This window comes from Urocitellus parryii, chromosome 5 (genome assembly GCF_045843805.1).
Source record: "Urocitellus parryii isolate mUroPar1 chromosome 5, mUroPar1.hap1, whole genome shotgun sequence".
Lineage (NCBI taxonomy): Eukaryota > Metazoa > Chordata > Mammalia > Rodentia > Sciuridae > Urocitellus > Urocitellus parryii.
Window position 1 is genome coordinate 864169 of NC_135535.1, and position 67416 is coordinate 931584.

General features: G+C 59.4%; 4 protein-coding genes and 1 long non-coding RNA gene across 15 annotated transcripts in view; 2 read left to right on the forward strand and 3 right to left on the reverse strand.

The window, feature by feature from the left end:
* Positions 1–1716: 1716 nt before the first annotated feature.
* On the reverse strand, positions 1717–4671 carry Pim3 (Pim-3 proto-oncogene, serine/threonine kinase). Its single transcript, XM_026413539.2, has 6 exons — positions 4477–4671; positions 4284–4393; positions 4151–4201; positions 3689–4058; positions 2909–3085; positions 1717–2833 (listed from the first exon to the last, which is right to left on the reverse strand). Exons 1-6 carry the CDS (start codon positions 4559–4561, stop codon positions 2646–2648), a joined length of 981 nt encoding a protein of 326 aa, XP_026269324.1. The 5' UTR covers positions 4562–4671; the 3' UTR covers positions 1717–2645.
* Positions 4672–12718: 8047 nt separating this feature from the next.
* LOC113200204 (uncharacterized) lies at positions 12719–38711 on the forward strand. The gene is made up of 3 exons (XR_003303008.1): positions 12719–12762; positions 36585–36764; positions 38656–38711. It is a non-coding gene; the product is annotated as an uncharacterized LOC113200204 (long non-coding RNA).
* Creld2 (CRELD disulfide isomerase 2) lies at positions 32047–40297 on the reverse strand. The gene is made up of 10 exons (XM_026413581.2): positions 40084–40297; positions 39764–39846; positions 39055–39165; positions 38412–38503; positions 37428–37604; positions 35818–35913; positions 34759–34842; positions 33925–34020; positions 33379–33519; positions 32047–32314 (listed from the first exon to the last, which is right to left on the reverse strand). The coding sequence occupies exons 1-10, from the start codon at positions 40207–40209 to the stop codon at positions 32259–32261; spliced, it is 1062 nt and encodes a 353-aa protein (XP_026269366.1). The 5' UTR covers positions 40210–40297; the 3' UTR covers positions 32047–32258.
* Positions 40298–40516: 219 nt separating this feature from the next.
* On the forward strand, positions 40517–51792 carry Alg12 (ALG12 alpha-1,6-mannosyltransferase). 7 transcript variants are annotated; one of them, XM_077798327.1, is made up of 12 exons: positions 40523–41426; positions 41567–41654; positions 42401–42588; positions 42669–42801; positions 45122–45295; positions 45510–45704; positions 46139–46242; positions 46712–46935; positions 48242–48411; positions 48480–48555; positions 48689–48963; positions 49483–50172. In XM_077798327.1, exons 3-11 carry the CDS (start codon positions 42424–42426, stop codon positions 48930–48932), a joined length of 1485 nt encoding a protein of 494 aa, XP_077654453.1. In that variant the 5' UTR covers positions 40523–41426; positions 41567–41654; positions 42401–42423; the 3' UTR covers positions 48933–48963; positions 49483–50172. The 7 variants fall into 7 exon arrangements, with proteins under 7 accessions (XP_077654454.1, XP_077654453.1, XP_026269339.2 ...); XM_026413554.2 differs by having other exon boundaries at positions 40523–41450; positions 48689–50172; XM_077798326.1 differs by having other exon boundaries at positions 48689–50172.
* Positions 51793–61365: 9573 nt separating this feature from the next.
* Zbed4 (zinc finger BED-type containing 4) overlaps positions 61366–67416 on the reverse strand; it is a 24727-nt gene continuing 18676 nt past the window's right edge. For all 5 annotated transcript variants that reach the window (XM_077798325.1, XM_077798320.1, XM_077798322.1 and 2 more), the window contains one exon: positions 61366–66351. In XM_077798325.1, the coding sequence (XP_077654451.1) occupies positions 62598–66080 (3483 nt within the window). In that variant the 5' untranslated portion in view covers positions 66081–66351 and the 3' untranslated portion in view covers positions 61366–62597. The remainder of the gene's footprint in view (positions 66352–67416) is intronic.

Genomic DNA, 67416 nt, shown 5'->3' on the forward strand with positions numbered 1-67416 from the left:
TTGGGACTCAGTGGGGTGCCTTCGGCCAGCAGTGGTGCCCAGCCCTGCAAACAGCCACAGTGGAAGGGTGAGGAGGGCCTGGCGGTGCCACAGGCTCCTCAGCATGCCACCCCTGGGCTAGGCGGCCAAGATCCAGGAGCCTGCACCCACACCCTTGCCACCCAGGGTACTGGCACTGCCCCCACTCGGAGCATTGGGGGGCTACCACAGTTTGACAAACAGGTTCCTGACTCTCTGGGCCTTGGTGTCCCCTAGGACAACCCGGGAGTCCCTGCCTGGTGGAGCTACTGACACCCATGGCGTCCAGCCAAGGAGTGGGCAGACAGCAGCACCCCAGGCCCCGTGACCAGGATGCACACAGGACTGTGGGTGGGGGTGGGGAGGTGGGCCTAGCAGAGCTGACGTCCATTTTCCTCTCATCCCAGAGGGTCCCAGGCAGGCTGGACCCGAGGTGGCTTGGCCTTCCACTCTGGGGTTGCCCAGGCCTGGCACATTCCTGCAGAGACTGGGAACCCCCTGCTGGGCAGTGGCCTATGGCAAGCTATGTGCTGCCCATGACTATGCTCCCCACCCAACCTGTGGAGTGCTAGGACACTGCCCGCCAGCACTGGTGTGTGGCACAAGGCCGCTATGCGAAGCCCCCACAAGCTCTGCTCACCTGACCTCTGTGCTGAGCAAGCCGACCAGCACCACCCTCCATGAACATTTTGTCCTGGACCTGGGTCAGCCTCCAAAATGCCACCATGCTCCCACGGCCCTGCTGGGCCCCCACAACACTCCCACCATCACAGCCCAAGATCTTCCTGCCAGGACCAGCAAAGGTGAGCTCCCTGAGGATTATCCAGTGGTCAGATGGGTGGACAGATGCATGGATGCGCAGAAATGAAGGGAAGGGGAAGTAGGTGGATACATGAATAGGAGGGCACCCTCAGCTAGCAGGTGGAGAGACCTGGCCCATGGTGACCAAAGGGTCACTGTCACCAGGGTGGCTGTGGAACTGTCCCCACCAGGGGCATTTACACCAGGAAACCCCTGAGTGCTCCACCGAGCCCCACCCTAGGGTGGTGCTGTCTGAAGACCCCATTCTGGTGTGTGCAGGAGGGGTGCGTTAACTGAAGAACCTCTGCTCCCCAGCAGGCTCAGGGAGGGCTGACCAGGTCCAGGCTGTGGAGCGAGTCCAGACACACCATACCTGACCCATTCCACACCTGGACGTGGCCCACTCCCACTGGTCCCTCCCCACACCTGTCAGCCCAGTGCCCAACCACTGGGGGCTGCCTCTCTGTCAGCATCTGACCTCACGACCCCAGACCTGTCATCTGCACACACCAGCACTTGCCTGACACCTCCTATCCCTCCCACAAACTCCTACTAGCCCCAGACACAAGGCAGCACAGACCTCTCCCTCTCCACACCTGAGTGACCATCTCCATCTCTCACCCAGCTGGGCCTCCTAGAGGTCAGAGGCCATTCCCAGGCATGGCCTTCAGGCTGACAGCAACACTGTCCTCTCACTAGCCCTGCTGGACCAACCTGCCCCCAGCATGCTGGTGCACAGAATGGGATGACACCCAGGGCCAGCACCACATGCAGGACCCCTGGCCTGAGGGCGGGGACACTAGGAAGAGGCAGTCTGGGCCCCTCCTCTCAGAGCTCCCCCCTCCACCAAACACCCAGCCCAATCAACACAGGGCATCCAATCCATTATGTACAAAAAAAAAATTTTTAATTGAAATACCTGTATAAAAAATATGATCTCCAGACATCTCACTTTCCCGATGCCTACTCACACCGGGGTCACAGAAACACGGCTGCTAAAATAAATTAAGGGCTTGAGACTCTGGCCCCCCACCCCCAGCCTTCAGAGCCAGCAAGCAGACTGTACAAGGTCAATAATTTAAAACCCACCCCCGGGGCAGAGTGCCCAAGGTGGGAGAATCACCCACTCCCCTTAAGTTAGCCACTGTACAAGTTCCTCCTCCTACAGACACGGTGGGTCTGGGGACCAACTCCAGGTGCAGGAATAGAACCAGGGTCAGGGACACACAGCCTCCCTCAACCTGCCTGCCCCTGGCCATCCCAGGGGCTTGGAGGACTGCTCAGAGGAAGTAACCTCAACAAATAAATTAAAGAATAAATAGCCCAGCGGGCAGGGGCACCCTCCAGGGGGTCACACCATAAATAACTGACATTGGCACGCGTGGACACAGCTCAGTGGGGCAGTGGGCAGCAGAGGCCCGACGTTGCATTGCTTGTGCAGGGACATGCCCAGATGAACACCATGAGACTGGAGACAAGGAGGTGGGCTCTCCAGATCAGACACCATCAGATGGAAAGACTGCCCCCCCGCAACGGGGCAGTAGGGTGGGAGAAGTCTCTGGTTCAAGTATCCACCCAGGGCAGGTGGGACCTTGCTTTGCCCCGAGCCATCTTTGGACAGAAGAGCTCGAGAAAACCCAGTCCCAGGGAGCAGCGTTCAAAAAGGCACTCAAAGCAAAGGAAACCGCCCGGTGCCAAGGGCAAAGGTCACCAGGGATCAGAGGTCACTGCTTTTGCAGGAGACAGCCCAGGCAGAAGAGAAGTCAGTATTCTGGGAGGTTGGCTCAGCCCAGCCCAGACCCCCAGCAGCAAGTCCAGGCTCCTCCTCATAAGCTCTCACTGCTGGATGTGGTGCTGGCCCCATCGTCAGTGTCCAGGGAACAAAGCTGCAGGTCACAGTTCTCAGGGGCACCCTCCTCTCCCCCCAGCATCCAGGGGTGGGCAGCAATCTGGTCCAGCGAGGGCCTCTCGGAGGGCCGCAGGGATAGACACCACTCAATGAGCTGCTGGCACTCTGTGGGGGAGGGGACAGCATCAGGAGGGGCTCAACTCCCAGCCCCTCCCCACAGCAAGATGCACAGCTACACACCTGGGGAGACCCTCCTCCGGAAGAACAGGCGGCCACGGAGGATCTCCTCGTCCTGCTCAAAGGGGATATCGCCACACACCATATCGTAGAGCAGCACACCAAGGGACCACACGGTAGCAGAGCGCCCGTGGTAGCGATGGTAGCGGATCCACTCTGGGGGGCTGTACACCCGGGTGCCTGAGAGGACACACAGGGTCAGTGCTCCCGCTAATTAGTCCTAGCCTGGCCTCAAAATCCCGCATGTCATCAAGCTGGAAACACCCCGTGGGCCTGCCCACCGCGGAGGGGCCGGCAGGGAGGGGCCAGCACGCCCCCAGCTGGACCCACTGCGGAGGAGCGCGTCACATGAGCCAGAGCTCCAGTTTCACAACAAACAGATGCGACGGGAGTGGCCTCCCGGCTAGGTCCCGCCCCAGCCCACGACGAGTCTGCCTGCGGGCGAGGGGAGGGCCAGGAGGCGGGGAGCCCGGGCTTCCCCGCGCTCCGCAATGCGGGGATTTCTGCCGCGGCGCCCCCGCGCTCTGCACGCACGCAGGGAGTCCCACGAGCGCCGCCCAGGCTCCGGGAGGGGGGGCGGCAGTATGGAACAGAAGACTGCGCCCTGCGTCATGCGCGCACCGTGGGGTTCCCAGGCTGTCACCCCAGTTCCCTAATAGAGATCCCAGCGCCCCAACGCGGCTGAGGGGACAGCCCAGGCGCTCCCCCGCCCCCACCCCCGCAAATCCGGTGGGGCGCGCGGCGGCTCAACAGTCGCCGGAACGCGGCCTCCGCGACGCTCACCGTCAAAGTCGGTGTAGACCGTGTCCTTAAGCAGCGCTCCTGAGCCAAAGTCGATGAGCTTGAGCTCGCCCGAGCGCAGGTCCACCAGCAGGTTTTCGTCCTTTATATCGCGGTGCACCACCCCGCAGCCGTGGCAGTGGCGCACGGCGGCCAGCACCTGCGCGAAGAAGCGGCGCGCCAGCGGCTCGTCTAGGGCACCGCGCTCCGTGATGAAGTCGAAGAGGTCCTGTGCCGGCTCGGGCCGCTCCAGCACCAGCAAGAAGCCGTCGGGCCGCTCGAACCAGTCCAACAGGCGGATGACGCCTCGCGCGCCGCCCGCCGCGCCCACCTTGCGCAGCAGCACCACCTCCAGGGGCACGGCCGCACCGCCCTAGGGGACAAGGCGGTCAGCGCACAAAGCCCAGGCGCGGCGGCACCCGCCCCGCGCCCGCCGGTCCATCCGTCCCGCGCCCGCGGACTTACGAGGCTGCCCCACTCCGTCACTCGCTCCTTCACCACGTGCTTCACGGCCACCTGCGAAGGGGACGTGAGCGGTCAGTACCGGCAGCGGAATCGCGGAGCGGGAGAACCCGGGTCCGCCCGGCAGCCTACTCACTGGGAGTCCGTCGGCAATGCGACTGCCTGCGTAGACCGTGCCGAAGCCACCGCTGCCCAGCACGGCGCCCACCTGGTACACCTTCTCGAAGCTCTCCTTGTCCGCCTTGGCTGTGGGGACGCGCGGGCGGGTTGGTGCGGGCTAGGGCGCGCCCCTGCCCCCGCCCCGGCCCGCCCGGCGCCCGCGCGCGTACCTGGCTGTAGGATCTTCACTGGGAGGTGGTCCACGCCACCGGGCCCGCAGAGGTGCGCCAGGGAGCCGAACTTGGAGAGCAGCATCGCGGGCGGCCTCGCGCTCTGCGCCGCCTCTCACCGGGCCGGCGCGGACGCGGGAGGGCGGCCTCCCGGGCCGCAGCAGCCTGGCGGATCGGGCGGGCGCGCCGCACACCGGCCCTGGGGGCCCGAGGCCGGCGCTCGGCGAGGCGGGCCGCGCGGAGACCGCGTAGACGCGCAGCAGGCCGAGCGGCTCACACGCCCCGGCCGCTTCGCCCCGGGGTTTTGGGCCGCGGCGGCGCGTATCCCTCCGCGGGGGCGGGACCGGCAGAGGCCCCGCCCCCTTCCGCTCGCGGCCCGCGCGGCGCTGCAGCCCGGAACCTGCCGGCGTGACGCCCGGGCAGCCGGGCGACGCCTGCCCGGTAGACCAGGGCCGCGCAACGGGCGGGGCGCGGCGATCTGACGGGACTAGCTTGCCGTAGTGGCGTCGCGGAGGCGCACGGCGTGCAGCGGCTCCCTGCCGCGCGCTTGCTCGCTCCGCGCACGCGCAGCTCGCGAGCGGGCGGTGGCAGCGCATCTCGGGAGGGGCCGCGGGAGCCAATAAGAATTGGGGTTTTGAAAGGACACCGGGACCCCAGCCAGTGGCGGCGGGGGGCGGGGCTTTCCGGCTCCGCCTACAGGCGGCACCGAGGAAGGTCACCCGCCTGGCCGCTGAGACACGCGTCCCCCCCCCCCCCCGCTGGGCCCCGCGTGGGTGTCCCGAGAGCGAGTAGGGCAGTGGGTACCGGGCCCCGCTGATAAGAGAAGTCCTCGAAGAGCCCCCGCGGTACCCCAGGCCTTGTGTGACTTACACTGTGCGTGTATGTCACTGGCGCCTTGCGCACCCCAGTTCGCGTTTTACCCGGTATGGGGAGAACCCCCCTGCTGCCGCTCCGCGGCGACCCAGTCCCCGCCTTGCCCAGGGCGCCACCTCTTCTCGCCGTTTCAGACCTCACCACCATGGCCCCAGGCCCTCCAGAACATGCCTGCCCTCCTTTGCCCTGCCAACCTGTGCCTGGAGGGCTCTCATTTTGCCCCCATCTTCTTGGCATCGCCCTGGCGGCTGTTCTCCTGGACCAGGGGGTCCTCCCCGCCTGCAGCGGTGGCTGTGCTCGGGCCCTGGTCCACATGATCCTGGTCGGGACCTGAGCCTACCCATTCCCTTTTCTGTTTCTTGTCCAGACCCCAGACTCTCCAGGGTTGATATAATCCTACAGGTTGCTGCTCTCTGTCCAGTCCAGAGTCACTGACCTAGGAGCAACTCAGGACTCTGGGTGTGAGTGGCCATCTGCCAGCTCCCCCTGGCCCCAAGAGTGAGTTAAGGGCTGTGGGACCAAAGGGACCCTTGTCAGGTGCTCCCAGTAAGTGTCCAGGCAGGGATCCAAGCATGGTGGGGCTGTTCCTAGCCCCCTGGTGTGACCCTGCACACACCTATCTTGGGCTTCCCTCAGCACCTCCAGCTGCCCAAGCCTGGCTGCCATCCTTCACCAGCACTGGCACTTTCCTTCCACTGATGCCAGTGACCCCGACCCCAGCCTTTCTCAGGGTCCTGTAGCCTTCCGCTAGCAGAGGGCCAGCTCAAGACCCTCTGTGACTCAGAAGCCCCTGTGTAGCTCTCACCCCATCTGCCCAGAGCTGGGGACCCAGCCTTGCTGGTCTCTTCCTGCTCTTGGGGCCTGTGGTCCTCCCTCCTTTCCCTAGGAGCTCTGACTGGCCTTTTTCTGTAGTGTGGCCCATGAGGGCAGGGCCAGGGCTGGCCATTTAAACCATGGCCTCCCATGCCAGCCAGCACAGGGCCCCCCCACAGCGTTAAGTCCCAGGTAGGGTGCCCAAGCCCATCTCTCTGCAGACTGCCCAATACCTGCAAGGCAGGAGGGGCTGTGCCCACTGCGGGTCCTTAGAGAGGACAGGCTGAGGCTCCCTCCCCTATGACAGGACAGCAGGCTATCCTGGACCTTGACCTTCAGACCTGGGAGGGTGGGAGTGCTGGAGAACAGTCTGGGATCCGGCTGGTGGCCACAGCAGATCCTGATGGAGGGGTCAGCACCTGGGAGGAGCTGCGTCCCTGGTCCCTTCACAGTGGACCACTATCCACTGTGTGAGTCTCCAGGCCAGTGCCCCCACCCCATCCTAGCTGTGACCCAGGCTGGTCTCTGAGAGTCAGCTTGGGGAGACCAGAATCTGGGGTGATGTTAGAGTTTAGATGTGAGGCGTCCCCCAGAAGCTCCTGTGTGAGACAGTGCAAAAGAGTTTAGAAGACAATTGGTGGGTGACCAGGACCTTTCCCCAGTTAGCCTCCATCCTCTGCCGAGGATCACCTGGGAGTAACCCTGGGGAGGTAGGGTGTGGCTGGGACGTGCCCTTGGGGTGTGGTCCCAGGTCAGGGGAGCGCACCCTCTCCCCCCACCGCTCTCCTTCCCTCCCTTTCTCTCTCTCTTTCTACCCCCCCCCCCGTCCGCCCCCACCCCTCTCTGCTTCTTGGTGGCTGTGTCCTGAGCTTCCTTCCTACCCGACTCTTGTGCCATGATGGAGGGATCTGCCATCTGTGGACTGAGACCTCTGAACCTGTGCCAATAGACTTTTTTTTCCTCTGAAATTGTTCTTGTCAGGTCTTTTGGTCACAGCAGAAAAAAAAAAAAATCTGACTGAAACAGGAAGGTAACCTCCCCTGTGAACGCTCCAGGTCTCCCCAAACTAACAGGGCAGCGTGGGCCCAGCTGCCCACTGCCCCTTCTTCCCTTCACTTAAAAGGTGGGCCTCCTGCACAGCACCTCTGGTGCAAGACTCCAGAGGGCTCTAGGAGTGGGGAGGGGTCTTGCAGCCTGGTCCCAGAGGGTCCCAGCCTGGTCCTGGAGGCAAACAGAAGGCAGCCTTTCCTGGGGTGGTGGCTCCCCTAGCCCTTCATCTCTCCCAGCAGAGGTGTGTGCTGTGGGTCCACTGTTTCACACGCCTGTGTGGGGTGTGGCCTCATCTGGACTCAGAATGGACCCTCGTCCCCACCTGCCAGGGGCTGCCCATCCAACATCAGGCCTCCTTCCTACTCCATTTCTGGTCTAAGGAGTGGGCTGTGGGGGACCTCGTGGTTTTGCCTGTGTGGCCATCGAAGACACCATGACTGGGGCAGAGCACTGGGGACCCCTGTGTCTGGCCCGGCCCCTACTCAGGGCTGGGCATGGTCTGTTCCACTTCTCAGCTTGGCAAACAGAGGCTCTGCCTTCTTGTTCAGGGAGCCAGGCTCAGTCTCAGAGGTGTGTGGGTGGGCTTTTACCCTGGACTTGGCCCCTGGGGGATGACCTAGGTCACGCCTGCCCCTGAGGTCCCTCCTGGCCAAGGCCCACACAGAGCCAAGTACCAGTCCCCACCTGTGTTTTCCTGGTCCCTGGAAGGCCTATCCAGTGGTCCTTAAAAATAGCTCTGGGCCCATGAGCAGGTGTGGCCCCCGGGCACAGAGCTGGGGCTCTCCAACAGGCAGAGAGGCCAGCAGGGCCCGTGCTGCACGGGAGCCCCATTGGACGTCCTGCTGAGAGGGGCAGCCTCACAGAGAACCTGGGGCCTCCACCTGCCTGTCCCCAAAGCAAGCATTTCCGCAGAAGGGGGCTTGAGGAGCAGGGCAGATGCTGCCTCTGGGGACCCTGCTGCACCCCAGCTCACGGCATCCTTGCCTTGCAGTGGTGTGGACACCATGCACAGTCAGTCCCACAGGTCACCCTGTCCTGCTGTTGCTGTGGTGACAGGAGCCAGGTTGGCCTCCCTGGATTGGGGAAGAAGGGAGGGTGGGATGGAGGGCAGCCCCAGATCCTCTTAGTCTCTCTCTCTTTCTTTTATTTTTTTAGAGAGAGAGAATTTTAATATTTATTTTTTAGTTTTCGGTGGACACAACATCTTTGTATGTGGTGCTGAGGATCGGACCTGAGCTGTACGCATGCCAGGCGAGCGCGCCACCGCTTGAGCCACACCCCCAGCCCCAGTCTCTCTCTCTCTCTCTCTCACACACACACACACACACACACACACGTGCGTGCACACACGTCCCCACTCACACACACAGGTACTCTTGCTCAAGACAACTTGGGAACACACAGAGTTCACGCTCGGCTGGGCGTCACAGAGGGGACCGTGGGGTGAGTACACTCTCCCAGCTACCCTTCTCTGTCCTGTGTCCTTTAGACATTGTGGGCCCTCTTCCCCCTTCCCTGGGGTCTGTCCACCCCAGTCCCCCGCCAGTGACGGGGTCTCCTTAATCTGTGTCCAGCTGCCCCTGGACGGACCACAGGCTACCCCACACTGTCATGGCCATCTTTGACATCTCTCCACTGGGTCTGTGTCCAGTTTCTCACTGCCCCTCCCCCACCAAGGCCTGTGGCTGTGTCACCCCTCACGCCTCCTTCCCCAGGGCCCCCTTTGTTCTCTTCCAGCCTGGTTTGGGCTCCAGTATGTGCCCCCTCAGCTATCAGGGTCAGTCCCAGTGACAGTCAGGCAGAGTAGGACACCAAGCACCCTGACCTGGGTTTCCCTGGCAGGATTCCTGGCCTGGCCTGGGCTGATTCCTCCACAGCCCTCCAGGCCCAGTTGGCACTGGTTCCACACCTTGGCCCCTGGTGCTCCAGGCTGGGCACTGTGTAGTCTAACCCCTCCTGAGCGTGGCCCTGACCAGCTGGGTCAGCACCATGCAGGCCCACTGCACACCCTGTGCGGGCACCCAGGGTGGCTGCCGGGTGACGTGACTGGGAGTGGTACTCTCAGGACACAGAGGGAACAGGTGGCACCCTTTCCCCTCCTGCCTCCACACTCCTTGGCACAGCCGCTCACCCGGCGTGGAGAAGAGCTGGAGAGGCTGGTCGGGTTTTGCAACAGTTCCCAGAGGCATGGGAGTGCTGGGAGAGGGCTCAGTAGGCACTGGGAAGGCAGCCTGCGTGAACTCTGGCCCAGCTGTGGCCCTTCTTCCAGCCCGTGCCAGAGGCTGCTGTGCCACCTCCCTGCCCAGCTGAGGCCACGTAGGGTTGGAAGCTGTTGCTCCCTGGGTGTTACCCTGCTGCCATTGAGCGGTGCTCACCCCAAGCCACCCTTTAGCCTGAGCCTGTATGTGTGGATGGCCACCTGTCCTCACCTGATCCTGCCAAGCAGGGTGCCATGGAATATCCAGGCTCAAACAGGGTCCCTGACAGCCGAGTGGGCAAGGTGACCCAGCTGGACTCAGCAGCCCGGAGAGCTGCAGCCAAGCTGGGGCAGCTTGAACCGGGACTGCAAGGGCCCTGTGGCAGCAGACCTGAACTGGGCATGGGGTGGGGCAGGTGCTTCTCCATCAAGCACTGTGGCCTCTGGTTAGGGCCAGGCTACCTGCAGCTTTGGGCTGGACCACATTGGGCCACCTGGGTCAGCACCTCCTGCGGTGCCTTCCCTGGCTCACCTTTGGGGAACATCCCCTGATCCCAGCATGGGGATGGGTTCCCTCTGCCCAGGCCCTACTCATGACCCAGCTAAGGCCTCGACCTGCCACGGACCTGGCCTCGAAGGGCAGCTCGTCCCCAGCCCCTCCCATCCTTCATCTCCCTGTCTGCAGAATGGGGCCTGGGCAAGCCTGTGGCTGACAGGCACTTCCACCGCACACAATAGGTGCCTCATAGGTGTGGCTAAGGAGGATGTAGCTGTCACTGCAGGCACAGACCCCAGAACTTCATCAATAGAGTCCTGTGGCTTCCTAGGACAAGTTGGCCTCAGGGCCCAACATGCCCCAGTCACCTCTAGGGGAGATGCTCAAGGCCAGGGAGCTACGACTGGTGGGAGCCAGGGTAATTCCTCCTACTTGTTCTACAGGGTCCACAGGGGCTGAGCTGCAGGGTGCCTCTGCTGACACACCCTGACCCCTGGAGTGGCTGAGACTCCAGGTGCCACAGCAGCAAATCCCCAGGGATCCAGAAGGGTTTGCATGTGGCCCCAGGGGAGCTCAGAGCCTGCAGGCCCAAGTAGGCAGGAGCATAGCTCCCCTCACTGGGGGGGGGGGGCTCCTGGGAGGGGAAACCTAGCTTTCCTGAGTCTCCAAGTTTGGGTAGAAGAGGGGGCAGGTGGGGGCAAAGAACTTCACAGAGGCCCAGCACCTGGCTAGGGCTGGCTGGGGCCATAACTGGCCAAGGGTTGGGATCAGGGCTGTGCAGTTTGGAGCCAATCAGGTGGTTTCCCAGGGGGGTAGGGGCTCATGACCTGAGTCCTAGCGGCTTCCGGAACCCTGAGCCTGGAACTTGCAGCAGCAGTGATGAGAAGTTCTGAAGCTGCTGTGGATGGTCCTAGGACTGGCCCCAGGTGCTGCCTGGACCACAGCAGGTCACAAAGGAACCCCTCTCTTGGTGAACCCCAGGAATCACGGCCTCAGCAAACATTCCCCCAAATGTGGGCTTGGACGTGATTATGACCTTGGATGTGCACGTTTGGTGAGCACTTTGCTGCATACCTGCCTGGGCTGCCCATGTCAGCCCCGGGGGGCACTGTTGTCACACCCCCTTGTGCATGTGGTCAGAGACAGCAGTGACCTTGGCAGGAGGAGGAACTTCAGAAGCAGGATGAGACGATGTCTGGCAGCTGGCCCTGCCGTGCACTCAGAGAGGAGTGCTGCTGCCAGAGCATGAACTCTGCCCAAGAACAGGTCAGGCCTGGACAGAGCAAGACAGATAGCAGCTTCAGATGAGGCCCAGCGGGCCCCTCCCTGCCAGCCCACACAGTCTGGGGCTTGCAAGCCTGTGGGTCTCCATCTTTAATGGCTCAGAAATAGGCCGGAGCATGGTGGGGGCAGCCAGTGGTTCTCAGCAAAAACAGGTCTGACCCAGAGTTCTGCTGGAGGAGCACTAGAATAGTGTGTTTTCCCAGAGCTCAGCACCTAGGGGGCACCTGATGCAGGAGGCCCCCTCACCAGGCCCCTCTCTTCTCAGGCCTGCGGGCAGGGACTGGATCCTGCAGCCACAGCCTGGAGCCAGGTCAGGCTGGGGCAGGTCCTGTGGAGGCCAGAAAGCTGATGCTGCCTTCAGGCTGTGCTGTGTTGTTCCCCAGGGAGCCTCCAGCCCCACCTCTGCCAGATGGACCCAGATCTGGCTCCTGGGAGGGGCTCCCGGCAGGCAGTTAGTGGCACCAGGAGCACCTGGGTCCCAGATGCAGCAGCGCATCAGGGGCTGGGGGAAAGAGGAGGCTTGCAGCCAGGGTGCCCGCTCTGGGGCCAGCTGGACGATGTACACACGGCCCAGTGCTCACCTGGGAACAGTTGTGGACACAGGTGCATGGTTCCCTGGGCCCTGGTCCGGACTGAGCAGCCACCAGAGTGCTTGGGATGTCCTCCACACCAGACTGGGTGTCCCAGCTGCTAGCCTGAGAGTACCAAGCACAGCACCTCTCCAGGACACTCCTGGCAGCACAGTTGGCTGGGGTCTGGATACCCAGAGCCCACAGGGTGTGTGGGGTGAGCTGACCAAGACCTGGAGGCACCCCTCAGAGGCTGGCCTCCCTTCTGGGCTGGCCTGGAGGCCTCTCCGCCCACCCCAGGATGAAGAGCAGAGCTGTGGCAGCCTCCCCACGAAGGGCTCCCTCTGGGGATGTCAGTCAGGGCCCTGCCAAGCTCAGCGGGCAGTTCTTCCTGGCCCTGTCCTGCTTCCCTTGAGCCCCCATGGATCTGTGCGTCCCTGTGCTCTGCCAGAGGCTAAAGGAGGCGGGGCGGGGCTGCCAGAGCTCTGGACTCCTGCTGCCCCAGGAGTGTAGGCTGAAGTCTGCCTTGGGGAGTGCTCAGAGGGGTCCACTGAGGCCTAGGGAGGGAACCTGCCCCAGCCCCATCTCTGACCAAGACTCTGCCAGCCCACTCTGGTCCAGGGTCATGAGGTAGGTCCGGGCAGGGCCTTCAGTTCAGAAGTGGCTGGACTGTGTTCCACCCGCAGGGCCACTTCCCTGTTCTTAGGAAGTGGAGGGGGTGGGCGGAGGAGCCTCCAGGCCAGCCCAGAAGGGAAGCCAGCCTCTGCTGAGGGGTGCCTCCAGGTCTTGGTCAGCTCACCCCACACACCCTGTGGGCTCTGGGTGCCCAGAGCCCAGCCAACTGTGCTGCCAGGAGTGTCCTGGAGAGGTGCTGTGCTTGGTACTCTCAGGCTAGCAGCTGGGACACCCAGTCTGGTGTGGAGGACATCCCAAGCACTCTGGTGGCTGCTCAGTCCGGACCAGGGCCCAGGGAACCATGCACCTGTGTCCACAACTTTTCCCAGGTGAGCACTGGGCCGTGTGTACATCGTCCAGCTGGCCCCAGAGCGGGCACCCTGGCTGCAAGCCTCCTCCTCTTTCCCCCAGCCCCTAACGCACTGCAAAGAGCCAGGCCATCCCAGCCACCTTGGGGTCACCAGGTAAGGGGCACGGCCTCCAGTCTTGCAGCCCTGGACTCCACCTCTCTTCCAGAAAGGAGATGGGTGGCTTCATTTGGGTGGCCAAGGGCTGGACACCTTGGGTCTGGCCAAATGTCCCAGGCCCAGGGAGAGGTCACTCTGTTTTCTCCTCCTACAACTTCAGTGGGGTTTCTGAGTCACAGCAAGGATGGGGCAGGACCTCATGGCCCCCTGTGTGGATCTCTCCACAAGATTCAGGGTCTAGTCCTCTCTTCCTGTGAAATGGTGGCCGGGAGAGCCAGGCTAGGCAGTGACAGGCAGTGAGGGTGTGGGTGGCACTGGCGAGGAAGAAGGGCAGGGCTCTGGCCTGCTGGGGAGGGGGTGCAGACTGGCCTCCTGGCCCCGCATTCCTGGCCAGGCACAGGAAGCCCAGAGCTGAGTCACTGCCCAGACATGGAAAGAATGGTAGGAATTCTGCACTTTCACTCTCTGGCCGGCCTCCCCACCCCCAAGACATTCTCCATCCCAGCTTCCTGCAGGCCCTGGGCCACTTTCCACCCAGCACCCTCTGCCGTTTCTCTGCCTTCTCTGGCCTCGGTGGGTGCTTGGGTCCCAGAGGACTCACTGCCCGAGGCTGTGAGGCCTGGACGAGGCCTGTCCACGGCACACCTGCCCGTGTCCTCGCTGCCTTCTGGAGGCCTCCAAGGACCTGCTGGGGCGGGTGGTGCTGCAGATGTGAGCTGTTTGGGGTTCCCGTGCCCCTGGCTCCTGGGTCAGTGCTGGCTAACTTTGTTGAGCCTGCTGCCCACCTGGCTCACACCTGTCCTGTCTGCCCCTCTGCCTATTCCCACTCCCAGACCGCCTAGTGCTGTCCCTGGCCGGGGTGTGTTTTCCTGGGATACCAGCCTCTTGGGGAGAGGGTAGGTGGGGGGGGGTTGGGCTGCAGGTAGACCAGGGCCTAGGGGTTGAGCAGGCCGCCTGCCCCGCACCCAGCCGCAGGGCCACTGCCACCTGAGCAGGCACCTTTCCTCCGAGAGCCCCCCATTTCCTGGGTTCAGGACTGAGCAGTGCCAGGAGGGGGAGAAGGAGAACCCAGGGTCCCTCAGGGTCTGACGGGGCCAGGGCCAGGGGTGATCTGCCCTTTGGAGTCCTGACTGACCGCTGCAGCCCACCTCTGTCTGCGTCTGCTCAGGAGTCCAGGCACACATCCACCAGGTGATGCTGGGAAGGGGCCCCTGTTTGAGATGGGGGCTGCCCAGAGAAAGAGAACCAGCCTTTTGCTCCAGCTGGTCCCTGGGGGAAAGAGCCATCCAGCTGAGCAGGTGGGTCCGGGCCCAGCATCCCCGGGCACAGAGGTGCCCACCTGGCCCACTCCCAGCCACGTCTCTCCAGAATTCCTGCAACCTAGGACAGACGTACCCACACTGGCGCTTTGCCCAGCAGGGTGGGATGGGCCACCAGGCCCCCCCTCTCTCCTCTCTGTCTTTTGTGCCACGGTCTTGGCCACACCCTCATCTGGGTGACTTTGCCCGAGGCAGTGGGAGGGAAGCCGCTGACTCTTGGTTTCTGGGACGCACCATTTTGGGGTTTCGACCAGGCCCTGGTGTCTCCCAGGTGGGCGAGTCAGCTTCTTTGGGACCCCGGGGCGGAGGCTGCCCAGGGACAGCCAGAATGGCACTCACTCAGCCAGCGCCTGCTGCACCATCCCGACGGCTCCTCGGGCCCTGCCTGTCCCCACCGGCCCGCACCCCTGTCCACTGTCCACGGGGCCCTCCTCACTCCTCACAGCCTCTGGAGCTGTCTCTGAAGTGTCCCTGCCCTGCTCACAGACCTTCCCGGCTCCCTGGGTCTCCTCCACTGTCCTCCAACGTGAGGAGCACGGGCTCCCCGGGAGGACCTGTCCTTGCCAGCCCCCAGGATCTCCCACCAATGCTGTTGGCCCACAGGACCTAACGCCTGCTCTTTCCACCCCATCTCAGCCTCAGCCTGGCCGAGAGCCCCTGGGGCTCAGGGCTGGCTGGCAAGCCACGGGGTGGGACTGGGCTCAGGTCTAGGGGTGGGGCCCTTCCAGGTCCTGCGTCAGGGTGGACCACAGCTTGTCGTCGTGGGAGAGCAGTGCAGCAGAGCCCAGCACCAGGTCCATACCCTCAGACCTGCCCACCCGCCCTGGCCCCGTCCTCCTCTGGGTCCTAACTCACAGAGGGGAAACTGAAGCTCAGGAAGGCAAAGTGGCCACAGGGGAGCCAGTTTGGGTGGCCACACCTGAGTCAGTCCAGGACCAGGAGTGAGCAGGTAGGGCAGAGCCCTGGCACTGTGGGACTGGCCTCTCTCTGGGAAAGGTTTACGATCAGGGAGGAGGGCGAGGCCACTGCTGGGGCAGGAGTGTCCGGAGGAGCTGTCCTGGACAGAGGGCTTGGGGTGGGAGGAAGTGGGGCAGTTCAAGGGAAGAAGGAGCCGGTCCAGCTGGGTTAAGGGACTGCAGCTGAGAGTCTGTCTCTGAGACCCTCAGCAGAGGTGACTAGTGGCCTCTGGGGCATGGAGCCTCTCTGTGAGACCTGGGCAGGGGCATGTGGAGCTGACCAAGCTACTTCAGCCTCAGGTAGCCGTCAGACTGGCCTGGCCTCAGCCAGTTCAAGGGCTCTGGAGGGCACTGGCGGCTGCCTGTGGGCAGAGCCAGAGGTGGGGCTGTGGAGCTGGGTCTTGGCCTCCCCAGGGACCAGGCCCCAGCCAGGTCTGGCCTCTTAGTGGGGCCTGTTGGCAACCCAGCCGGGTCCTACCCTCTGTGGTCTGTCCACGTCCCCATCAATGCATCTCTGACCTGTGAGGGCGGGTGGGGTGCCTGCTTGGGCCCTGCCCACCTGCCTGCCAGACTCCTTCTGGCCTATCTATCAAGGCTCAGCACCCAGACCTGCCCTGCCACTCCCCGTAAGCGAATACCCCCGCCGGTGGCCACCTGCCCATTATGCTGCCGTAGGTGATGCCCATGACGCAGGCTGTGGCCTCTGTTCCGCCTGCCTCCTGGTGGGCCCCTCCGCAAATCCAGGTGAGCAAGCACAGACACACCCCCACACACCTCCCGCATCTGGTCAGACCAGTTCTGCGCACCTGGCCAGTCCTTCCTCTGCTATGACTCACATGTGTGCCTGCAGTGTCCATGTCCTCACTGTCCTGGTGACCCCCCAGCCACCGTTCCTCACTGGTGAGCTAGGCACTACTGTCCACCTCAAGGCCCTTCGGAGCCTGGGATACACCTCATGGCTGGGGAGGGGAAGGGCTGTCCCTAGACTTCCCAGTGCAGCTGAGTGGCCTTGGAAGTGCACTCACCCGCCACCATCCACACCCCTGCCCCCTGAGGCCCTTCCGGCAAGGGGCCCGGCCAGGCCCTCTTCTCTGAGCTCAGCCCATAGGACCTGAGCAGGGGCTGCAGCAGACCCCTAGTGGGTATGGAGCAGGCCTAGCAGGGCAGCTGCCCCACGGGACCCTCAGCAGCTACAGACAGGGGTGGGGTCTCTGAGCAGGGTTGATGGGTGGGGGCATGGTGGATAGACCAGTGGGGCAGGGCAGCCTGGGATACAATGGGCCCTTGTCCCTCACCAGGCTCCGGGCACCCTGAGCAAACACACACCCTGTTCTTGCCGCACACCGTGTCCCCAGCTGGCCGTGGCTCAGGGCCAGTGGGCAGGGCAGCCCAGTCAGGACGTGCAGCACGAAGGTCCCTGTCCGAAGCCTGCAGACTCCGCGGAGCCCTCCTCGCCACACCTCCTGGGTGCTGGGCGCTCCCCTGCCTAGGCTTCCCGGGGCGGGGGAGGACTCACCACCTCCCCGCAGCCCTGCAGGTTCCTTTGGTGCGGCTGTCTCCACTGGCTCTGGGGACCTGGCCTTAGCCCTGGCTTCCTCTGGAAGTCTCGCGGTGACAGAGGCCAGGCTGCACAGTCCTGGTTCTAGTCCCTGACGAGGACATCCTTCCTGGGTGCCGATGCTGTCTGGGCAGTGAGTGGCAGCCACGGAATGACCTGCCAGGGCTCCTGGCTCCCTCCCCGAGAGCTCTCCATCAGGCTTGTCCCAGAACTGCCCCCAAGGCAGGGTGGCCAGGTCCCCAATCTACACTAGAAAGAGCCCTGGTCAGGAAAGGGGGTCAGGACAGGGACAGGCTCTTCCCCAAGGGCCTGGGCAGGGGCTGTGAAAAGAAGGGGTCCACCAGGGCCGGGCTGCTATTTGGGCCGGTGGGAATCTCAGATTCTGCCCAGCTGGGGGGACAGAGGGCTGGAGGGCAGAGGTCACTGGGCGATGGGCGCAGGGGGTGTTGGGTGGCTTCCACATCCAATGGCCTTCTCTCTGCCTCACGTCACTCCAGCCACAGGAAACACCGCCCGTTTACACTAAGTGACGCGCCCGAGACATCTCACCACCTGGTGACAGTGTACCTGAAATGGACCCAGAGGGTGCCAGGGAGACATGTCAGAGAGCACAGGCCCAGGGCCCAGGCTGGAGGGCACCAGGCCTTGAGGGCTCTGCAGCAGGAGCTGAGGGCCCTCAGGGACCCCCTGGCCACCCTGAGGCACAGATGCTAATGGTAGGGCCCAGGCATGAGAAGGGCTCCAAGGGAGGGCCATGTCACCCTGCCCACAGGGCCGCTCCATGGGTCCCAGAGCTGCCGTCTTTCCCAGGACTGATGGTGGCCAAGCTGGCCGGTCTCATGAAGTGTCAAGTGCTGAGGCAGCCATAGGGTGGGCCCGGTGCTCAGCTTGAGTCCGCCTCATGCTGGCTGGGTGCCTGGACGCTGCACAGGGGCAGGACAGGGTACACTGAGACTCTGTTGAGCCCACAGGAGGACAGAAGAGCCTCTGTCACTCAGTGACCCAGTGCCAGCCACACGAACCACGGAGTACATGGGCCCAGAGGCTAACCAGCCCCAGGGCAGGACCCTCACTTATAGCCCAGACACCCTGAGCCTGGGCCCCAGGGACACAGGGAGCTGACACAGCCCCGTGGGGGACAGCTGTGGCAGGCTCAGCAACCAGGGCGGTGGCAGGCTGAGCAGGGCTGAGGCCCGGCCTGTGGGGTGCAGGGGCGAGAGGCCCACCTCTCTCATGGCTCACAGTCCAGCACAGCAAGGAGGTGTACCGAGGCCTAGGTCCTCTGCCCTGTGCCACAGCATTCCAGAGTTCACGCCAGGAGGGCCAGGATGCGGCTGGCAGGGGCCAGGCTGGGTACTGAGGCTCAGCCCCAGTGCGCCCCCACCCCCAGCTGGGCAGGGTCAAGTCCCAGCCAGGCCAGGTTGGAGCTGCGTCCTGTTAATGAGGGAATGTCCTTCTGCTGCCAGCACTGTGGGGGGCTCCAGGAGGCAACCAGCCAGGTCCACCTGGACAGACAGCAGAGCCCAGGGGCAGGCGGCAGGGCCAGGAGGCACATTTGCATGACAAATGGGTTCCCAGGAAACCTCTGGACTTCCCAGGTGACAGCACTGGTACCTCCTCACCAGCACAGCGGGCACTGGAGTTGGCCACGCAGGGCCGAGTCTGGCTATTTTCAAGTAGGTCCCTGCCCATCAGAGGTCAGGCCCCAGCCCACTGTGCCCCACCCACCATGGCCCCCGAGGCCCTCTCCCTGCTGGGGACAGCCTGCTGAAGCCCAGCCCTGGGCTACCGTCAGGGTCCAGGCCCCACTGGGTCTCAGGGAGGGTGGGCACCCCAGGCCCAGCACCCCTGAGAGCTATTGAAGGGCTCTGTAGGTCAGCGGGGCAGGAACTCCCTGTCCTCCCTGGTTCTGAGCAGACACCAGGGTCTCTCCCCTCTGGGAAGCCAGGGGAGGACAGGGTGGGTAGAGTGCAGATGGACTTTGGGTGGTGGGAGCCCAGGCAGGGGTAGAGTGAGGGGACAGGGGTGGGCAGACACCCTGCTGCCTGAGGGGAACTGGTGGGTGTTGGAAACTACACAGTCCCAGCATCTTTGAGCTCCCAAGGCCAGAGGTGGGGGAGGCCCCTCCAAGGGGAGAGAGGCCCAAAGAAGCTTCTGTCCAGCGGCAAAGCACTTCCGTGGCTTGTGCCAGGCCCTGGGTTCAATCCCTAGCACAAGTGAAAACAGTGTGTGAGTGTAGACATTGTTAAAAGAGCTCGGGGCCTGTGCAGTCACGGCGCGGGGACAGGTCCCCCAGCAGAGCCCTGCCAGCACCTGCGGGCCCGCCCTGCTTGCTCCTCTTCCTAGCGCCCTACTGTGCCTCACCATGCCACCCCTCGTGGGTCTGCTGGGGCCTTCCTGAGACCCCGTTGCTGAGGGACGCAGCTCAAGCTGCAGCAGGGCAGGAGAGGGGAGGTTGCCACCATCTGCATCAGCTTCTCTGCCTGGCTGCAGGCCCTGCTGGCTGCTGGGTCTGCAGGGTCCCTTGTTCAGAAAGCCGGGGACAGTGGCCTTGTGAGTGCTGAGCTCTTCTCCTCAGCCTGTCCTGTGTGTCTTCTGCTGCGCAGTTCTAAGTGAGGAAAATTAATTTTTTTTTTAAAGAGAGAGTGAGAGAGGAGAGAGAGAGAGAGAGAGAGAATTTTTAATATTTATTTTTCAGTTCTCGGCGGACACAACATCTTTGTTGGTATGTGGTGCTGAGGAGGATCGAACCCGGGTCGCACGCATACTAGGCGAGCGCGCTACCACTTGAGCCACATCCCCAGCCCAAGGAAAATTAAATTTTGAAGACATGATTATAAATCTCACTATTTATCTTTATATGGAGCAAGGCGAGTCTTAATGCCGGTGTTGGAGCCCGTGGGATCCTGGCGACAGCAAGGCTCCCACTCCCGCTCACCCACGCCTGCTCGCTCTAACTAGGCCGCTAGACCTGCTGCGCCTCACTGACTTGGCTGGAGGCTGGTTTTATTTTGTTTTGTTACTGGGGACTGGACCCAGGGGTGCTTATCCACTCAGCCACATCCCAGCCTAGACCTTTTTTTTTTTTTTTTTTTTTTTTTAAAGAGAGAGGGAGAGAGAGAAAGAGAGAATTTTAATATTTATTTTTTAGTATTTGGCGGACACAACATCTTTGTTGGTATGTGGTGCTGAGGATCGAACCCGGGCCGCACGCATGCCAGGCGAGCGCGCTACCGCTTGAGCCACATCCCAGCCTAGACCTTTTTTTTTTTTTTTGTATTTTATTTAGAGACAGGGTCTCGCTGAGTTGCTCATGGCCTTGCTAAGTTGCTGAGGTGGCTTTGAACTCGCAATCCTCCTGCCTCAGCCTCTCGAGCTGCTGGGATGACAGGCGTATGCCACGGTACTCGGCAGGAAAACACAAATTTTTCCATGTAACCACTTTGAAGGGTACAGTCCAGTGGCATGGGGCCCAGCCCCAGCACTGGGCAGCCACCCCATCATTTCCAGGGCCTGTCATACCCCCCCCCCCAGCTGAAATCCTGTCCCCTCCCCAGCTGCTGGGACAGCCATTAACTCCTTGTCTATGAACGTGGCCACCCCAGGCACCTCACCCCAGTGGACTCAGGCAGTGCTTGTCCTTCTGGGACAGGCTTCCTCACTGAGCACGAGGTCCTCCAGGCCTGTCCCTGCAGTAGCTGGGCTGCTGGGTCTCCCAGGGCTTGATTCCCAGTTGGTGGTATTGGGAGGAGGGGCCTAGAGGGAGGTGTCAGTCACAGGAGCTGAGATTGGCGCAGTCGTCAGACAACTTGTCTGTCCGTCCTCCTCTCCCACCTTTCCCCCTTCTTCCCCCCTCTCCACCCCGAGGTGGTTCAGCCAGAGCCCCCAGCAGGTGCAGCCCGTCTGCGTGGACTCCCTGGTCTTCAGAACTTCAGGCAGTCTGAGGCCTGGGGCTCCGTGGTTGGCATTTCGAGCCTGGGTCTGCCTGGGTTCCATTCCCACCACCGAGGCACCAAGGCCCAGTTTCTCCAGATCCCTGTGGTCACTTGCTGCTGCCTGTTTTCTGATGGCAGCCTCCTGGTGGCCTCCCTTGGCAGTCCCCAGGTTTCACTCCCCTGACACTCCTTCCTGTCCCCCAACCAGCTCCGATCACATACACCCGACCCCGTGGCCTCCCCACCCCATGGCTGGGGAAACCTACCTGCTCTTCTGCTCCCTGACCCACAGCTGGCTGCCACACCTGCTTGGTGCCCCTACAGGCTCCCTCTGTGGGTCACCAGCCCCCCACAGCGTCTCATAGACCACCTCTATGGGGACAGCCCCTGCACCTCCGCGTGGACTCCAGGCCAACCCTCACAGCGTGGCTCCATGGCTGCCCCCCACTGGGCTGGCCCATAGTGCCCAGCCCCCTCCTTCCCTGTCCCCTCTCTTGCTGGGCTCAGGACCCCCGTCTGGACCCCCGTCACGCAGGTCTCACTGGTGGGAATTTCCTGGCCCAGGCCACGGTTTCTCCCCTGCCCTCCCGAGGGCGTCCTCCAAGCGTGCCTCTGTTCCGGTCCTCATCGACCTCCCTCCCTAGCCCTCCTGCCACCACCCACCCAGATCCATCATGGACCAAAGTGAAGGGCCAGTGCCCCGTCCTGGATCCACCCCCTCCCCTCCCCTCCCTGTCCCTGCCAGGGCTCGGCCAGTGCCCAGCTCTCCTTCAGGTGCAGATGGCCTGTTCTCACAGCCTGTGGGTCGGCTCACGGTGTCTGGGGCAGGCCCAGCTGTGGCTCGGCTACCTCTCCGGGCCTCAAGGTGCCATCTGCTGAGAGTCAGGGTGCTGGTTGGGTGGTCCTTTCACCTGAAGGGTGTGTGCGTCCTAGGTGCTGCGTGAGAGGGCCCGGGAGCCCCCTCGATCCCCGCCAGAGCCCCGTGGTGACCCCAGGCTGCTCCCCGATGGCTGCAGGCTCCTCTCTCTGGGCTCCATCCCACAGCCTGCAGGTCCAGGGACTGGAGCTTTCTTCTCTGTGGGATGACAGGACCCCTGACCCTGGGATCTGGACCCGGAGGCCAACTCTCGGCCTGGAGGCCGTGGTGGGCACTCGGGGTCCTCACACGGCCCACTCTGTCAGGTGACCTCACCACAGTGGGCGAGTCCATTGGACCCTGACCCTCCTCTCTGGGGCCTCAGCCTGGACCCAGCTGCCCTGACCACACTGCCCTGCCCGGGCCCACTGGCTGGGAACAGCTGCGGCTTTGTGTCTCCAGAAGGGGGGGCGGTGGCCTCAGCCACCCAGACACCTCCGTGCTGCCTGCAGCTCCAGAGTCACATGCTCTGCCTGTTGGGCCTTTTCCCCTCCCACAGGCAGCCTCTGTTGCCTGGGAGGGTGTCTGCGTGGGGCCCAGCGCTGCGGAGAGCAGCTCGCACACACATCTCACGCCCGCGTCCATCCTCCGCCAGGCGGAGGTGCAGGGAGGAGCTGGAGGGCTGTGTGGACGGTGGTTCATTCATTCACTCCCTGTCCAGTGAACCTCTGGGGAGCCTTGGGTCTGCGCACTGCAGAGGATGGGAGAGGTGACAGAGGTAGACACTGGCACGGCAGAGAGGTGGCCCGAGGGAGGGGACCCCTGCACCCGGGCCCTTGACTTCTGGTTTCCCTTCCATTCAGCCAGCTGCCCTCCTGGCCCAGGAGCCGCTGTACTGCTGCGGGGTCCCTGGAGGACAGCTCCGCCCCACCTCCTTTTCTCACCTGCACAGCCTTGGACTCTCGTGACCTTTCAAGCCTGCAGGTCCTTAGGTGCTGGAAGAATTTGAGGGGTGGAGCCTGAGCACCTGCTGTATGCCTGATAGTGTGGATAATGGGTCCCCCTTGGTGAGAGAACAGGGGTGACCCTGGGACCCTTGATCTGGACCATGAGTCCTAGATCTGGACTAGGGACGCTGGACCCAGACTGAAGAGCCTAACCTGGGCAGCACACCCGCAACAGGAGGAGGGCAGCAGATGCCTCCCAGTGGCCCCAGGGCCTTTCCCTACCTCTAGTCCCTGCCGTTCCCGGCTCTCCCACCTGCCAGTTCTTTGTCAGCCAGACACGGGTGTGGTCCAGGGTGGCTCTGTGCTGAGGCACAAGGTCAGCACATCCATATCAGTCCTGCTGCATGCCTGGCCTTCTGCCCCACCTTAGTCCTTCCTCCGGGCCCATCAGGAACCTGTAAAGTAGCTGGGACCCCCCCCCCGCCCCGCTCCAAGTCCCCATCCCAGGTGGCACACTGTGTTCATCTCTGCAACAATGGGGGCCCCTCAGCCTCCCTCCATGCAGCTTCCACCCCAAGAGGTCAGTGCTGAGTCCTCCTTGGCCACCATACCCAGAGCCTCAGGCACCACACAGGACACCTCAGACCCACAAGGGCCCAAGAGGGAGCACAGCCTGGGGAACCCACCCAGAGAGTCAGAGAAGCAGTGAGGGTGCGGAGCCAACGCCATGGAGCGCACTCTGAGCAGCGCAGCCAGCCCAGTGGCTGTGGGGCTGGGTGCTCTGCAGAGACAGAAGCCTGGTCCTGAGACCCTCCCAGGCCAGCTTGGGCAGACGGAGGTGCCCGGGCAGGGGAATGGCTGAGATGCGGTTGCTTGGGGCACAGCTGTTCCTGTTCTGCATATGATGAGAGGTGCCTGCCTGTGTGTGGTATGGTGTGGGTGTGTGAGCATGTGTGTCCCATGCGTGTGCACGTGAGGACACTGAGCACAACTGTGGCGTGTGTGGTGTTGGTGCATATGTGAACACAGGTGTGCCCAGCCACCCACATCAGGAAGGAACCACTAGTGAACAGAGCAGTGTCTAGGCCATGGGTGGATTCTGGCCTGGGCAGCAGGGACACAGTGAACTCTGACCCCAGGATCATACCAGGTGGGGAGAAGGTATGCATCTTGGGGGCCTCTGGGTGTTTCGGCCCCTCCCAAGGCCTGGCCAGCTGTCCCTGGCACACAGCTGTACACAGGCAGGCCCTTGCTCCTTAGGTTAACTCCTGGACACCCTGGGGGCATCACGCCATCAGGACCTGACAGAGACCTCTCACTCACGCTCCTGGGCTTGTCTAGGCTGGCCTCGGGCAGCTGCAAGCCACAAGCCTGGGGCTCAGCTCCCCTGCACCCAGGCACCTGGAGCACTGCAGGTGTTCCTTCCTGTGTGACTGGGAGCACCAACGGCAGGAGATGCTCTCCAAGTGACCTACCCTGACCATGAACTTTGACAGGCTGATCTGTCCCAAAGCTGGTCGCCTGGGCACCAGTCAGAGGAATGGACAAAAAGTGGATGGACACAGCAGCAGCTGATGGCTGGCAGAGGCTGCTGAGAATCAGCGGAAGCCGGGGCAGGCGGCCGGCGGGTGGCTAGAAGGTCATGGAAACCCTCGCTTCCTGTTTTCCCAACAAAGGACCTCTGTCCCACCAGGAAGGCCACTGGCCAGCGGCACCGGACGCGCCTTTTCCGTAAACAGGGTTGTTTTCCCTTTTCCCTCTCTACACAATAACAGCAGCCCCCAATTCCCCATCCTGTTGCCAACCACAGGGGCCAGGCCGTCTGAGCAGGGAAGGCTATCCTGGGCCAGGCAGCCACCCTGTCGCAGGGGGACCACAGCTTGCCTGCTTGCTGAGGCCTTGGGGTCAGAGCATGGGACGGGAGCTCAGTGACGCCTGGCCCATAGGGCAGGTGGGAGGCTGAGCCAGCCTTGGGGTCCCTGAGTGGGAGTCAGTGGGTAAAGGCTGTGCTGAGCCTGTGTCTCCATGGGGCTTGATAGGACCTTATGATCCTCATGCCTGACCTGGCAGTATCCAGAGCAGAGAGCCAGGGCTGGGTCCATGTACTGGCTGGACCCCTGGGAGCGGGCAGGGGTCTAAAGGCCTTCCTCCAGGCTGGCTTCGGCCATCGGGGTGCTCTGCCAGGTGGGCTGCAGTGTCTGCCTCACAAAGAGTTCAAGAGTGAGGGAGAGCCTGCAGGGCCAGGCTCCTGAGTGACCCACAGAAGTGGGCTGGGCTGTGAAGCAAGCGCGGCCAGCTGAGGCAGGGCTGGGTCAGCCTCCCACCCCAGGTGGTGAGGGGCACAAGGATGGCCATGCATCTGTCTGGAGGGCAGGTGGGGTGGTGCCCCTCCATGCACTTTGCCCTAAAGAGGCAGGAACGGGCAGGTTGCCCAGCATGCTACTCGGAGCGAGCAGTGTGCAGTGTGTGCGGGTGATTGTGTGCACCCAGGCACAGGGTCTGATGAGCCCATGTGAGGGGCTGGGGGCTATTTATAGCAAATGCTTCTCCCAGAGAGCTATTAATAGTGAGGGCGGAGGGTGAATGGACAATGCGGCCAGCCTGCTGCCCCTGGTGGGGTGGGGGCTGGGCAGGAGACACCCGGGGCTGGTACCAGCTCCCACCCAGGCGGTCAGACAAGGGCCACTGTTGTCTGGGCAGCAGCTGGGCAGGGGGTCCAGGCTCACCTGGGGCAGCAGCTAGAGAGGTAACTCTCCAGCTACACCGAACCCTAAGAAGGTGCTAATAGTGAGGCCCAGGACAGGGGGTAGCGGGGGACCCAGGGTGCAGCCGGCTGCTGGAAACTGGGCTTGGCTCTCACAAATAACACGTGGGGTGGGAGGGGCGGTGCTGTGCTGTGGCGGCTGAGCTCCTGCCCTCCAGGCCACTGTTTCTATCAAGAGTCCAAACTGACCCTGCTGCCACCTGCCCCACCTTTGGCAGGTTAACCAAGTGTCAGCAGTGACAAGTGATGTGGGAGGAGTCAGCTGGGCCCTGAGCCACCGGAGGAGCGGGCCGTCCCAGGCGGGGTGTGTGTGTGTGTGTGGGGGTGTGTGTGTGTGTGGGGGGTGTGGGGGGGTGCGGGGGTGTGGGGGGGGGTGCGGGGGGGGTGCGGGTGTGTGTGTGGGGGGTGTGGGGGTGTGCGGGGGTGTGCGGGCGGTAGGCCTCACAGCCCCTGCTCTTACGCTGACTTTTTGAATCTGCAAAAGTGATTCAGCTGAAAAGGTCAGACCCGGAACCCACAGTGGGCGCAGCCTGAAGAAGGGATGTGCCCCAGCCCTGGCGAGTGTCCCAGCCTCAAGGGGAGGGGTGGGTGCCCCTGTTTCCTTGGGCCCAGTCAGGCTGCAGACGACGCACAACAAAGACGTGCGCCCGCTGGCGGGCGCGATGTCCAGGGCCCGCGTGGCGCGCTGGACGGGCGGGACCGCTGCAGCTCTGCGACGTGCACTGCAGACCCCGGGCTTCCTCAGGGATCCGGAACCTAGACTCGGTGCCATTCTGGGGTCATCGTCCGCGGGACTCCCGAGAACGCCGGCCCCGGGTCACCTGTCGCCAAGTGCTTTCCAAGAATCCTCAGCCCCGAAAGCTCTGGTGTCGCCGCCACCGTCACCGCCGCAGCGTTGTTATTGGCTCCCAAGGGGGGATTCCCGGAGCCGCTGGGCGGGGGAGAGGCGCAGGGGCGGGGCGAGCCCCCGGAGCTGCGCACGGCCCGCAGCCGGCGCCCCCTCGGTCCTCGGGCCCTTCCGGCGCCGCCCCTTCCCGCCAGCGCCGCGCCCCGCGCTTCCCGCCTGCCGCGCCCCCGCCGGGACTCGCGGCGCAGGGCGGTGGCCCTTCGGTGGCTCGCGGCGCAGGGCGGTGGCCCTTCGGTGGCGCGCGGCGCAGAGTTGGGTCGCCCGGCGGAGTGGGGACTGCGAGGCGCGCGCTCAAGGAGGGCCGGGGGCGCGCGTCCGTCGCCTCCTTGCCATGGGGTCTCCAGGGCGCCGACCAGCGGGAAGGGACTCTCAGGGGTCGCCCCGCTGTCGTCCCACCGCTGTGGGATCCGCGCGCCCGGGCTGAAAGGACGCAGAGACCGGAGGGCAACCTTCCCTACACGGCAGAGGGCCTGGGGGGACGCAGCCCGGGGCGCCCCCCCCCCCCCCCCCCCGCACAAGATGCCCGGCTGCAGGCAATAGGTGCCAAAGGACCAGGTCCTTGACAGCGGGTAGGATACTAAAACATCTCTCCGAAGACCCCGGGGATTGGGGATCGGAGGCAGGTCTTTAGGAGGTCTTTCTGCTCCAGCTGGCCGCTGTCCCTCCTGGCGCAGAGCCAGCCCCAGTGGGCATTTTGAGAGCGCGCTGAGCCAGGCACAGAGGGAGTGTGTCTTGAGGGGCTTGCAGTCCCCGCAGAGGACCCAGGCTGGACCCAACCACATGCAGACCCTGTCCCCAGGAACCAGGCCCTGCTTCTTCCAGCCTACTGCCCCCCGGCCAGTGATGCTCATTTTCAACCCCTGGGATCTACTGGAGCATGGCCAGCAGCCTGACACCCCTGTGGGTTTAACAACTCTTGGAATGTGGACAGTGCCACAGGCCCCTGTGCTCCCCCAGTCACTCCACAATGACCCCCTCCACACCCACCTGTCACTGCTGTCCTGGCCATAAGGATGGGGGATTCCCACTGGACAGGGAGGTGTCCAGAGGGTGGACATTATGGCAGCCAGGTCATACCACCAGGGGTCATTTCTCCAGTCCTAGAACAGAGAGGGACAGATATACCTAACCATAGTAGCAGAAAAGTCTAGTGCAGACCTCTGCAACTGTCCTCGACAAAGAGTAAACCACAAGTGTGACATCCTGGAAGTTATTTTAAGACCCAAAAGATGCTAGGGTGGTGGTCCCTGGCATCTTCATAGATGTCTGGCCCCTACAGGGGCATGTGGGTGGGCCCAGAGGGAAGGCACTGCAAGAACAACCCAAATAGCACCAGACCTGGGTCTTCAGGAGAGCGAGTTTCCCTGGCTCCAGAGCTGTGGTGTGGCCCCCACCCAGCAGGAGGGTCTGCAGGCTCATGGCACACGGAGTGCACAGGTGGCCCTTCCCCAGGGCCGTGGTGATTCTCACCCTCCCAACAGTCTGGAGCCCTGCACTGCGGGACATCCACAGGCCTCTGTGCCAGTGTCCCTGCTAATGACACCAGATGGCAGAGAAGTGGCCAGCACCCTGGGTACTTGTGGGACACATGCACTGGAATGAGGATCCCCTCTGAGCAGGGTCAGCATGGCTGCACCCTTCGACCTTCACTCCAAAGAATGCACAGCATGCGAAGGCAGCAGTGGCCATGAAGCAGGAGCTCCACACTTGGGGCTGATGCAGCCCAACACTGGGGACACCAAAGGGCAACTCTGACTGGGGCACCCAAACAGGAGCAGCCTGCACACAAGTGCCATATATGACCTGACCCTCTAGACGGACACTCTAATGGGTCAACCTGGGTTCAAAACCAGCCTCAGCAACTAGGTTTATGGCCAAGTGACTGTGGAAGGCCCTGCAGACAGCCCAGATGCAGAGCAAGGCTGACCCTGGAGGAGAGGCAATGCCTGGCCATAGGACAATTGTGACAGTGTGCTTGGACTGACCATGGCACCAGCTCTTTTGGATCTGCCCTCTGAAGGTTGGATGGTCCAGGGATGGCCATTACGGGTGGAGAGGGTGCGCCTGGGAGCGCAGAACACAGTGCGCAGTGGTGCAGCCTGCATGGACCTGCCACGTGGCACCAGTACCCCTGCACCTCTCCTTGGCCCTGGGCTCAGGCAGTGGCTGGACAGGGGTTCCTATGGCCAGCTGACTTAGGGAGAGTCAGGACCAGCATGCGGGTAGTGGCCATCTGCCAAGTAGAATAGTGGATAAGTGGCCTGTCTGGCTGTTCAGGGGGCTGGTCAGAGAAAGATGGAGCTGTCAGGGTTGAGGGGGTTGGGGAGAGCTACGCAGATGGCCTAACTCACAGATGTGGACTTTTTGTTTTTGATACTAGGGACTGAACTCAGAGGTACTTAGCTAACCACTGAGCCACACTCCAGCCCCCTTTTTATATTTTACTTAGAGATAGGGTCTTGCTGAGTTGCTTAGGGCCTTGCTAAGCTACTGAGGCTGGCTTTGAACTCGTAATCCTCCTGCCTCAGCCTCCCAAGCCCCTGGGATTATAGACATGTGCCACTGCACCTGGCCCTTTTTTATTTTTTATTTGGTGACAGGACCTCACTAAGTTGCTGAGGCTGACCTCGAACTTGCAGTCCTCCTGCTTCAGATTTCAGTTGCTGGGATTACAGGTGTGGCCACTGTGTCTGGCTAGATATGGACAATTTAAGTTCCTTTTAACACCCACCAGAATACACCACCATGCAGGAGGCTTTGGATAACCAGGTAGAGATAATAGCCTAGCAGGTGACACAGCCAGCCAGCCATCAGTCTCTGTGCTGGCACAGTGACCACACGACCATGCTGTGAGAGGACAGAGGACATGCACCCACTGGACAGTGAGGCTGCCTCAGGGTGAGAAGGTACTGGTCACTGCAGGAGAGGTGTGACTGTCCCCACAGAGCAGGTCTATGTTCCCAGCATGCCCCTTCTTTCCATCCACCTGGGCTGGGGTCCAGCTGGCCACCCAAAGGCTTCCATCAGCACCCTGGTCATTCTGCACTGTCCTGTGCACATGAAGGTGTTGAGCACATCCCTGGCCCCACTGACTCCCTCCCTCACCCAGTCATAGGAACCAGTGTCTCCAGACATTGTTCCAAGCTCCTGGGGACATCGTGACTACCTGCTGAGAATGTGGGGCTCCAGAACCCCTGCATCAAGACACACTCCACAGGAGTTAGTGTGGGTCCAGCCCCACAGGCCAAAGGCCAGGGAAGGCCAGTTCTCCTGGGATGAAGCCTGGCTGTGTGCGGGACCTGGGTGTGTGTCCTTCAGGACCTGGGCAGAGGCCCCAGAGTGTGCTGCTGTTGCCTGCCAACCCCAGCCTCAGCTCCCACCAAGAGACGGGCAGAACCCCTGACTCCCTGGTTCATAACTAAACTCCCTGCTGACCTGGAGAGAGGCCATCTGCTGAGGAGAGGGATGGCAGGTGGCTACCTTAGGACCAGCTGTGGCAGAACCCTAGGTCAGGTGAGAAAGCACTGGGCAGAACCCAGGTCACCTAAGGAGGGCAATGTTGATGCTGGCCCAAGAGAGAACGTGCCAGGCTCCTGCCGCGCCCACGCTTGGGGACCGCAGTGGGGTGAGGGACGGGGGAGGGGGCCTGTCGCGGTCACAGGGCTTCAGGAAGCAGCTGTCCAGGCGGTGGCCCAGCCTGAACAGTCCCTCAGCGCCGCCTGCCGGCCGCGCCGGGCGAGGTCGGGAGTCTGCGGGCAGGAAGCGCGCGCCAGCCCCGGGGCCGCCCCTGGAGGTCGGTATGAGCCAGCCCGCAGGGCCCACATCCCCGCTGCACCCCTCGCCCCGCCCAGCCGTGGCCACCCCTTCTGCCCCACTTGCACCCTTGCCCAACTCCCTGCTCCAGTTTCGGCCGGGTCACCCCCTGTGGCCCCAGCTCCTTCTGCTGGGAACATCCCCCCTGTTCACAGGTGAGAAAGCTGAGGTTCAGCAGTGCCAGTTTGGGGGCAGATGGGGGGGATCTGGGGCGTGTCCCCGGGGGCAAGGACAGCTGACCTTTGCCCACCTCACCTCTTCCCTCCGCCCGGAGACAGGTGCGGGAGCCCGGCTGTGGCCAGTGTCCCAGCAACTACCCATCCCCAGGCCTTTCAGGACACCTATGGCACCACCCACAGGAGAGACATGCCCTGTACCCTGCACTGCCCTGGGCTGCTGAGCTGGAACACAGTGCCACCTAGAGGACCTTCTGGATTTCAGGGGACAGAAGGCTGCAGTTCTGGGGCTATGCCACTGAGATCTGGCCTGGCTTCACCTGCCACCCCACCTGGGGGACCTGGCAGGAAGCTGGGCTTGCTAGACCCCCACATGCTGTTGTGCACAAGGTGCCCCCCCCCATATCCCGGCCTCTTGAGGTACCCCAGGGCCAGGAGCTTCCTTCTAGCTCCCCTGGCCTCCCACCACCTGCAGACAGCTGCCAGCCATCACACATATCTGAACCCCCAGGCACCTCCAGTGCAGACCTGCCTTTTCCCACAAGCTCCCTCATCTGTGCCGCCCTTGGGGGGGTCCTGGTTGTCTCCTGACTGCAGGCTCCATCCTTCCACTTGAGATCCAGTGGCCATTTGGTTCCCCAGGGACTCAGCCACACCCTTGCCCACTCCCTGCCTCTCCCTCCTTCCCACTATCACTGTGCCCTCTCCATGCTCTGCCCACCCTAGAAGCCCCAGTGGGTCTCCCCAGCTGCTTCCCTGCTGGCCAAGGCCACTGGGCCTGAATACTGCAGTTGTCTCTGGACAGTCCTCTTAGCTCCCAGGGAGACAGCTGTGTCAGCTCACTGGCCACCTCTGTCCCCATTCAGGCTCCCTACCCACTTGGACCAGGCAGCCTGCGCAGGGTGAGCCAGGCTGCTTTCAGGTCCCCTTGGGAGATGGAGAGGAGAGCCAGTGTGGCAAGTGGGACGGGTGGACAGACCTGGAAGAAATCAGAGTGACATGTCGGCCTGTGCGCGGAGGTGTGGCCAGTGGTTCCGTCAGGTCAAGGCAGGGGAAGGAGGACACAGCAGGAAGGGTCACCCCTTCCCACCATCTCACACGGATGAGGAGAGCAGCAGGAGGGCACCAGGAAGCCAGGGGGCGGGGCTGGCGGACCCCTGGGGACCCGAGCCTCCCTCCTGGAGGGACACAGTGGAGGATCTGTCCTCTGTCTCTCTATGTTGAGCAGGGCAGGGGCAGGGCGTGTGGGGAGGGGGGCGTCCCAGTGGGGCTGCAGGAGGCCAAGCCTCTCCACCCCACAGCTGCCTTTCTTCTGAGACTCTCTTCATTCTCAGATGAGGACCTGACCCTGGGGTTGGTGGGACTCTTCTTCAGAGCAACACACAAGGTGGGTCCTTCCCCACTGCATGCTCTGGACACCACTGACTGGCAGGTCACAGGCTGCACTGCTGCCAGACAGCTTTTTCTTCTAGAAACAAAACTCCTGAGGGTATCAACTTAAAAAGAGCAAAGGTTTGTTTTGGTGGTGAAAGTTCCCATCCTTGACTGATTAGCCGCCTTGCTTGGGCCTATGGTGAGGCAGAGTGTCACGGTGGGAGCTGAAAGCACACAGAAGGGACGGGGTCCCAACAGCCCTGTAGAGGATGCTCCCCCAGCTGGAAGGCCCCGAGATGCTCCCGACCTCCCAAGAGCACCACTGGCTGGGGAACCAGCCTTCCACACAAGGGGACACTTCTGAGCCCCAGCAGCCCCAGGTTGAGGGCCCTCCCCACGCAGCCCTGCTGGGGAAGGCCTGCGGCCCAGACATGCTGCTCGGCTGCGCCCTCTGCAGGCCCAGGCAGTCCTGCCCGTCCCTGCTGGGGCAGTGCTCAAGGTCCACAGGGCCAGCGAGGTGAGCCCACGCGCCGTTTCCAACTACTTTCAATGGTCAATTTTATTATAAAGAATGGTATCAAAATATACAAATCTGCTCAAGAACAATCGGGAAGTGCAGCTTTTAAAGGGCCAGGTGAGCGTCCCATTCCAAGGACAAGCTCCTCCCCCGCCATCCACAGGGCCGCCTTTCCCACAGGACGCCACTCTCAATAATTTAAAGGGTGGGACTGACTCTGACCCGGACGGACGCTGTCACAGATCCTCACGTGAGGGTGGCTGTGGCTGTACTGGGTTTTCTTCCGGCACTTCTGTCAGGAGGCGACAGGGATCACTGACCAAAGGCCCGTGGGAAGGCCTCCCATCTTCACTGGGGCACACGGGGCACGCAGGAGCTCACGTCCCCACACACCCTGGCCCATGCCCTGGCTCCCCCTGGACCTGCAGCCTCCAGGGCAGCCCAGGAGGAAGGCCCTGCGCCTAGCACCCACAGCCAGGGTGTCCAGGCAGGCAGCGGGCGGGCTGTGCAGAGGCCTGCGGCACAGACTGGGGCAGCAGAGGGCTCTGGGGCCTGCCCTCCAGCCCTGCCTCACTGCTGAGGCCAAGCTCTCTCCTCTCTAGCTCCTGCACAGGCAGGGCCTATGGATGGGGCTTCTGGATCTTACTTTCCTGGTTCTGCAAAACTCTTGCTGTGATCTCCCTGAACACTGCCCGCTCCCTCTCCACATTCTAGAACTTTACAAGACCCCCCCAAGGCTGAACGCTGAACTGTGCCTCCCAGAGATGCTCAAGTCCCACCCTGCACCTGCAAGTGTGGTCTTGTTTGGAAACAGGGTATCTGCAGATGATCTTAAAGATCAGGTCGCTGGGGTGGGCCTGGGGCCAATGGGACCGGTGGACTCCTCACAAAAACCACAGTTCAGAGAGTTGGACAACCAGGTAAAGATGAGGAAATGACTGTCTGCAGGCCAAGCACAGGGCCTGGACAGACCCTCCCTCACAGGCTCAGAAAGAGCAGGCCCCGCCACACCCTGACCTCGGGCTCCAGGACACAGAGAAGCTCCAGAAAACTGACCCAGACCCTCAGTGGGACCATCTTGCTCTCCTACCCTCCACCTCTCCTTCCCTGCAGCGACCTACCGACCTGGCCTCACCTTGGACCCCACCGTCCAGCCTGAACACTACTCTTCCACTAGGTGCTGTCCACTGCCCCAGCTTGTCTGTGTCCTATGGAGCTGGTGCCCGGCGTGCGCTGCCCAGGTTGCCCACAGCTGCCTCCCAGGAATCTGTCACCCCAAGACTGCTCTCCTGTTCATTCCCACAGGCAGCAGGTGTCCCCAAGCCCAGCACCTGGGAGCCAAGGCCGCCCACTCACCACCCTGTGCCGTTGGCACACAAGCGTCTTCTGTCTCTGCGAAGCCCTCAGGACACACGCAGACGAAGCTCCCCGGGGTGTTGTAGCAGTTCTCGTTTTCCCTCTTACATGCTTTTTCTACTAGTGAGCATTCGTCTACGTCTGAGATAAAAACGTCCAGTTTCCATAAATCACTTCCTTTAGCAAACACACACCAGAGACCATGAAATCCACCCGGGAGGCCCAGGGGTTGCGTGTCAGAGAGAGGAGTGACGGACATCAGGAGAGGCTTCAAGGGAGAGGCCGGGCCCCTGACTGCAGGAAACGAGACACCAGGCAGTGTGTGGGCAGGAGGCCGGTGAGTGGCCTGGAGCCAAGGCCTGAGCACCTCGAGCCTCAGCACTCACGGCTACAGCTGGCCACCCTCCCCCGGTCCCCACCCAGGAAAGGCGGAGGACCTGTCTGCAGGAAAAGGAGAGCAGTTTCCCACCCACTGGGTGAGGGTCTCTTAGGGCCCACAGTGGTCCCTGGGGCGGTCCCATCTTCGGCAGAAACAAGCTCACTGACCTGCACACTGTCCATCCTCTTTCGAGTAGCCAGAGACACACTCTTTACACTTCGCTGGGCCTTTTCCCGTGCAGCCCACACAGGTGGAGTCACACTCTAGAAACGAGGAGGGAAGGGACGTCAGACCACCTTCCACGCCAGTGCAGGGCCCAAGCCACACTGATGAGGGTCAGAGGCGCCCACAGAGGTAGGAATCCAGGCTCTTCCCTCATCAACCACTGGAGTGACTTTGTAATGACCACCTGCGACCGTCGAGCTCCCAAAGAGCCGAGAGAAAGCACTCCGGGCAGGAGAAGCACGGAATACAACAGCCCTTCCCAAGTCTCTTGCTGAGGTGGAAACAGGACTTGAACTTTTCCCAAAGTCACCTCAAGATGGGCAACAGAAATGTGTCCGACCAGGAGGAGCCTAGGAAAATCTCTGTTGGGGACTACAAGGTCTCCAGTGTGACCTCCTGGTCGGGACCTGGCTGCAACAGCAGAGCTGCAGACATGGGGGTCTGCAGGGAGCATGAAGCAGCACCACCTTCTTGGGGACAGAATGACCCTCCACCTATATCCCCCTGGCAGGACAATTTGAAAACTGATCCCAGACAACAGCCAATGTTGAAAGCTTTACCTACAACAGCAGCCCAAGTATGTAAGGGTGAGAAACACACCAGAGGTTCAAGGGAGTGTGGAGAGGGCCGTGCCCCCAGCCCCTCGTGTGACGCACGAGTTGGCAGCCTGCTGCCGAGGGAGGAGGACCAAGGCCTGTGGCAGGGCCAGAGGTGACCGGTGGACCTGAGGTCCAAGAGCCCCCCAGCCCAGAGAGGACGATGTGCCCACGCCGGACCTTCACACGTGTAGGAGCCATTGACGTTCTCACAGTACTGCGTCTCACTGCAGGGAGGCGTCTCGGCCGCACACTCGTCCACATCTGGAACGGAATTTAGCAAGGCTGCCTGGGTGGACTCCAGTCCCCACAGCCACCATCCCGAGACCTCCAAGGGCAGGGGTGGGGACGAGGTGGCAGCCTGTCATGCTGGGCACTTGGCACCAGGTGGACGGGCTGCAGTGGGAGCCGTGACAAACCTCTGGTACTCGGGCACCTGGTGTCCTCCCCCCGGGTGAAACCTGTGGGGCCACGCCCCCAATGTGCCTAAGGCTGAGCAGCTGCTGAGAGGAGAGACCAAAACCAATGCCCGCAGACGGGAGGGCACCTGGCTGCAGCAAGGCCAGGCTGGTGCCCGCTCTCCAGGATGCTACAGAGTGGTTGCAGCAGAGGGGGTAATACAAAAGAGGACTGGAGCAGGTGTTGGCCACAGGCAGGCAGGAAACAAGCGGACAATGGTGTGTCGGCCAGGACAGAGCCTCCCAGCACCATGACGCAGAGCACAGAGCAGGCCTGCATTGGGGACAGTGCCCCAAGGTGGGATCTGGGCCACCTCCCCAGCCAGGCAAGAAGCCAGAGCCGCTGAGTCAGGGTGGTGGAAGATCACAGGCAGCTGGTGGCTGGACACAGCTCTCCAGGGGAGGTGTGTGCTTCAGTTTCTCTGGGCCTGCACACCGGGACAGAGGTCCCCCCACAGGACCAGGCACAGCAGGGTGTCGGCCCAGGGAGGCCCCCAACCCTGCCCGAGATGGAGAGATGGAAGGTGAGCTGTTGGTACAGTCGGCCACTCAGGGGGCAGCTTGGACCAGCAGCTCCCAGCCACCCTGGGCCACTGGCAACAAGGACACTGTGGCAGGGACAGTCCTTCCTAAAACTGTCACACGTCAGCCTCTACCCAGGCCATGAAAACACCAGATCACCTTCTCACCAACTAGAACAGGGCCGAGACACAGCAGTGGATGAGAGCCCGCTACGACCCTCATGCCCCTGTGGGGTCCCCTGGCCCGGTGCCCTCCTCACCCAGGCAGGTGTCCTCCACGCGCGTCCAGCCCTCTTCACACTCAAGGCAGTCTCTGTTGGTCGGGCCCGAGCATGTCTTGCAGGACTCGTCACAGGCTGGAAGGCAAAGCAGCTGCGTCAGAAACGCCCTGCAATCTCTACCCTCCTTTCAGAAAGAGGACCTCGAGTTCAACAGCGGGATCCGAAGGAAGGAGAACAAAAGTTCCAGGCAAGCAAGAGTGGGTCAGCAGGGGGATCTGCTCGTGTGGTTCCAGTATTTACAGACTTCGGGAGGAAAGCAGACTGCAGGCTCCGCGGCCCTTCAGGACTCCAGAAGGTTTCCAGGCCTGGAAAGGACAGCCACCCGAACTCTGGAGCCAACGGGCTGGGTGGGCACACCCCCAACACTGAGAGAGGAAGACAGGTGCAGGGATCCGAGGCCTGGCCTCACCGGTCCCCGAGAGGCACCCTGAGCAGAAGTCCAGGAACAGCTCCCCTGGGCAAGGGCGATGGGGAGAGCTGGGCTGCGGGAGGGAGGGCGGCTTTGCAACCAGCACTGTGCGTGTGAGCCAGGGCACACACTGGCCAAGGCCGCACTGCCCTGTGTGACCTGACGGGCAGCTCTGGAGGCTCCTTCAAGGGAGGACCCCTGGGGAAGCCTGCCCAGCCCTGGAGCTGTGGCCAAGCCAGGGTTAGCAGGACCCATCCGCAGGAAGGGAGCTGCACAGGGACCAGGCAGGGGTCAGGCACCCGAGTGGCCTCCAAGAGTCCTTCTATTTCCTGTGCAGCCAACTCCTGCAAGGCTCAGCGTGTCTGCTCCCTCCACATCGCTGTCTGAGTGGCCATGAGCACATCCCGTGTGCCGCACTAAGTGCCAAGCCCAACAACCAAGGGCACCTACCACAGGGGTGACAACCTGCCACTCAACGAGAGACTTCAAGTCCTTCCCAGGACGGCTCACAGCAGGCGTGAGTAGCTTTTCCTTCTGGGGGCTGTTCAGTGGTGTTTCTTTGGTACTGGGGATTGAACCCAGGGCACTTTACCATTGAGTCCCAGCCCCAGCTCTTTTGTGACAGAGTGTCACTAAGTTGTTCAGGGCCTTGCTAAGCTGCTGAGGCTGGCTTTGAACTTGTGATCTTCCTGCCTGAGCTTACCAAACTGCTGGGATTACAGAGGTGCATCCCTGGCCTGGCTCAGGGCTGTTTCTTTTTTTCTTTTGAATTTCTTTTAGTTGTTGATGGACGTGATAACTTTATTTATTTATTTATTTTTATGGGGTGCTGAGGATCAAACCCAGTGCCTCACACATGCTAGGTAATTGCTCACCACTGAGCCACATCCCTAGTCCAACTTTGTGTTTTATTCAGAGACAGGGTCTCGCTGAGTTGCTTAGGGCCTTGCTTTTGCTGAGGCTGGTTTTGAACTCATGATCCTCCTGCCTCAGCCTCCAAAGCCGCTGGGATGATAGGCATGCTGCACTGCACTTGGCTTAAGGGTCTCTCTTAAGGGTCACATCTTCAGGTCTCCTAAGCTCCCCTGGACACCTGGGGCCAAGGAGTCCCTGGCTGCCCCTGTTCCCACCTCCACAGCTCCCGCAGGTGGGCTGGGCAGCACACTGGCACTGGGCCTACCTGTGCAGATGCTGTGGGTCTCATTCCTCAGTGAGCTGAAGTAGCTGCTCACACAGTCCTTGCAGAGCGGTCCCTGGTATCCGATGTGGCACTGACAGGACCCATCCCCCTGTCTGCTGCCATCTCCGTTGCAGTGGCCATTTCCGCTGCAGGGCCTCTCAGAGCCTCCCTGGCATGCTGGGGGGGGGGGGATGACAAAAACCCATACTCAGCACACACCCAGGGGCAGCTAGTGGGAAAACTCCAGGACACCCCTCAAGTTACTTTTAACCAAAGAGTGTTTGGATTTCTCCCTAAAATCCAAGCCCTGCACATTCCTGCTAATAGATAAGCCTGCAAGTTTGCTCATGGCACCTGGAGACACCAGCCTCCAGGGGCTGACAGGGCGGATGCTGGATTACCTGCACAGGAACCAGCCACATCTCCTGGTTTCATTACAAAGCCTGACTTTGGGAAGATTCAAGGTTGCCTGTGCATAGGTGGTGGGACCCCCCCGGGAGGCATGTGCATCCAGCACGCGGCCAGGGAAAGTGGGAGAGACGGGTGGAAGTGGCTGTAGCACTGGAGGCAGGGTGTGAACGTGAACTGCCTCCTAACCCAGCCTGACTAACATGACTGGCTTCTATAACCCAACAGTAAATTGCAGCTCCAATTTCAACGAGTGCTTCACATCAGGGCCAGTGGACAACCCAGCCACAGTCCTCTGCAGGGTGGGGGCTGCTGAGTCTGTGGTCCTTGCACCAAAAGAGCACTGGAACTGACTCAGCGTTCTGCAGTCCGAGGGAGAACTTTTCTGAAGCCAAGCAGAGATGCTGCTCCCCCAGGGCAGGTGTTGGAGGGTCCCTGCTGCACACAGGAGGCAGGGTCCCACACACCAGCTCATGCAGCTAAAGCAGCCCAGGACCCCTGTGGGCTTTTAAACACTTGGGAACCAGAAATAAACTAGAGGAATGATGTAGACTTGAAATTTCCCCAAGAACATACCACTGCAGGCTGGCCCATAGGTGCCTGGAGAACAGCACACTTTCAGTGTCTGCACACAGAACCACTCGAACAGGTCAGGGTACTTCTTCTTCCTAATGGTTTGAAAATGTCCATTGAACGCAGCATCAAAGAACATTTGCTTCCCTTATCCTGTGGGAGATGTTCCAAGGGGCAGGTGGACACGTGAACCCTGGAGTACCAAGCCCTCTAAATGTGTTTTTTTTTTTTTTTTTTTTACCTACAGATGCAAACCTATGATGAGGTTCAATTTGTAATCAGACACAGTGAAAGATTAGCAATAACAATAATTTTAAAAATACTGTAACAAGAACTTAATAAAATGACTGAATTGCTCTTTTCTGGATTTTCCATGTAATATTTTCAGACTGCTACTGAGTATGGGAAGAGACCCGGAGGGCAGGGGGCATTGTACAGGGCACTGTATGAGCTCCTGAGGCTCCTCTGGGGGACAAGAGTTAGGTGTGCATAGGAATTTCTAGCTAGCTTCCTGGCTGTGAGAGTCATACTCTGGTAATAAAAAATGGTAACATATGACTAAAACAGGAGACAGGGACAATGGGGACATCAGCAACTTCTGGGTATGTCTGGTGACTGCACAGGTGCCACCAGGCCACACACTCACAGCTGCAGCCACCAGGCCTCCAGGCGCTCCTCCTGTTGCTCCACCATCTGGTTGCACTCAAAGTCGCTGCTCTCACACAGGCCTTCCAAGATCTCCAGGAGCCGGATCTCACTGAAACACAAACACCATCAGCATCAGGGGGCACTGGCTTACTCACTCAGACAAGTCCTGAGTCCTAACTGTGGCCAGGCTGGGACCACAGCCCCTCTAGTGAAGCAGACCTCAAACCAACACATGGATAGAGCACAGCAGCCCATACCCTGGGGTGGTCAGGTACCAGGCTCTGGGCAGAGGGGGAAGGGGATTTATCCCACCTGTTAGGGATAAAGAACACTTCTTCCCTTATCCTGTGGGAGACGTTCCAAGGGGCAAGTGGACATGTGAATCCTGGAGTAGCAAGCCCTCTAAACCTGTTTTTTACCTACAGATGCAAACCTATGATGAGGTTCAATTTGTAAATCAGGCAGGAGCATTCCAGGAGGCTGGTGCAAGGAGAATGGACCACAGGGGGCAGGGGGCAGGGTTGAAGCAGCCAGGCCAGTGAGGGGCCATCACATTAGATCCAGGCCAGAGGCAGAGGAGACCAAGGACAGGTGATGGCATCTCAGGGATCCTTCAGTGTATCTGTCCTCATCGCAGGTTCCAAAGGCAGACCCTGGGCTTTCAAGATAGGGCCCTCCAACAACCCTGGTGGTGCTTGGGAGCCAACCTGAATTCGTATTTGGACAGCGTCTTCTCTTCCCAGGCTGTGTTGCCGCCACCGAAGTTCTTCTTAGCCGTGTTGGCCATCCCCTGAGGAGGTGGACGGGCTAGACTACTCTGCATCTGGGACCCCCCCCCCGGGGGGGCACTCCCCACCAAGACCCAAATCTTGCGGTCCCCGGTGACACTGATTCGCACAGCAGGGACCTCACGTCCATAGCTTTGCAGTCTCCGCGACCCTGCCCCGTTCCCAGGACTCCCACTGCCCCGGCCCCACCGCCCCAGGATCCCTATCGGGGTCCCTCCCGTCCCGACGCCCCGGCCCACCTGGTTGAACTTGTCCACCAGTGCCCGGCACTGCTGGCAGGGCGTCAGCTTCCGAGCTGCGTCCGGAGCGGGCGGCAGCAGCAGCAGCAGCAGAAACCCAAGCGCGGTGCGGGGCGGTGGACGCATGGCGGGCGGGCGACAGGCGGCAAACCGCGGCCGAGCGCTGGGCCTCCGCCCACCCGGCCAGCTTGCCGGCCGTTCCCGGGGCTACTTGACGGCGCCGCCGAGGCCCCGCCCATCCCGAAGCCCGCACACCTCCATTGGCCGGCTGGATCGGTCCCAGCCTGATGTGGCCCAATCCGGGCTCGCCACGAGCGGTGACCAATGGGAAGGCCCCGGGTCAGCTACCAGCGGGAGGGGCGGGGCCGCGAAATCGGAAGCGGCACTCGCGCCCCGCCCCTCTCGTGCCGCCGGTGGAGGCCATCTTTACTCTGGGCCGGTGGGCGCTCCGCTGTGGCGGCAGTCGGAGACACGGCGGCCATGTTAGATTCGGGAAAGGGCCTGGCCTCCGCTGTTTCCGCCGCCCGGCTTCCGGCTGAGGGCAGTCCTGGCCGTCTAGCTCCGAGGGACGGTGCGGGCGGTGAGAAGGGGTCAGTGCGCGCCGCCGCGGCTGGGAACTCGGGGAGAGTGAAGGAGACTTCTAGCCTGCGTTGGTCGCAGCGTTCCCCGGGCGTTCCTGCGCGTGAGGACCGGGTCTGTCACCTGGGGGCGGCCCTCACCTGGGGACTGGACCTTCACTTGGGAGTTGACCTCTAGCAGAGACGGCTGGGACGCGGTGTCAGGGTCCCTGCCAAGCTGCACGCCCCGCGCAGCTGCCTGTGGCGTGCGTGTCGGTGCTTCCGGTTTCCCTGTTCCCCGGGCAGCGGGAGGGAGGGCGTCCCCTCTGCCGCCCGGGACGTTAGGCCCAGCTCGTCCCCACTGCGGACGTAGCCCGCCGGAGGCTGGGTGCCACGTGCCTTCCTCAGCCGAGCTGTTTGAGTGCCCGCTGCTGGTGTGTGTCGGAGGGCCTGCCGGCCGCGCACGCGGGGAGCCCCGGCACGGAGAGCTCCTCGGACGGCCAGCCTCTGCTTTTGATTGTGACGGGACCCTGGTTGGGAAAAACAGCAGAAAACCCTGGCCTCTGGTAGCTGAAAAGAGGGGGACAACTGTGGACAGTGGTTCTAACTGGCCTGGAGATCTCTTTGGTACTGAAATGGTGTGTGTGCATGTGCAGTGCTGGTGATTAAATCAGGAGCACTCCCTCTCTGACTACACCTCCATTCCTTTTTAAAATTTTTATTTGGAATCTCACTGAGTCACCCGGTGTGGCCTTGAACTTGGAATCTTCGTGCCTCAGCCTGCAGGTGTGGCTCTTCATGTCCAGCTTGGTACCAAATTTTTGTATTTTTTTCTGTACCATTTTGGTTTTTCTGAAACCACTAAAGTCTCTTTCTGCTTTTTCCCCACTCCCCACCACATGGTCTCTGCTCCTTCTGATCTGTAGATGCCCCTTCCTCAAGGACGCCCCCTCTGCTTTCTCTGGAGCGCACCAACTTCCTAACCATCTAATCAAGCAGTGGTGTTAATAAATGGTAAGTCCCGTGGCATGGTCTCCCTTTGCTTCTGGCTTTTCTGGATTTCACTGGATAAAATCAAACCTTCTTTAAATAACCCAGAAACATGAAGAAGCATTTTCCCTTCCTCTTCCTAGGTCTTCCAGGGGTGCAACTGGGTGGTCTCATGGATTCTCAGCAACTCCATGTCATAGGTCCCTGAAGCCATCTTTAGCACTGGATGACTGCTGGCAGGCAGTGTCAATGGCACACATTCAGGGCCATGGCCAGTGTGGTGCCACCTGGGGAAAGCCTGTGTTGCTCCAGGCCCCTGGGAAGTTCAGAGCACAGCAGGGTGGACATCCATAGTCCCATCCCACTGTTCTGGGGGGTGGAGCTCTGTAGCACCCTGAACCCCATGTCCCCAGCAGCTGTGCTGCGTCCAGCCTGCTGCACCCCTGTGGTTGTTCCTTTCTCATCTTTGGGATGTGGGCCTCCCCCAGCCCCTACCCTGCTAGCGCCTGTCTGTCTCCCTGGCTGGTTCACCTGATTCCCAGGGCAGACTGCAGGTTCTGCAGTAGGCCTCCCAACAGCGCTCGAAGCATGTTGGGACAGACAGCTTCTTATGCAGGATTCTCCTTTAACTTCCAGATTTCACAGCATTCCTGCCTGCCTCCCCCAGATCTCACAAACGTGACCTCGGGCATGGTTTCTGAAGCTCCAGGGTCTACTTGTCCTTTCAGAATGTGCAGGGTAGGCTGCTGACAGTTTGTTGTCTGTCCCAGGCACGTGAAGTCTAAAGCCCCACATGGCTGGAAAGAGGTCGCTCAGCCGGCGGCCTCTGCTGCTGCTGGGGCTGCTGGTTGCAGTCGCTGCCGTCCACCTCTTCACCTGTCCCTACACCAAGGTGGAGGAGAGCTTCAACCTGCAGGCCACACACGACCTGCTGTACCACCGACTGGACATGGACAAGGTGAGGCTGCTAGTGCCTTTGGGGAGGACCTCAGCGTGCTCCCTGCCTGACCGCTGTGCCAACTTCTCCCTCTCTTGCAGTATGACCACCATGAATTTCCCGGTGTTGTCCCCAGGACGTTCCTTGGGCCTCTGCTGATGGCGGCAGTCTCCAGCCCCCTGGTCTATGTGCTTTCACTGCTGGAAGTGTCCAGGTTTTATTCCCAGCTGACAGGTGAGGGTGGACTGTGATAGCAGCACATGGTCTCTGTGGGGCTGGTTGCTTCTCATTTGGGAATGTTCTCCTTACATCTCCAAATGTCAAAAGCCCTCAGTTGCTTTTATTATTACTTTTTAAAAATTTATTTTTTGCCTCTGGGGATTGAACCCAGGGGTGGGGTGCTTTACCACGTAGCTACATCTCAATCCTTATTTTTCAGTTTGCAGCAAGGTCTTACTGAGTTGCTGAGGCTGGCCTCAAACTTGGGGTCCTTCTGCCTCAGCCCCCTGAGCCGCTGGGATCATAGGGGAGTGCCTGTACCTGACTGCTCTCGGTCACTTTGGGCCGAGGCTCAGAGCATGGCCTTGCAGACAGACCAGGGATGGGTGGGCATGCTCTGTGCCTCCACAGGGCTGGTGTGGGAGGGCAGGTGCCTGTGAGGCCTGGGGCTCCCTCCTCAGTGGGAGAGCCTACAATGCAAAGAGTCCTTGCTGCAGGACAGTGGGCCTGCTTTGGGGAGTAGGCAGACAGCCTCATGTTCTTGGGGGCCACTGTGCTGGCCTATGGACAGGTCTCTGGGACTTCCCTGTGTCCGTGAGATGTGTGGTGACACAGATGCGTGTGCTGATGTTTGGGGCACAGCACACACAGGCAGTCAGCATTTCTGGCTCCTGGGCCAGGGCCGTTTCTGTGGGAAAGCCTGAGGCTCTCCTTGTTCTCAGTCTCCTGTAAGCTGCTAGCAGTCACCTTTTGGTGCCACATGTTCTGTGGAGCACCAGAGTGTGTTGCTGCTAACTGCACTTTGTTGCCTGTGTTTTTTCCCCAAACTAGACTGAGAACCTTATGGTTTTTCTTTATGAAAAGAATCATATGATGTATATTGTTCCACCATATGATTCTTTTTTATTTTAACTAATATATATATTTATTTATTTTAAAGGGAGAGAGAGATTTGTTTTAATATTTATTTTTTCGTTTTTGGCGGATACAACATCTTTGTTGGTGTGTGGTGCTGAGAATCGAACCCGGGCCGCACACATGCCAGGCGAGTGTGCTACCGCTTGAGCCACATCCCCAGCCCTAATATATTTATTTTTATGTGGTGCTGAGGATCAAACCCAGTGCCTCATGCTTTTGGGGCAAGCGCTCTGCCACTGAGCCATAACCCAGGCCCAATGCCTGATTCTTTTTAGGCAGTGATCATCATTTTTCCTCTTCAGTACATTTTTATCACATCTAATGCAGATCATACTTAAGTTTTCCCACTCACTCAGACGTGTTATTCTCACAGCCCATTTATGCAGCCTGCATGGAGACCTTTTAAAGTGCAGCTCTGCTTCTTGGAAGGACTGATCAGGACGTGGAGGTTGACCACCACCTGGGCAGCTAGCTAGTTATGCCTGCTGTGCAGAAGTCTTGGGGCCGGGGCAGGTGGAGAGGGTTGGGCCACAGTCTGCGGAGGAAATCTGCACTTCCAGGTTGGGGTGCACTTTCCCCAGAGGCCTCTGTATCCTGGGCAGTGGAGAGACGCCTGGGCACCGAGCGAGGCCTGGCTGCCCTCTGCATGGCTGCCGTCTTCCTTCCTGACGGCACTAAGGCAGTCTGGAGAATGACTCCTCACAGGATGACAATAATGTCCCCTGGGACTGGGGCTGTATCATAAACTGTCACTGTCTGCCAGCCCTGTCTTGGGCACTCAGGGATGGTTAGACACCTAGGAAGAGAGAGGGCAGAGGTAGCCCTAGGTACAGGTGAAGGGCCTCAGACACAGACTCAGAGGAAATAAAGGAACTTCACAGAGTACCACGTGGAAGCCGCCAGTGGCATCTCAGTGCTAGAACGGCAGCTGGACTTGCCTCCTCGTGGACATCAGTTCCAAACAGCCGGAAGCATGCAAGGGAAGTGCCTGGTGCCGGGGCAGGCCCACCCCACAGACACCAGCTCGGCCTCTCGAGTCTGTAGCACCAGCCCCCTGAGGCTGCCCATGTCACCTGGCCTGTGATCTTCACAAGGGCACTTTGTAGTCCTGGCCTCCAGAAGGCCATTTCTTCCCAGCTTCAGTCTCTGGCAGCAGCCATGAGGTCTGTCTACTCCAAGAACATATGGTATCTGCTAGCCCTGTCCTGGGCACCTCCACAATCCCACTGGCCCTGGGCAGCTCCCATCGGCATCCTGCCCATGGCCACTGTTCCATTCCTGGGCCCCTGGCCAGCTCGCGGGGCCCAGGGCAGAACTAGGGCCAGGCAGTGCAGTTCCCCACAGAAGTGCCAAGGACAGGGTGCTTCACTGTCCCCTTCAGTCATGGACTTTGCTGTCTGTCTGTCTGTCTGTCTAGTCAGAGGAGTCCTCGGGCTCAGCGTGATTTTGGGACTCTGGGCATTACAAAAAGAAGTGAGGCGACAGTTTGGGGCCACGGTGGCCACCATGTTCTGCTGGGTGACGGCTACACAGTTCCACTTGATGTTTTACTGCTCGCGGACGCTCCCCAATGTGCTGGCCCTGGCTGTGGGTATGTAGTCACAGGCTCTGCCGGAAGACCCTGCCCCGAGCTGAGCTCCTCAGAAACACCACCCGTCATCCGAAGCCAGGCCCCTCTGTTCTCAGGGCTGGGTTCAGATGCACCCACTGCATGGCGGTTGTGACTTACAATACGATGAGCCTCCCTCGTGGCGTGGGTGTGTTCTGAACTGGGTGGGACTGTGACGGGTGCCCATGTCTTGCAGTCCTGCCGGCCCTCACGGCCTGGCTACAGCACCGGTGGACCCGCTTCATCTGGCTCTCGGCCTTTGCGACCATCGTCTTCCGGGCTGAGCTGTGCCTACTGCTGGGTCTCATGCTGCTGCTGGCGCTGTACCACAGAAGGGTCTCTGTGGCCAGACTGCTGCAGCACGCCGTCCCCGCGGGCGCGCTCTGTCTGGGTAGGTTGGCCTTGCAGGCTGGGTTCAGGTGGATTTCGTTTTATTTCACAAGGACGGAAGTTTGGGTTTTAAGAAATGTTGAACAGAGTTACCTCGACTTTAGAGTCCTCAAGGGTCTTAGTCCAGCTACCCGCAAGCTGTTCTCTGTGGTGGCTCCATGATTGCTCTCTGCTGCTGCCTGGGGTCCTCTGCCTGCCCCTCTGTCCTGGGAGCTGCCCAGATGGGTGGAAGGCCTTGGGTGGGGAGGGGCAGCTCGTCTGCAGCTCTGGGAAGCTCTTCTTGAGGAAGTGGTGTCCCCCGCATGGTCAGAGGCTTTCCTGTGAAGCAGACGGTGGTGTCTGTGGCCAGCAGGCCACTCAGCCCCTGGGGAGGACTCCAGGGCTTTCGTGTGACAGGTGGCCATGCTCCTCACTGGGAAACTTTGTTTCTACCAGGACTGACGGTCACTGTGGACTCCTGTTTCTGGCGCTACCTTGTGTGGCCGGAAGGAAAGGTGCTCTGGTACAACACTGTCCTGAACAAAAGTTCCAACTGGGGCGTATCCTGTGTGCCTCTGCAGGGGGGGTGGGTGTTGAGGACTCTCCTCCCTGGCTCCCTGTACCCACCCTGGGAGCACCCACCTCCCTATGGCGCGTCCCTGGCCTCCCTGAGTCCTGGTGGTGACCCACCCTAGAGAAGTGCTGACTGTGGAGGGTCCCAGACACACGTGGGTGGTTGTGGCTCCCCAGTGCCCACGGCACCTATGTGCTCTGTTGTTAAAAGTGAGGACAGGGGCAAGAGGAGGGACCCCCTCAGCTGTGCCTGGGGTCCCTCTGCTGTTTCTGAGGTGCAGGCTGAGCCCTGGCCTTTCCTGAGATGTTGGCCCTGGTGGGTCCCACGAGGGTCCCCACCATGTTTAGGAGGCTGTGTAAATAGGAGGCCGGTGAGCCATGACCCTGCTGCCCAGCTGGGGTTCCGCTAAGTGGACGTGGCCCTCTCACCCACACTTCCTTAACCCTGGCCGGAAGACCTCCCCACTGCTGTGGTACTTCTACTCGGCCCTGCCCCGGGGCCTGGGCTGCAGCCTTCTCTTTGTGCCCCTGGGCGTGATGGACAGGCGGGCACGGGTGCTGGCTCTGCCGGCGCTGGGCTTCGTGGCGTCCTACTCCCTGCTCCCGCACAAGGAGCTGCGCTTCATCATCTACACCTTCCCCGTGCTCAACGTGGTGGCCGCCAGAGGCTGTGCCTACCTGTGAGTCCCGCCCTCCTGCTGCTGTCCCCCTTCCCTGTCCCTGTGGTGCTGGGCGTGAAGCCAGGGCCCGGACTGCTGCACTGCAGCTTGGCAGGAGAGCTTGCTCCCTGGTGGGCACTGACAGAGGGGACATGTTGTGAAGCCTGGGGGGTGGGTGCGATGGCCCCCGGCACTGCACCCTGCTGGCTGGTCCCTGTCCGTAGCTGTGCTTTGCTGCCTGCCCTGGGGCTGGCCCATGCAGTGAGGGCACCTGGTGGGCACACTGGCTTGTCCATATAGGAGCCAGCTTCTGCACCACTGTGGCCACGGGAGTGTGTAAGGTGGGGCTGGGCCCTAGTCCTGCTGGGTGTCTGTCTGATGGTCCTGGATGGCCAGGGTAGGGTCAGGCTGTACACTGCAGGCTTTCCAATGCATGACCCATGGCAAACAGGAACCCCAGCAGGGCGGAAGCCCTCCCGCAGGCCCCTAGGCCGGGGCCACTCCAGAGCTTGCTTGCTCAAATCCCTTGCTGGAGTGGGGTGGGCGAAGTCACATAAGCTGAAACTCTGCATCTTAGTTGGCCCAGGTGGAGGAGAGGCCAGCCACGACCTTGACCTTGGTGAGCTTTCTGTAATGAGCCAGAGTCGTGGCTCTCTTCCATAGGCCATGCAGCGCGGCAGCACCTAACTCTAGTCACTGGTCAGCCCCAGGGCAGCAAAAGCCTGGGCATCTGGGTAAGGCCAGGCCCAGACTGAGGAGAGCACAGCTGGGGACGTGGTTCATGTCTTGAAGGTGGAAGCCAAACATGGGGGTGACACTGTTGGGAATTTAGACTGGGACAGGTGGGTAGCCCGGCCTGTAAGGAAGATTGCAGGCCAGCGCTCGGAGGGGTGGAAGGTCACAGTCACAGATGGGGTGGCTTGAAGGTCACGGTCAGCAGCTCTCAGGGATAGGACAGGACAAGAACCCATTCTTGCACAGAGGGGTCATGCAGGGGGCCCTCAGCAGGGGACTGTGTGGGGAGCAAGGCCTGGCTGGTGGTTTTCCCATGGTGCCTGAGGCCTGGTGCCTGGGTCTGTTTGCTTCTACCTGTTCACAGCAGAAGCAGAAGCCCCCAGGCCCCGCAGTGACTTGGGAATCCTTAAGAGCATGCGTTGTTCTGAGAGTTTAGGTTTTAAACTGGCATCTCGGGTGGAAAGGCCTCCTGAAGGGCCTGTGACCACCTATGCGAGGGGGCTACATGTCCTTGGTGACTGACCAGTGGGAGCAGGTTGTCCTGGACATTGCTGGGCACTCTCCTTGTGGAACTCAGTCATTCCTTTTTCAGGCTGAATAATTACAGAAAGTCTTGGCTCTACAAGGCGGGGACCCTGCTTGTGGCGGGACACCTGGTGGTGAATGCCGCCTATGCTGCCGTGTGCCTGCACGTTTCCCACTTCAACTACCCTGGTGGCATCGCCATGCAGCGGCTGCACGAGCTGGTGCCCCCCTGGACAGGTGGGTGCCGGGGTGCCGTGGGCCCGCCTGTGGGCCCGCGTGGTCCTCACCCAGTGTGGTCCCCCTAGATGTCCTCCTGCACATTGACACAGCCGCCGCCCAGACAGGTGTGTCGCGGTTCTTGCAAGTCAACAGTGCTTGGAGGTATGATTCTGGAAGCGCTCCTCTTTGAGGCCATCTCCAGGTCCCCATGGGGCACCCAGGGCTGTGGGGAGGGCTGTCAAGTGGCACAGGTGAGGATGGGTGTACATGGGGATGGCCCGATCTTCTTCCCCAGATACGACAAGAGGGAGGACCTGCAGCCCGGGGCGGCAGACATGCTGGCCTACACGCACCTCCTCCTGGAGGCAGCCCCCAGCCACCTGGCCCTCTACAGGGACACACACCGTGTCCTGGCCCGCATCCTGGGCACCAGTGGTGTGAGTCTGAACCTGACCAGACTGCCTCCCTTTGATGTCAACCTGCAGACCAGGCTGGTGCTTTTGGAGAGAGTTGTCCAGCCGTCCAAAGGGGATAGGTGACAGCATGCCCCCGACACTGCCCCCAGGGCAGGTAGGGCTGGGACCTGTCCACCACCATTCCTGGGACACACAGCTTGACAGGACAAGGGCCTCAGAGCTGTTGCCACAGGCACTGGTGGCCCTGGGGACCCCTTCTCATCATCCGGGCACTCTCACAACCAAGAGGGGATAGCAGGCCAGGCAAGACCGTCCCAGCAGCTGGCTGGTGGTGGCCCTCACTGTGCACTGCCCCCAGGTGCACCTGCTGCCCATGGCCAGGGCCTCAGCACCTGCCCTCCCGCCCCTGCAGCTTCTGTGCTCACAGGCCCTCACATGCATTCAGGTGATTTCAGGAGGTAAACATGTTGAAAAGAATGAGAATGAACGTCTCAGATGTTTTCTTAGGCAGTGTCTCTCATTTGCACTTGCTTCTGGAGGCCACCCTGTCTAGCACTGCGTTGGGGGGGTCTGATGCAGTCATGCTGTACTGAGCACACTTCAGGGTGGGATACTGTCAGGCACAGGGTGACGGAGGACAGGTCAGTGCCGTGAGCTCACGTGCACACTGCAGGCACTGCACGTGTACATGCGGGTGCACGGGCATGAAGACGTGTTTCCTGAGTCTGCTGAGCGTGAGCTGTTCACAACAAGCCCATGGGGTTCTGGGCTCCCTCTACCCAACTCTGTTCCACGGTGAGAATCCTGGCTTCCACGGGTATCCACACATTGACTGCTTTGCTCAATGAGAAGACATTAAATAGTTTGAGAATTGCCTTGTCACACAATTGCACAAAACAAACCCACCATAAAAAGGTGAGCTTTGTGAGGGTTCTTCACTCCCACCCGTGACTACAAGGGGTAATGCGGTCCTGGGTTTGGCTGCTCCCGGCCTGCGTGGGGTCGTGTGGGGCCACTCTTCCCCTGCAGTCCCCGAGGCCCACCGCCCTTCCTCCTCGTGGGCCTGTAGACCATGACACGAAGCTCCAGAGCACACTCCTGCGGAGGGCAGGTTCGGGCACCCTTTCGTACAGGAAGTCCCAGCGCGCATTCCCCTTCTTACGGGAGCATCTGTGCGCATTTGCCCTCTGCTCTTTCCACCGGCGGAATCTCCTGGAAAGTGCTGCGTCGGGATGTAGACGTGCTGTGGCTACTCGTCCGACCGCTCTCCGAAGGGGCATTTAACTGATTTCCAATATTCAATAAAATACAGATTTGGTGACAGCGAGTAACTAGGAGCACTTGTATTTTCCTACCGAGCATCTCCAGGGTACATCCTGGACGTGGGCACGTGGGTCGGACGGACAGGCCAGTCCTGCTGGCCTCGCCAGATCCCTCCGCAGGGTGCTTCTGTTTGCTCCTCGCAGGGTCAGTGCTTGGCCTCTGTCCTCGTTTCCCGCGCCAGTGGAGCGAATGCCCTTTCTGCTGGTTCAAGGGCTGTTTGTGAGCCGTCTGTTCGTTTCTTTGATCCCTCGGTAGGCTTTTATTAAGTGGACCAGACATCTGGGGGTGTCCACCCGCTCCGCATCCCCATGCATTCCGAGTGGACTTCATGTAGAGTCCTCCCTGGGGCCAGCCACCTGCTCCTGCTCGCACCCTCAGCTTGGCAGGGTCGCTTGCCCGCCTTAGGGACCTGAAGGATTTTCCAGCTGTTGCTTATTTTGGAACCTGCACGTTCCTTCCTGCACCCTGGGCGCCCGCGCAGGTGAAGCAGGCCAGCGCGGCACCGGGCCTCAGCCACGCACCTCTGAGCCGGCCAGGGTGGCCTCTGGGTGTTCATGTTCCGGGGCTCACGTCCTCGGTTGGGTTCTGAGAGTGGTGCACACTGCGAAGGTTTATCCACATTTCATTCCCATCACCCAGCCGGGCTGTAGCTTGTCCCCTTGCCTAGCCTGAGATCGTTCACTTATGCCACGTCGCCCTCGCACTTGCAGTTGGTGCTTTGGTGATCGCACCCAGGGTGGCCCGCCACCCACAGGAGCCGTCTCTTCTAGAATATCGTGTAGGTGAACTCCCTGAGCTTTGGCTCCTTTCATCCGAGTGTCCCGTTTCACCCTCTTCATTTCTGTTGAAAAGGTGCACCTGCTGCCCAAGTAATCACTGGTGCTGGCAGAGAGACCTGCGGGTGTTCTCCGGGGCTCAGTCTCTGGCAGTGGGACGGCTGAGCCAGAAGAGGACGCCTGCACCGGGCACAGATCGCAGTTGTGGCAACAACCGGGCACACACGTACTGTGCATCCACATTTAAGAAAAGTTTTGAGCTCCTACCCGCAGTGTTGGGAGAGCCCCACTTGTTCTGCATTCATGCCCGAACTTGGCGGCGTCAGTTTTTAAAATTTGAGCCATTCGAACAGGTGTGTGGTAGCAATTGTGATTTTAATTTGCATTTCTCTGATGACTAATGAAGGTAAATATTTCTTGTGTGTATTGGCCATTCTCGTCTTTTTATTTTTATTTATTTATTTATTTTTTAAAGACAGAGTGAGAGAATTTTAATATTTATTTATTTTTTCTTAGTTCTCGGTGGACACAACATCTTCGTTGGTATGTGGTGCTGAGGATCGAACCCAGGCCGCACGCACGCTAGGCGAGCGCGCTACCGCTTGAGCCACATCCTCAGCCCCCATTCTCGTCTTTTTAAATGAAGTATCTTCAACTATTTTTGTCATTTTTGGGGGCTCTTATTTAGTTGTGAGCGTTCTTTGTGTCTTCTGGATATAAGCCCTTTGTCAGATTTTTCTCTACAAAACATTGCCTAATTTTTGGAAAAGTTTTATATCTTTATTCTTGTGTACCTGGTGCTTGGTGCCTTGAGAAAACACTGCCTAGCCCATGCCACGGAAGAGAAAAGGCAGATCATGACAGGCTCATTGGTACAGGGACACGGCTGGCATGCTGCTGAGGGGACCGGAAGTCTCCAGGGCAGGTTTTTTTTTTTTTTTTTTTTAACTATTTTTTTTTTTTAAGAGAGAGAGAGGAGAGAGAGAGAGAGAGAGAGAGAGAGAGAGAGAGAGAGAATTTTTTAATATTTATTTTTTAGTTCTTGGCGGACACAACATCTTTGTTGGTATGTGGTGCTGCGGATCAAACCCGGGCCACACGCATGCCAGGCGAGCGCACTACCCCTTGAGCCACATCCCCGGGCCTCCAGGGCAGTTTTTGCTGAGCAGTGCAGGTCAGTGGCCACCTGGCTGTGGTTGCCTGGCTGTCCACAGCATGGCTGCATCCCTGCACCTTTCTCCACACCCTACAGCATTTCTGTTGGGTATGTGAGGGTCCTAGAAATGGCCCCTCAAAATACAGTGCATTTTTAACTTTACAAGGATTTCCAGCCTATTTTTTCCTTTTAGTTGTTCTTATGGGTACATTTAATTCTTTTTTCTTTTTCCCACTTTTTATTTAAAAAAAATCTTAACATAATCCAATTATCACAATATCCAAAGATTTGCTTTGTGTTTCTACGAATATGTTCCCCCAGAGAGGCGTAAGTTTGTGATTGCTCTGACAGTACTGCAGGTGTCCGGCCCCTCAGGACCCTGAGGTAGACCTGAAATACCTGGCCAAGATGCATCTTCTGGAAATGAGGCTGTGACCCAACAGGATTTTACACTGTTTTATTTATTTACTTTGCCATACGGGGATGGATCCCAGGACTCCCCATGTACTAGGCAAGTGCTCTACCATGGAGCCACATCCCCAGCCCTTTTTATTTTAGTTTGAGACAGGGTCTCACAAAGTTGCCGAGGCTGGTCTCCTTCCAAACCTTGCTGGGATCACAGCGAGGCCACAGTCCCTGGTAACCATGTTTTTGTTTGAAGTGCTGGGGAGGAAACCAGGGCTTCCATGGGAGGCTGGCCCGCTGTGGCTGAGCTGCCCCCAGCCTCACGGTGCAGTAAGAGCCAGGGAACGGCGTGTGCACACCTGGCCTCCCGCTGTCCTGAAGCAGGACCTCTGTGAAGCTCCACTGGCGGCTCCGTCTTCAGGACCTCTCAGATCATAATGGTCCCTGCACACCCTGTGTTGTGAAGGCAGTGACCTCTGGTGACAGCTTTCTGACGGTCCCCACCCCAGCCATCTCCTGCTCTCTGCTGTGTTCTGAACAGGAGCCCTTCAGCAGAGGGGAGTTGCCAAGGGCTATCTCTGCACTCCCTTGGAGCTGCCTTTTGGAGAGAAGTGCTTCATTTTGTTGAAGTCCAGTTGACTCATTTCTTTGCTCATGGACCACACACTTAGTGTTAGATTAACAAATCTGCCCAACTCAACTTCCTGAATAAGTTTGGTGGATCACATTTTATATCAGTGATCTGAGTTGATTTCTATATGGTGGGCAATATAGATCAAATTTCTCCCACACATGAATATCCAATCATTCTAGCACCAGTTTTTGAAGACGATCCTTTCTCCCTGATTTGCTTTTGTTCTTTCTCAAAAATCAATTGATCGAGGAGCTGGAGATGCACCCTGACGGGTGCAAGGTCCTGGCCCCTCCCCAGACAGCAGAAAAGCATTTAAAACCCAATCAACTCAAGAAGAAAAACACAGACTGGGAGAAAATATCTGTGAGATGAGACATATCTGAAGAAGGACTCTTGTCCAGGACACCCAGAACACACTCTTGAAACTCAACACGCAGGAAGCGAACAAGACGTGGTTTTAAAGTGGGCACAATATCTGCCCTCTTTTACCAAGAGACACAAATGGCAAAAAGGTCCACTGCCCAGGAATCTCGATGGACGACAGCCATGGACGCCCTGCACACCCGATCCAGTGGCCCAACCCCAGGTGGGCAGCTGTGCGCCGTGGGGTGTGCACCAGGGGCAGCCACTCTGCCAGAGGGAGCTGGGAGTCCCCTACCAGGCACCCTCCCTGGGGCTTGGTCTCTGGCCAGGGGAAGCGAAGTCTCAGGGCAACAGAGCTCAGACACTCGTGGGCACCCAGACCGTGGGACTAGCACTGCAGAGAGGCAAGCCGAGGCCAGGGAAAGACACAAGGCAAGGGGACGCACCCCTGAGGCCAGAGACTACCGGAAGCCTGTGTGCTGTGGGTGTCAACACGCAGAGACAGACGGGAAGGGGTCAGAATGTCATCAATGGGTAAAGTCAGCACATAAAATCAGCGGTTGGCAGGACCAGGCAAAATGGCAGTGCCCAGTGGGACTGCGCCTTTTGCAGGTTGTGTTTGTGTCCCTGTGTGGGTGCTGGGCAACCGTGCTGTGCCCTGCAGACCCGCCCATGGGGCCCCTGGGCAGCTGCGGTGCGGGTGCGGGTGCTGGCCGCAGCTGCCTGTAGGGGCCCAGGCAGCTCTGCTTTCTGCTTAACTCCTGGGAGACAGAACTGTGTAAAAAAGTCTGATGAAAAGTAAACTCAGATGGTTTTGACGGGCGCGGACTGCGGGAGCCTGGCGAGTGTTCTGCATCATCTTTGTGTGAGTCTCTGGTGATGGGGGGTCTTCTCGCCCACCTCACACCTCAGAGTAGGTTTCCAAGAACCAGCCCAGAGTCCCCCGGGTGGCCCTGACCTAGATCCCTCCCGTGGACCGGGCACCCTGAGGCTGGCTGCTCTGCCCTCCCCCTGGGCGGGCCCCTACACCCTCTCTCCTTCCCTGCACTCTTTGGGTCTGCTGGGCTAGCACTGAGGCGAGGCGTTGACTTCAGAAGGACTGGCACCTCACCCACATGGAGTGACGCAGGACGTCTGTGGCTTCTACCGCACACAGGTTATACATCCTGGACTTGCTGGGAACACCTCGCACTCCCAACACTGTGGCAGAGTTGTTTCTTTTGTTTTGATTTTGGTACTGGGGATTTATCTCAGGGGCACTGGACCTCTGAGCCCCATCCCAGCCCTATTTTATATTTTAGAGACAGGGTCTCACTGAGTTGCTTAGCGCCTTGCCATTGCTGAGGCTGGCTTTGAACTCTCGATCCTCCTGCCTCAGCCTCTTGACACTTTCTGCTGGTGTGCAGAAGCACAAGCGTCTGCTAAGCTCCCTTGGTGCCAGTGGCTGCCTAAGGATTCTCTGCACAGGGTCCTGCCCTGGGTCCCGTCCTTCCTGCCTGCCACCCCTCAGTCAGAGGCTTTGGGCCGCCTGCAGGTGGACTCACCTGCACTCCTCCAGTTGAGGGGGCTCATGCTGCACGCGCCAGGACCCCCTTGCTCTCAGGCCGGACAGGACTCCACACACAGGCCATGCCTTATCATGGACACACAGGTGCTTTCCATCTTTTACTATTGTGAACAACCCTGTGGTGGACACGGGGGGAATGGACAGCTCTCTGAGACCCTGCTTTCGATTATTTTGATGACATGCTCCAAGGCATGGCTGGGTCATCTGGGCCTCTGGGGCCCGACAACGTGCAAGGCCTCAGCCTTGGTTCTCCATCTTTGCCACCACTTCCTTTTGATGGCTCAGCCTGAGGGCCACGAGGTGGATCTCACTAGTGACCTGCCTTTCCTCAATGACCAGAGACACGCGTGTCTCCCTGTGCTCACTGCACATTCGTCCATCCTCTTGGGTGCAACATCTGCTCAAGTCCTCTGCCCATTTCGGAACCTCTGTTCTGTTGTTGAATCTCAGACCTTCCCCGCTGACCCTGGTTCCCAGGAGGCTGGCTACTGCTGAGTGCGCTCTTTGATTTTCGTAAGAGTCCAAGTTGCCCACTTCATCGCCTATGCCTTTGACATACCCAAAACACCATCACCAAATCCGACATCATAATGGCTTTGCCCTGTTTTAAGAATTTTATAGTTTAGGCCTCACAGTTACATTGTGGATCCATTTTAAACTTTTTGGTATGAGGGACTGAACCCAGCACATCCTACTGCTGAGCCACATCCCCAGGCCTTTTCTTCTTTTTCTGTGGTGCTGGGGACTGAACCCAGGGCCTTGTGCAAGAGACAAACGCTCTACCAACTGAGCTGTGTCCCCAGCCCTCTCGTAGTAAGTTTTGAAACCAGGAAGTGAGAGTTTTTTAGCTCTGTTCTTTTTCAAGATTATTTTGGCTATTTGTGATAGCCAAAATAAATTTTAGGGTGATCTATTTCTGAAAAAAAAAAATCATTGGGGCTGGGGAAGTGGCTCAAGCGGTAGCGCGCTCGCCTGGCATGTGTGCGGCCTGGGTTCGATCCTCAGAACCACATACAAAAAAAACAAAGATGTTGTGTCCGCCGAAAACTAAAAAATAAATAAATAAATATTTTAAAAAATCATTGGGATTTTGATGGGGATTACATTAGAGCTGTAGGTTGCTTTGGTTGGTATTGGCATCTTAACCAATTCCAACCTTCTGACCATGGACCATTTACTTATTTTCTTTCATAAATGTTAGTAGTGCTCATTGTACATATCTTACCAAAGTACTGTGTCTTAAAAATACGATCATAGGGTTGAGGCTGTGGCTCAGTGGTAGAGCATTTTCCTAGCATGTATGAGGCACTGGGTTTAATCCTCAGCACCACATAAAAATAAATAAATAAAATAAAGGAATTGTGTCCATCTGCAACTAAAAAATATGATCATAAATGAAATTGTTTTTTTTTAATTGTTCCTTGATTCTCTTTTTGGATTGTTCACTCTCAGCGTATGAAAGTGCAAGTCATTTCTGCATGTTGACTTGTATCCTGCTGCTTTGCAAAATTCATTTATTTTTAATGCATGTATGAGAAGCCGTGAGGGTTTTCTGCACACAAGCATACGATCTGTGAACAGAAATCATTTTATGGGCTGGGGATGTGGTTCAAGCGGTAGCGCGCTTGCCTGGCATGCGTGCGGCCCGGGTTCGATCCTCAGCACCACATACAAAGATGTTGTGTCCGCCAAGAACTAAAAAAATAAATATTAAAATTCTCTCTCTGCCTCTCTTTAAAAAAAAAAAATCATTTTACTTCCTCCTTTCCAACTCGGATGCCTTTTCTTTCTCTTGCCTAATTGCTCCAGCTAGAACTTCCAATCCTGCGTCCAGTACAAGTGGCAAAGTGGGCCCCTCAGCCTTGTGCTTCGCCTTGAAGGAAAATCTTCCCATCTTCTCCTATCCACTGTGATGTTGCTATAGATTCTTCATGTGTAGTTCTTATTATGTTGACGTCATTCCCTCCTGTTTGTTGTGTCTGTCATTAAAGAACATTGAGTTCTGTCAGGTGCCTTTTCTGTGTTAACTGTGATGGTCACATGGTTTCCCTTCACTCTGTAAAGGTGAGGTATCACACTGGTTGATTTCCATGGTTGAACCATCCTTGCATTCTAGGATCAAACCCCAGTTGATCACATGTAACCTTGTTAACATGCTGCGGAATCTGGTTTGCTAGCATGGTGCTCAGGATTTTTGCACCAATGCTCATAAGGAATGTTGGTCTGCAGTTTTCCTCCAGCGTCTCTGTCTGCCTTTGGAATTGGGGTGTTTACTTTCATGGAATAAATTGAGGAATGTTCTTTCCTCTTCAATTTTTTTTAACTCTGAGAAATATTAATTTTTTTAACTATTTATTTTTTAGGTGTAGATGGTCACAACACAATGCCTTTATTTTTTTTAATGTGGTGCTGAGGATCAAACCCAGGTCCCGCCTGCTAGGCGAGCGCTCTACTGCTGAGCCACAGTCCCAGCCCCAATTTTTGTTTTCTTGTAAATATTTTATAATTTATTGGTAAAAGCACCAAGTCCAGGGAGATTTTCAATTACTGATCCAACCTCCTATTAAGTTGTGGGTTGTTCTATTTCTTCATGGTGTAGTCATGGGAGGTTTTGTGTCTCTAGGAATCTGTCCATTTCATCTAGGTCACACAATCTGTTGGCATACACTTGCTCACAGCTGTCTCTCTTCTAATTCTTAGAATTGCTAGTAACAGCCCAACTTCCATTTCTGATTTTAGTAACCTGAATCTTTTCTTCACTTGTGTGTGTGTGTGTGTTAACCAGGGGCTCACACATTCTAGGCAAGTGCCCAACCACTGAGCCACATCCCCAGCCCTTTTAAAATCTGGGACAGAGCTTTCTCAGTCTACCTAGTTAAAGGTTTTCTAGGTAGTAGTTTTTGTGTCATTTTTCTATTGTTTTCCTGTTCTGTTTCATCTGGCGGTACTCTGACTTTATCACCACCTTCCCTTGGCTTCAGGTTGGTTCTCTTTGCTGTGGCCTTCCTCTGGGCTGGTGAGTATAGGTAATAGGTCCTCTTCCTTTATTAAAGTTTAGTGGCCACCCGAGATGACACACCTGACATCTTAGTATCTGCTTTATTTTTTCAGCACCAGACGAATCTAGAGCCTGGCCCACCAAGGTACCCCCGCCAACCCCCATCCTTATCTTGAGACGGGGTCTCCCTAGCTGCCCAGGCTGGCTCCCGGCTTGCCCTCCTCCTGCCTCAGCCTCCGAGCAGCAGGGGTGGCAGGTGTGGCCACGCAGCCCTGCACTCCCCTCCCACCTCTGGGCGTCCCCTACAGACCTCACGTAAACCTGTTCTCAACTCGGGAAGGTGCTGCTTCTCTGTCCGTCCAGGTGGACTCACTGCCACAGGTCTAGGGACGAGCCTCTGGCTGCACAACTCCAGGGGTGCTGCAGGGTGGCTCTGCTGGGATGAACAGGAGTTGTTGTCTGAAAACGTCGTCTCACCCTATTTTTTGTGGAGACTCTTCCCTGGGTCTGTGGCTCGAGATCCAGGTGATCTTCTCCCAGCACTTGCAGGGTGTCGTCCCCCTGTTGCAGTGACACCAGTTTTAAAGTTGGCTGCCACTGCACTCTTCCTTGAAGGGGGTCTTTCCCTCCGTTTTTTTTTTTTTTTTTTTTTTGGTATTGGGGGTTGAACTCAGGCACTTGCCACTGAGCCACATCCCAGCCCTATTTTGTATTTTATTTAGAGACAGGGTCTCACTGAGTTGCTTAGGGCCTCGCTTTTGTTGAGGCTGGCTTTGAACATGCGATCCTATCTCAGCCCAAGCCGCTGTGACTGCAGGCGTGCGCCACCAGGCTTGCCTTTCCCCGGGTTTTTAAGATTCCCTATCTGGTTCTCGGAGCTTTGCTGTGCTGTGCCTGGTGTAGGCCGTTTTGATTTTTGGGCTGCTGGGACTGGAACCCAGGGCCTCGCTCGTTCTAGGCAAGCACTCTGCCACTGAGCTGTACCTCAGCCCTTATCACAGTGCCCAGCCTAGTCCTATTTTAGTGAGTCTGATTTTTTAGAGTGAGTCAAACTGTATCTATGCACAGGTGTAGACACTATAGTCTTCTGACAGTAAAACCAAAAGGCAGGATGGGGCAGGGCCCCCCAGTGGTTAAGCAGGAGATAGCTGGGGTGGTCCAGGCCTGTGAGGGCTGCTCTGTGGTCTCACTGGGAACCTCCTCCACACCTGGTTGTCTCCTGGAGCGGTACCCATGCAGGGCAAGGCAAGATGCCAGGTTGCTTCTGAGGCTCTTCTCTCTCCAAGACCTTGCTCCTGGAGTCCTGGTGGTCTCCATGGGTCCCCAGAGCGCCAGGCCCTGGTGCCAGCTCTGGCTCCCACCTTTTGATAGGTTCACAACCAGGAAACCAGCAAGTGCCCAACAGGAACCACGTGGTGAACACGAAATCCGCCTTCACTCAAGTCTCTTCCCGCCCGACCCTGTCTCCTCAGACCCCGGTGCCTTGGCTGCTCTCCGCTGTCCTCAGAAAGCTCTTTTAAAAGCACCTGGGGCTGGGGTGGGGCTCAGTGGCAGAGCGCTGGTCCAGCACAGGCAAGGCCCACGTGACCCCGAGCACAGCACAGCCTCAGGTCAGGAGGACAAGGGGCAGGGTGCTGGCTTCAGATGACGTTGAGGTGGAGCGCAAGTTATCATGTGTCAGCAGTTTTACTCACTGAGACCAGACGGTTCTGAGGCTCATGCAAAGGGCTGACGGTACCTGAGAGACCTGAGGACTTCAGGAACCTGCCCAGTGTCACCAACGGCCCACAGTTCGGGTTTGAGTGGAGAGCGGGGGTGGGAACGGCCTGGGCTCCTGTTTATGTGCTCAGCGGGCCCAACAGTGCCGGTCCTCACCTTCCTGCAGGACTGCCAGCCCGGGTGCCAGGTTTCCGCCAACACCCAATGGCCGTGCATGCAACCCTTGAGATAAAGACTCCCAGTGTCACTGCACAGGGACGGACTGACGGACTACTGTTGCTGTTTTCCCGTCCCTACACCAACTGTGGCTCACAGCCCTTCAACAGACGGCGCAGAAGAGGCGAGAGCTCTGAGCACTGGGTGGAAGGCACCAGCTCAAGGCAGAGCAGCTGCACAAGAGCTCCAGCGAGGGCCACTTCGCAGCCTGAGGACAGGCCTGGGCAATTCTGAGCGGAGAGCTGCACCCCATGGTCCACGAAACCTTACCTGGAAACGCAGACAGCGCTGCGCAGGCGGCACTCTGCCATGCCTGCCTGGACCCCCGGCTCTGTCTGAGCAGGGACACGTGCAGGTGAGCGCTGCTGCACCCAGCGCCAGGCCAGCCCTGCAGACGGGAGGCCCCCCCTGCTGGATCAGGGCCGGATGCAATCCTAGCAGCTTGTGGGGAGCCATCCTGACACGCGACTGGGCGGCTCCCGGTCTGGGTCTGAGGCGCTCTGGCTGTGTGGGAGCTTTCCCGGCCCTCTCCTGATGAGAGAGCCCGCCCGTGTGGGGGTGTGACTGACCACTGCCCCCGGGGGCCCAATCACTGACCCTGACCTTGGAGTGCGGTCCCCCCTCAACCTTCATTGGATGGAATTCTCCCCTGAATTTCTTGTTCCCCAATAAAAGGCCACTCCCTGGCGTGCCCACTCTCTCTCTCTCCTGCTAGCCCTGAGTAATCCTCGCTGCCCTGCCCGGCGGTTAGAAGTGGGAGCCAGAGAGGGGAGCCGTCTCGGACTTGATCATAAAATAAGGAGGAAAAAAAAAAAAAAAACAAAAAAAACCCAAAAAACAAAAAACACCAATTCCACCATGAGGCCAGCGCAACGGTTTCATTAATGAGGTTCTTGGCATAAAAGTTAGCTAGCAGAGATCGAAATAAAACACACAGACTCAGTTACCTTATTTTATGACCAGGTCCGAGACGGCTCCCCACAGCAGCTCCCTGGGCTGCCTCGCTCTAGAGGGGGACCCTTGGAGCTCAATACCCCCAAATTCTAAGGTTCTTCCCTTCAAAACATAATGCCAAGAAGAATGGGGTGGCAAGCCAGCTGTGGACACTGCTGACCAGGAGCCTTCAGCCCTCCTTCCTGCCTGGAGCCAGAGGGTGGACTGCAGGGAGCCAGCACACCACGGGAACATCACCTGGAACGGCAGTGGGACCCGCGGACGGGTGCGAGGCCAGGCCACTGACACTCCTGCCAACGTGTTCACCTCCTCAAATGCTGCTGCAGGAACCCATCCCTCTGCCCCGTGTCCACCGCCAGGGGTCATGGTTTCTGTGCCCTGACCCTCAAGGAGCACGCCTGTGCGGCTACCCTACAAATAAAGAGCCTGTGTCCACCAGCACTGGAAAACTGCAAATAAAAAGTTTAATTTCAGAAACTGAATCCATCATTTATAAATACACTAAAGCACAGTCCACTCGAATTGAGAGCGAGCGAAGGTACAGTATTCAACAGAAGGAGAGCTTCCTGGGGGCCGTGGCAGAGGAGCGTGCCGCCTCACCCACAGCACCCAGTGGTCTCAAGTGACGTAGAACAGGAACCCTTTTCAGATGTTAAAGCAAACGCTGACAAATGAATCTGACAACTGATAATTTCACTCTGATGTCCTGGGATTCTAAAATACCCCAGTGATGGCTGAATCTTCCCTACTATAAAAAAAGAAAAATCTAAACGCCTAAGGCTAGCCTCACCACTGTAGCCTGCCAGACACCCCTGCTGGTCACCACTGCCTTCAGGGCCCGCCGTGGTCCCAGCACCCGGGTCAGTGCGCACAGAGCTCCACTGCTCAGGGACGCTCAGTCAGAGGCGCCAGATGCGGTCAACGGGCCCCTGTTGCACTGCCACGCTCTGCACTGGCTGAATCCTTAGCAGGGACACACACGGGACTCTGATCTCAAGGAGTAGGACAGACAGTCGGGGACCTCTGAGTGAATGAACGGACCGTGCAACCCTGAATGCAAAGACCTGAAACGGAACGTGTCCGTGACCACGTCACTGCAACTGCACATTCCGCGAGTCACCCAAGTACAGTTTTGTTTTCAAACGCTTTGTCTCTGTGGTAAACAGTTAGCTTCCAGAATATTCTCTCCACTCCTCGACACATTTTAGAGCCTGCAGTTAAAACTGCTCAGTCAGGATGGCTTAAGCTCCACCTCCTATTTACAGGTTTCATTTCACAGCCACAAAAGCTGTTCTGTTGCAATTAAAGCAATATTTAACTAAAATACAGTACCTGATTCATGGTTTTTACACAATTGAATAAAAAGCCTACAGGATAAAACTGTTTACATCTTATCTCCATTCTAGGAACACACATTTCTGACCACTAACTTTTAAAAAATGCTGCAGTCATGAATTAAAACCTGATCACCCCACTTCACAGCCGACGAGACGGGCTGCTTCCAGTGGACTCCCAACACGCTGCGCCCTGGCCCGACAGGAGTAAGGCACGTGTGACGTTACGGTGCGAGCCGGCGGGTGGCCCCGGATGCTGGCCTGGTGTCCCACCTGGCCCTGTTGGGCGGGTCACAGCCAGCACTGCCAAGAGCACGTCTGGTCTGGCGACTCCGTCGTGAGTTCAATACTGAAAGTAGATCAAGGGAAGATTCACTTTCAAAAAGATAAGTTTTTCAAAATGCTCCATCATGAGCCGGGGCTGGCCAAAGCTGCCATTCTCTGTGGGCGTGCTGAACAGCTTTTCCGAAGGGACGGTACTTGGGGGACAGCCCAAAAATCTGACAGCCAAAGTGGACAGCCCAGGCCAGGATGACCGCTTGAGGTTCCAATAGGCAAGTGGGTCACAGCTGTGCTCCAACACCTCCTCCTCCAGGTAGGCGAGCACCATGTCTTCCGGCAGCCTCTCCCGCCGTTCTCGCCCCTCCACCTTGGCCACCAGCGACCACAGGCTCTCCCCTCCGCCAGAATCTCTCGACGGGGGCCCTGAGTCACAGCCATCGGAGGCGGCTGTGTCCTCTGAGGTAGAATTCAGTATTTCTAGCTCCCTGATTAGATCCTGCCTGTACTGCTCCGCCTCCTCCTCCGTGAACAGGGAGGCTTTGTAGCGAGGGTCCAGCAGCGTGGCAAAGACGTACCTGGGGTCGTGGAGGGTGGCGGACAGGCGGCTGGCCATGGCCTCCTTCAGCGACTGCAGCATAGTGTCGATGCCCATCGTCTCCCCAAAGAGCATCTCGACCTTCCTGCTGAGGATGTGGATCATGGGGATGACCTGGCTCAGAGTGGACACGTGGGCACTCATCTCCCGGCTGGCAGCATCAAAGGGCCTCAGCGCATGACACACGGACTGCATGACCTCCCACTGGTCGCAGCTGATCAGCTCTCTGAAGCTGCACTCGATGGACATCTCGTTAATGGCCCTCTTCTGCTCCAGCAGGCGCTCCAGCATGTGCAGGGACGTGCTCCACCTGGACGGCACGTCCTGGACAAGGTGGTGCTGTGGCAGCTCATACTCTCGCTGCAGCGCGGCCAACTTCTCCCTGGCTGTGGGGGAGCGCTGCACACGCTCACACAGCTTTCGGGCGGCGCTCAGTAGGCTCTGCACCATCCTCTGGCTCTTGATGGCTTCACTCACGATCAGGTCCACCGTGTGGCTGAAGCAGGGCACGCTCGAGTGCTCCGCCTCGGTCAGAGTCTTGCCGATGCTTGGGTTGTCAGTGACCGTGATGCCCACCTGCAGGCCAATGGATGTCACCCAGGCTTCCCACCAGCACTCCAGCTGCTTCTGGATGCTGCCACCGCCATGGTCACAATCAATCTGCGACACGTCCAGAAGTGCTGAGCAGTGGTGGTCCTCGCAGTGCGGGCGGGCCGCGGATGCGAAGGTGACCCAGTGGGCAGTGAGGGTCAGGTACTCACGGCTCTGGGTGCCCGTCCAGATTCCCGATGTGAAGTGGACCATGCCACTCTCAGCCTCCCTCAGCTGGGACAGGACCATCTGCTTCACGCTGTCGTACATGCCCGGGATGGCCGTGCTGCAGAAGTAGGAGGGCGGGGGCACGGAGTACTGGGGCCTCAGGTACCCCAGCAGCCTGTTGAAGCCAGCGCTGTCCACGAGGGAGTAGGGCTGGAGGTCCAGTGCGATCATCTCTGCTATCAGGCTGGTGATTTTTTTGGCAACTGGGTGAGAGTCATAGAACTTCTCACTGGGGTCATCGAAGGAGGACGTGCCCGACAACTCTGTGCTCAGTGGTCCCCGGACTCCTGGAGAGCAGGACAGGGTGGTCTCCGGGTGGACATCGGCCTTGAGCACGTGGCCGTGGAACCTCTGCAGGTGCCTCAGGAGGCAGCTGGTGCCCAGGTTGGTGGGCTTCTTGCCCCTGCTGATGGTCCGGCCACAGTGCAGACACACCACCTTGGTGGAGTCCGCAGAGCAGACGGAGAAGTGGTTCCACAGCTTGGAGGTCTTCTTGCTGCTGACGGGAAACGCGGCCTGGTGGCTCCTCCTGACCACGGCGGGCAGGGCCGGCGTCCTGGAGGAGCAGCTTTCTGCAGAAGCCAAAGTGGCATACGGAGAGTTCGCCAGACTGGCTCCCAGGAAGCCCTTCTGGGTCCCGACCACCTCGGGGTGGCGTCGGTACAGATGCCGCATCAAGCAGCTGGTGCCCACATCCCCCTTCTTCCCCCGGCTGATGACGCAGCCACAGTAGCGACACACGGCCTTCAGACTGTCCGTGGGGGCCAGGGAGAAGTGGTGCCAGACCTCCGACTTCAGTCTCTTCATGACCTTCTTGTTCTGCTGGAAGACGGCACCAGGCTCGCACCTCCTCGGGCTCGACCCGCTGGCCTGCTGCTTCTCAGGAGAGGCGCCCACAGAAGTCTCACCCACGTCCTCGGAGGACGACAGCACGGACAGGTCCGTGCCGAGCGTGTCTCCAGGCAGGTCCTCAGCCAGCCTGTCTGGGGACGAGGAGGCCGAGGGGCACTCTTGGACCAGCTTTCCTGGAGAGGAGGACATGGAGTCCGGCTCCCCGTCTGGAGGCAGCAGGGTGGGCAGCAGGGTGGGGGGCGTGGGGTACAGGGGCGGGATGCCCGAGCCGCCCCCGTTTTCCTGTAGCACGATGGAGCGGTGTGCTCTCCACATGTGCCGGATGAGGCAGCTGGTGCCCAGGTCCTTCCCGTTCTTGCCCCTGCTGAACTCGTTCATGCAGTGCACGCAGACGGCCTTGGAGCTGTCCAGCGGGGACAGGTAGAAGTGCTTCCAGACGGCCGACCTCCTCCTGGACCCCGATGTGCTCCTGGGAAGGCGAAGGCTTCTCTCCGCCATGCCCTCTGCAGTCTCGTCGTAGTGGAGTGGGGCAAGGCGGGGAGAGGACCCCGCCAGGGCCTCCTCTCTGCTGTACTTCTCAGTGACCGGCACATCAGAGACCTCAGAAGAGACCATGGACCCGGGTTCCTCCTGCAGGCGGTCAGGGGACGGGATGGTAGCTGCCATCTTGTGGGCAAGTCTGACGGGCGAGAGTGTGGAGGCCAGGTCCCCGACGTCCGCGGGCTGTGGCGGAAGCAGGAGCGAGGGCGAGGGCAGGGAGGAGCTGGCGGACACGCTGCCGTTCTCCTGCGCCAGCTTGGTGGGGTGCGCCCGCCGCACATGCCTCATGAGGCAGCTGGTGCTCAGGTCCTTCTCGTTCTTGCCCCTGCTGAACTCCTTCATGCAGTACCGACATATGGCCTTGGTGCTGTCCCGGGGCGAGATGAAGAAGTGCTTCCACGCTGGCGACTTCTTCCTGGAGCTGATGTGGCGGCTGGAGAGCAGGCTCTGGGCCACGGCCTCCATGGCCACGCTGTACAGCGTGCTGCTGTACTGGGAGAGCAGGGCCCCGCAGCCATCCTCACTCTCGGCAGGGAAGCAGGGGCCACCCGCCCGGCCCTCCGCCCGCTCCTCCCCACTGTCCGTGTGCCTCACGTCCTCCCGCTCACCCTGAAAGTCCACTCCTTCCAAACAGCGGCTGGGAACTGGATCATCTTCTTCCTCCTCTATTTTGAAACTTATTTTACCAGAAACACAATCACTGTCCCCTCTGGGATGAGAGTCCTGGTTGTCCTCCATGGCCAACCATAACTACCCCAGCTCCTTCCTCATGCTAGTGTCTCGGGTCAACGGAGAGCTGGTCTGAGTGCCCCTGTGCGCCGGCCCAGCATCATCGTCACCCTGTCACAGCCGTTCCGTCTCTAGGCTGTTCCTGTGAGTGCTCCGTGCTGGGGCTCTGCTGCTGCGGGCCTGGCCGTGGGGACGCTCGTCTGCACAGGGGAGACTGGCTGCGGGTCTTGAAGTCAGGGTCCCCACCACCTCGACAGCACACACAGCCCTCCTGCATGTCCTATAAGAGAGGACAAATTAAGCACAGAGGAAACAAAACATTTCAAGTTCACACTGGCGTGAATACATGGGCCTACGGACGGACGGACGGACGGACGGAGAGGCTGCAGTGGAACAGGGCAGGAGAAACCTGTTCCCGACACCCCGCCGCCCCCCCACAGCTCCAGTACCTGCTCTGCCAAGGAAGAAGCGCAACGCACACACAGCAGGCGGAGCTCAGGCCCGTGGGTGGCAAGCCCCGGCACTAAGGGGTCACCTTCCCCTTGAGCTCACTCTCACCTTTGAAGGCTGAGCTCTGTGAAACTAACTCACTGTACCCAGACGTAGGAGCCCACACCCTTCAGCCTGTGAAATCGTGGACACCCTCCATGCAGGGTGGAGATGCCAAGGGTGACGAGGTGTGGCGGGCAGGAGTGGGGATGTGCAGTAGGGAAGTTTAAACAGCAGCAATGGGCCCAGTGCTGGCAACCAGGCAGAGACGCCAGGCAGACCCCCTTCCAGTGCCCAGCACAGTAGTGGGAGGGTCCTCAGGGATGCCGCCCAGGGCAAGCCCCACTCCCTAGCTGAGGAGCCACATCCCTTGGTTTCTGGACTGCCATGCTCCTGAGTGACAGTACTAAACCCTTAGGGCAAGCAGGGTACTGGGCCACAGGTCAGGTCAACAAGACCTGACAGCCTCACCAGGAGAAGGCGCCCGTGACACCAGAGGCACAGAGCAGCCAGATCAAACCCCAAACCAAGGCTAGGGTAGGGCCTGGTCACCAAGTGTGCTCAGCACACAGGAGGTGCAGGTTCCAGTCCTGGCACCACGGAAGGAAACGCTTAAAACACAGTGGTGCACATCTGTAATCCCAGAGGGCCAGGAGGCTGAGGCAGGAGGATCCCAAGTTCAAAGCCAGCCTCTGCAAAAGTGAGGCCCTGAGCACCTCAGTGAGACCCTGTCTCTAAATAAAATACAAAATAGGGCTGGAGATGTGGCTCAGTGGTTGAGTGTCCCCAAGTTCAGTCCCCTGTCCCGACCCCACTAAAGTTACAAGTCAGGTTTCTACCAGCACCTCACTCCCAG

What these genes read in the sequence shown, in the direction of transcription:
- Pim3 (XM_026413539.2), bottom strand. Translation starts at nt 4,561, where the DNA reads ATGCTGCTCTCCAAGTTCGGCTCCCTGGCGCACCTCTGCGGGCCCGGT. An exon ending in AGTGAAGATCCTACAGCCAG is followed by an intron (nt 4,394 to 4,476) that starts GTACGCGCGCGG and finishes GCGTCCCCACAG; the next exon opens with CCAAGGCGGACAAGGAGAGC. An exon ending in GCATTGCCGACGGACTCCCA is followed by an intron (nt 4,202 to 4,283) that starts GTGAGTAGGCTG and finishes TCCCCTTCGCAG; the next exon opens with GTGGCCGTGAAGCACGTGGT.
- Creld2 (XM_026413581.2), bottom strand. Translation starts at nt 40,209, where the DNA reads ATGCGTCCACCGCCCCGCACCGCGCTTGGGTTTCTGCTGCTGCTGCTG. An exon ending in CTATGGGCCAGCCTGCAGTG is followed by an intron (nt 37,605 to 38,411) that starts GTATGTTCTTGG and finishes CCCCCCCCCCAG; the next exon opens with CATGCCAGGGAGGCTCTGAG. An exon ending in TGGCTCCTACACGTGTGAAG is followed by an intron (nt 34,021 to 34,758) that starts GTCCGGCGTGGG and finishes CCTCGTTTCTAG; the next exon opens with AGTGTGACTCCACCTGTGTG.
- Alg12 (XM_026413554.2), top strand. Translation starts at nt 42,424, where the DNA reads ATGGCTGGAAAGAGGTCGCTCAGCCGGCGGCCTCTGCTGCTGCTGGGG. An exon ending in ACCGACTGGACATGGACAAG is followed by an intron (nt 42,589 to 42,668) that starts GTGAGGCTGCTA and finishes CCTCTCTTGCAG; the next exon opens with TATGACCACCATGAATTTCC. An exon ending in GCTGGTGCCCCCCTGGACAG is followed by an intron (nt 48,412 to 48,479) that starts GTGGGTGCCGGG and finishes TGGTCCCCCTAG; the next exon opens with ATGTCCTCCTGCACATTGAC.